Source organism: Lycium ferocissimum, chromosome 3, assembly GCF_029784015.1.
Source record: "Lycium ferocissimum isolate CSIRO_LF1 chromosome 3, AGI_CSIRO_Lferr_CH_V1, whole genome shotgun sequence".
NCBI classification, from domain to species: Eukaryota; Viridiplantae; Streptophyta; class Magnoliopsida; order Solanales; family Solanaceae; genus Lycium; species Lycium ferocissimum.
The window spans coordinates 28,115,198-28,175,456 of NC_081344.1; the positions used below are offsets into that span (position 1 = coordinate 28,115,198).

Below are 60,259 nucleotides of genomic sequence, written 5' to 3' on the forward strand. Positions count from 1 at the left end.
TGATATTGTGAAAAAGAAAGGGGGAGCTAGATCTACTTCTACTATCTCTAGTCTCATTGAGGCAAATGAGAAGAACGTGGTTGAGATGGAGAGACTGCAAGTTGAAAATGCCTTGTTGAAAGCAGAAAATGCTAAGTTGAAGATAGAGGGACCTGGTCCCAGTGGGGTGCAAACAGCAGAGGTTGCTGAGCTGAGAGAAGACAATGCCAAGCTGAAGAAGAAGGTTGAAGAACTTCAGGAGGAGCTCTTGGCCACTCATAAAGCTGCAGATGACAGGCTAGATAGGATGCTCAGTGCTTTCAACCCCACCAAACCTGCAAATCCATGATCCCTTTCCTCAACCCTGTCCCTATTTTTGTTGATCCTTCATTTTGGTCGGTAATGATGATATTGGCACTTTGGCAACTTTATTTTGAATGTTTAAGCTATAATTGACTTCTAAGTTTTTTATTCAATGGCAATCTCTCTAATTTGTGCATATGTTTCTCCTTAAATATTGCTTCGGTTACTACTGTTATTGGTCATACTGAGTTGTCCAAATGGCCTGTGCTGATATCTTTGAACTTTTTTAGGCTTAGTGCTAATCTTATGACTCTTTTCAATGATGCCAAAAGGGGAAAGATTTGATGTTAATTGATAATCAATATGATTAACTGATTGATTCTTGATCAATATGACTACCAACTGTTCTAAAAAAATCTTGTTAATTAATCATATGTTGCACAGTGGATGCAAATTAAAAGTGAAAATGTCAACACGATGCTGAGGGCCACGTCCACAAGGGGAACCTGGTCCCAAATGAGCTTGATATGGTTGGCTGAATGTTGCACAGGTATAAAAGGTGAAAATGTCAACATGTAGTTGAGGGTCTAATCCGCAGGGGGAACCTACAGGTACAAATGAAAAATTGCATAATCTCATGCTGCTAAGGTTTACTATGCATAAAAAACCTAGTTCTCAGAAGGAATATCAATTACAAGTTTTTCATCATCAAAAAGGGGGAAATTGATGAGTTATGACATTTCATAGTTTTGATGATTTGACAAACATGCCAAGGACCAGGTCCTTGATCAGGTCCCCTAGGCACTATACGTTACATGACTGCTGTAAAGCTATGACACTATTCTGACAGGCAGTACCACAGCAGCACAACTGCATGCATGCTAAAAGCAAAAGACCAGTGTAACATCTCTATCCAGGTCACATGCCTCTCACATGATCCTCACATGTGCTCTTTTGAGTTCCTATTTAAACAACATGTTGGCATTGTTTAACCCATCACTTGAAAATCTAGAAATCTAGATCTATACAAGTGCAGCCGCCATAGTTCTCTTGGTGCTTTCAAGAACAAAGCTAAGACAAGTTCAAGGACCAGATCTCAACAACGGAAGATGTTAGTCCTAGACTTGTCTAGTCTTTGTCTTTGTGATCTCTACATTGTAAACCTACACTTCGTCAAGAAGGGTTTTGTAGGTGTTTTATTTTTATCAAGATTTTATTGTAAACACTTGGCTAGAGTTAGTCATAGTGGTGTTAAGGTTCAGCCAGAGTTAGTTAAATCAGTTTGGTGCTTGACTAGAGTTAGTCAAGAGTGTGCTTGAAATAGAGTTATTGTAAGGGGAAGGATTAGTGGTCTAATTACTAGGTTGAAAAAGCTTGTAATCTGAAACATTGCTCAATTTGGTGAAGTTGGAAATCCTACTGGGGTAGGTCGTGGTTTTTAATCCCTTGAGTAAAGAGTTTTCCACGTAAACATCTTGCCTTATTTACTTTCTGTCGTTACCTGTGAAAACAATTCAGGGACCAGGTCCCTTATACTGTTTTAGTGGACTCATAGGTTCTATCAAGACACCATCTGAATTCAATAGCACCAAAACAAGTTTAAAAAATTATGACCAACTCGCTCCTTTAAAAGGTTCACGACAACAATGTCGTTACCACTATTCATGCTCCATTCGACCACTACCAAGCACGTACTAACCCGTTGTCTCATCCCCATTATCTCACCATCTGCTGGACATATACATGTCATAACTCGATACCGATCCAACTCAAAGTTTCACTAGCTCACAATATAATATTTTCAAACTGAAAAGGCAATTCAATTTTTGACTCATCTCTCTCCCACACACAATATACTTTAAAGAAGCTACTAAACATGTTGAGTGGAAGAAAGCAATGAATTTTGAATATGAAGCTTTAAAGGGGAAGAACTAAAACTTAGTGACCCAACAAAAAATGTTTTGATTGAAAATGATTTTTTCGACTTAAAAGAAAAGCTGACAACTCCATCAACAGGTGATTAGACCTTTAGTCCGGTGATCAGACCAACAAGAATAACAATCATTTTGTCCAGAACGATTAGGTAGTTCACCAATTTGATGTGAAAAATGAGTTTTACGCAAGATTATCTACATGAATTAGTATTCATGGCTCAACCAATAAATTATGTTACTCTAAATTCCATAATTATGTTTACCGCCTGACAAGGCTATCCATGTCCTGAAGCAAGCTCCTCATACTTGCTTTGAGGCCCTTACGTACATCTCACTTGAATAAGATTGATTTTGTCAAATCCGAATAAGATGCCTTGTTGTTTATTTTCAAATATCTAGATGTTACTGTTTACATCTTAGTGTAAGTTGATGACATCCTCATTACTGAGATCACCCAAATCTGAATGCTAGCAGGTTCACACCAAAAGATCTTGACAGATTCAACTGCTTCTTGAGAGTTGAAGTTAAGTATATTCTCAATGGGACAATCTAGATATATTCTTGAAATATCTTAACAACTTGATGATATGGAAGAGAACAAAGGGATTACCACACACATGTGCTCAATTTCACCACTAAAATTAATTGGATAGTTCACCCTTTGCCGATGCATTCCTATATCAAGACACATTGGGCAAGAGGCAAGTACTTATTCTTCACCCATTCTAATAGTATTTTATTTGCAGTAAGCATCCCAGTTCATACATGCTCCGAGTTTGGAGCATTAGAAAGCGCTAAAAAGGGTTCTTGAGTATCTCAAGTCATCTTCAACATCTTGCTTCCAAATTCTTCGTCATTCTAATAGAAATTTATATATTTATGCCAATGATAACTAGGTAGGTGATCCAAATGACATACTTTTCACATCCAGTTATATGTTTTTCTTTACGTATGTTGGTCCTTCAAGAAGCAATGATCTGTTGCACGTTCTTCCATTGAAGCTAAATAAGTCAGTGGCTAATGCAATTATTGACATTACATGATTCCAAGATTTGTTGGATGAACTAAGATATCAAATCTTACATACGCCAACAAGTTTTTGTGAAAATATTGGTGTCTCATATCTAAGCCAAAATCCAATTTACTACAACAAGATAAAGCACAATGAAGTGAATTTTAACTATCTCAGCAATAGTGTGCCATCAGGCAGAATGATTCCTCTGTGGACCAAGTTGCAGGCACTCTAACCAAATTGGTGCCCAAGCCTGCCAACCTAACTTTATTGAGATAAACTAATGGATATCAATTGTTATCATATTATTAGGATAAAATTTAGTTTATTTCATTATTCGAATTATTTATCTACAATTAGATTAGGTTAGTTCCTCGAGTTTAAAAGGGTTAATTAAACTCTCTTTTATTTAAGTGATAGCTAGCGTTGAATAAAATTCGTTCAAGTTTTCTCTTATTCTCAACCTCTTTACATGACCAATTGTTTTGATAATTTTGATACTAATTTGAACAAATTACTGCCACATTAATTCATCAAAATCTCTAATCGATGAAGATGGAAACAACTCATGATAACCATCAAAAAATTACAAATAGCGCAAAAAAATTACAAATAACGCAAAATGACAAGCTTTTTTTGATGTCTGACCTCGCAGGCGTGCCTCAGGTTAGCCCTTAGGCCAGGAAGTTGACTGGGACTGCTAGAAAGCTTCAATTAGAAATAAGCAGAATCGTTTTTAAAAGCCCACTTAACTAATGGTTGGGTTGTGGATCAGCTCAGTGCATTAATAATATTGTCTGTACGACTTTAATTAATTGCATCATTAGGGTCTAAGATTTGCTTTCTTATATACATAATTTTTCTCTCATATTTTGTCCGTGAGGGATTTTTCAAGGATGTAACACATACACACTCACTTAGTTACTCGGTCCTTGTTAAGATTTTCTCCACCACAATCTCTCAGAGGTCTGGTATTTGCCTAAACTGAGTTGAATTAATGCTTCCTCACAATCTACCAAGGTTACACGCGAGTGGCTTTGATATCATATGTAACAATACAACTCACTAATATTATTATACGTTTTAACGTAAAATGCAGCGATCACTAGGATCTAAGGTTTACTTAGCTTCCTTATATTTCTAATAATTCTCGTGTTTTAATGACGTGAAATTTGTCTATGATATGGAATTTTTCTAGGATATTAAAGTTTAGGCCGGTTTCACGGTATAAAAACTCATTTTAACATATTTAAGTACCTTGTAACCCTATGATCAAGAGTAGAGACTGTTGGTATCAGAGCCAAGGTTCTGTCTGAGTATGCTCTGTGGTTGCAGCACAGTCTGAACTTCCACATCAGAAAAGAATTACTTTGGTGTTCGAATAAAATAGTATTTGTATTTGTGATAAACGATGGAAGCCAACACTAGTAGAATGATTACTTTGAGTGGCGTAAATTATGCCATTTGGAAGGGCAAAATGGAAGATTTGCTCTATGTCAAGAATTTTCATGAACTTTTCTTTGCAAATAAAAAAGCGATAATAAATCGGATGAAGAGTGGAATTTGTTGCATCGGCGGTTTGCGGCTTTATTAGACGGTGGGTTGACGATAATGTGTTGAACCGTATTTGGGGAGACACGTGCTCGGACCTATGGGAGCATCTTGAAAGTTTGTATGCTCGGAAAAGCGGTAACAACAAGATGTTTTTGATAAAGCAAATGCTTTGGTTTAAAAATACCACGATGGTTCCGCAATGACGGATCATCCGAATATTTTTCGGGGGATCATGAACCGATTGTCCGCTATGGGCATTAATTTTGATGAAGAAATTCAAGGCTTGTTTCTACTTGGTTCCTACCGTATTCTTGGGAAATTATTAGAACTTCATTATCAAATTCTCTCCAAATGGTGTGATCTCTATGGATCTTTCCAAGAGCGATCTTTTAAATGAAGAGATGAGAAGAAAATCTCAAGGTTCCTCCTCATCAGATGTCTTGGTGACTGACACTAGGGGGAGAGGCAAGAATCGTGGTTCTTAAAATAGAGAACATCATAGAAGCAAATCCAGAAGCAGACTTAAAGATATTGAGTGCTATCATTGCGGGAAAAAAGGGCACACAAAGAAGTTCTGCCAGATTTTGAAAAAGGAGAATAGAGATAAGGAGGAAAAGAAAGAAGATGTCAATCGTGTTGCCGCTGTCACTACGAAAGATCTTATTCTTGTCCTTGATGCGGATCGATAAATATTGCTTGTGATGAGTCAAGGTGGGTTGTGGACGGTGGTGCCGCATCTCGTGTGACATCACGGAAGGAATCTTTCTCATCCTATACTCCGGGTGACTTTGAAACTTTGAGCATGGGTAATGAGACTGTATCTAGGGTGGCTGGTGTTGGAACGATTTGTTTGAAAACTAGTATTAGAACTAAACTAGTTTTAAACAATGTAAAGCATGCACCCGATGTTCGTCTGCACTTGATCTCTGTTGGTGTTTTGGATGATGAGGGATATGTCAGTACCAATGGTGCTGGAAAGTGGAAGCTTACTAAAGGTTCCATGATTGTGGCTCGTGGCGAAAAACGTCGTGGTCTATACTGGACTACGGCCTCTACCTGTGTTGATATGGTGAATGCAGTTGAGAGCAATAGCTCTTCAACGTTATGGCATAAGAGGCTTAGCCACATTAGTGAGAAAGGACTAAATGTTCTAGCCAAAAAGAAATTATTGTCAAATTTCGAAAGTGCTAAATTAGAAAAGTGTGAGCAACTTTAACTTGGCCGGAAAACAAAATAGAGTTTCTTTCAAGTCTCATCCTCCTTCAAGAAAGACAGAGTTGCTTGAGTTGGTGCATTCAGATTTATGTGGTCCAATGAAGACAAGGACCTTGGGTGGTGCACTTTACTTCGCTACCTTTATTGATGATTGCTCAAGAAAACTTTGGGTCCACGTCTTAAAGACTAAAGACCAAGTGTTGGGTGTCTTTAAGCGAGTTTCGGGCCTCGGTTGAAAGAGAAACTGGAAAGAAGGCAAGTGTATTCGTACCGATAACGGTGGTGAATATTGTGGACCGTTTGACGAATGCGCAAGCAACGGGGTATCGGACACCGAGAAGACTCCTCCTAAGACTCCTCGGCTTAATGGTTTAGCAGAGAGGATGAACAGGACCTTGATGGAAAGAGTTAGATGTTTGCTTTCTGAAGCAAAGTTGCCGAATTCCTTTTGGGGTAAGGCATTGTTGACCGCCGCACATGTTATTAATCTATCCCCTGCGGTTGCTTTGCAAAGTGATGTTCCAAATAGAGTTTGGTATGGCAAGGATGTTTCCTATGACCACTTGAAAGTGTTTGGTTGCAAAGCTTTTGTACATGTGCCTAAAGATGAGAGGTCAAAATTAACCAAGACAAGGCAGTGCATCTTCATTGGTTATGGCCTTGATGAGTTTGGTTACAGGCTATATGATCCAATTGATAATAAGCTCATAAGAAGTCGTGATGTTATCTTCATGGAGGATCAAACCATTGAAGATATTAACAAAGCGGAGAAGATAAAATCTTCAAGTTCTGAAGGTTTAGTTAATCTTGATCAAGTCCCTCGTACAAATGTTGATGACGTTGGTGGGCTCGATGACGATGGTGATGCCCGAATGATGTTCCGGATCAGCATGTTGATGATGATAACGATGCTTGCTATTGATGAGGTAGATGCTTCTACTCATGAAGTCGTGGATGACTCGGATATTCCACTTAGAAGGTCTACTAGACAAAGCATGTTCCTTCTTCCGTTATTCACCTAATGAGTATGTATTACTCAGCGATGGGGGAGAACACCGAATGTTATGAGGAGGCCATGGAATATGAGCACAAGGATCAATGGATTGAAGCCATGCAAGATGAGATGAAATCTCCGCATGAGAACCATACTTATGAGTTGGTGAAATTGCCTAAGGGCATGAGAGCTTTGAAGAACAAGTGGGTGTTCAAAGTTAAAGCCGAAGAACACGAACTTGAAGCCCGGATACAAAGCTAGATTGGTTGTTAAGGGATTTGGTCAAAGGAAAGGTATTGACTTTGACGAAATATTTTCTCTTTGTCGTGAAAATGTCCTCCATTCGGACAGCTTCTTGGTTTGACCGCTAGTCTTGATTTGGAGATTGAGCGATAGATGTGAAGACCGCTTTTCTTCATGGTGATTTAGAAGATGAGATTTATATGGAACAACACGAGGGCTTCAAGGAAAAAGGTAAAGAAAATTTTGTATGCAAACTTAAGAAGAGTCTATATGGATTGAAGCAAGCTCCCGAACGGTGGTACAAGAAGTTTGAGTACGGTATGGGGAGCAAGGCTACAAGAAGACTTCTTCGAGATCACGTGTGTTTGTACAAAGATTTCTAATGATGACTTTATCATCCTTACGCTATATGTGGATGATATGTTGATTGTAGGCAAGAATGCTTCCGGATTGACGAGTTGAAGAAACGATTGAGTAAGTCTTTTGCAATGAAAGACTTGGGTCATGCTAAGCGATTTTGGGCATGAGAATTACTCGTTCAAGAGATGAAAGAAAGCTTTATTTGTCACAAGAAAGGTACATAGAACGTGTCTTAGAGCGCTTGAATATGAAGAATGCTAAGTGGGTTAGCACACCTCTCCCACAGTCATACGAAACGAGCAAAGAGATGTGTCCTACAACAACGGAGGAAAAAGAGAGAATGGCCAAGATTCCTTATTCCTCTCTAGTCGGAAGTTTGATGTATGCAATGGTATGCACTCGACCGGATATTGCTCATGCGATCGGTGTTGTTAGCGAGATTTCTCAAAAATCCGGGGAAAAAGCATTGGGAAGTCGGTGAAGTGGATACTCGGGTATCTAAGAGGAAGCTCGGATGAATGCTTGTGTTTTGGAGGATCAAATCCAATTTTGAAGGGCTATACTGATTCGATATGGCGGGTGACCTTGATAACAGAAAATCCACTCTTTTGGATATTTGTTTACTTTTTCGGGGGAGCTATATCATGGCGATCAAAGTTGCGAGAAGTGTGTCGCCTTGTCTCTACAACGGAAGCGGAGTATATTGCGGCTGCGGAAAGTTAAGTAAAGAAATGATATGGCTCAAGAGATTCCTTCAAGAACTTGGATTGCAGCAAATGGAGTATATTGTCTATTGCGACAGTCAGAGTGCAATAGACTTGAACAAGAACTCGATGTACCATGCGAGAACAAAACACATTGATGTCGATATCCTTTGGATTCATGATGCTACGGAGACAAAAGATTCCGATTGAAGAAAATCCACACGGATGGAAATGCGGTGATATGATGACAAAGGCGGTCTCAAGGCAAAAGCTTGAAGTTTGTTCCAAGCTAGGCGGTATAAGCTCTCGGTGATTCACGAGAACATTCTTCCCCATGTCGTCGGGAGGAGAGAATTGTTGAGTAGGTCCCTCGGACATGTGGGGCCCACCGAGTTGAATAGTAAATACGCGTGGTACTTGTTCACGCGTATAAAACGCGGTTTCTTGTTTCTTGAATCGTTCACGCGGTTTCTTGTTCACGCGTGATGTTCACGCGGTTTATCTTGTTCACGCAGTGTTACTGTTCACGCGTTTTCTGAAGCTTATAAATAGAGTTCTAAGCTTCATTTGGAAAAGACACCAAAACAAATCTCAGACAAATACATCTGAGTACTTAGAGAGCGGAGTGAGGTATACCATAGACTGTGTAAGAAAACAGTCTGTGAAGAAAAATAGAGTGTGAGTGATATTGTAGTAAGGTGGGAAAAATCAAAAGAGTGTTTTTCTTTTGTGGGTGTAGTGGTCTTAGGAGTATTTATACTCGTTACTACACGTGATGTAAAATTCCTTGCTATAGTGATATCGAAATTACTCCTCTTGGCCGTGGTTTTCCCCTTATTCGAAGGGTTTCCACGTAAAATCTTGGTGTCATTATTGCTGCATTTTATTCTTGCTAATTTAACCATAAGTTAGTGTTCCGAGTTTATCACTAATACCGTGAATATTATTTTTGCGGGGCTATTTTATTCCCAACAGAGACAAAGTCAAGAAAAGCATAAGAGGGGAAAAGGGATGAAAAGCTAAGAACTTACGTGGATATTCACGTTATTAGATACCTAAAAGGATGAAAACAACCTTCAATATATGCTGGGAATGCAATGTGTATTGTGTGTTCATAAAGTTTATTGTTAGAAATGGAAGTGATTGCGTTCAAAAAGTTTATTATCTAGAAATGGAAGTGATCGAAAGTTACAAGTTAATTTTGATTTGTCCATTCTATTACATTCAGATACAGAAATACCATATATTCAATGCTTACATGCTTCATATTTCACATGCATATTTCTTGCACCTTAAGTAAACACAACCCAAATGCTGAAATCATAAAAATGATATTACTCCACCTATTCTTCAAATATTCGAAATGAAATGTGACATTAAAAAAAAAAAAAAAAAATCGAGATAAGGAGATCGTTATTTTTATCGAGTCTATTCTTATTATTTCAATTAGTGATTAATGAAATAATATGTTTAATGAGAAACTAGAAACGTTAGTTTAAAAAACTACTCATATTTTCAAGGCTATTAAATATTTTTATTAAAATGTTTAAAAATCTTAAAATATAATTAATAGAATCTAGAAGAAGTAATATTTTGTTCAAATAATTAAGCACTTTAATGATAGTAAAACTCCAATATGAATAAGATCGCAAATAGTTCAAGAAATCTACAATGTGCAACCATGTAAGGCTTAGCCTTAATGTGTCTGTTTAATGTTGCTGCTTCTAATGCAAACTCTCTTGCTTTCCCATCCATCCTCTTTGTTGATGATTTGCTATCATCCCACCAAAACGAGCCCTTCAAAAAGAAATAAATTAAAAAGAAAAGGAAATAACATAATTTTTTTGTCCCAATTTACCTAGCACTTATAATTTCAACAAGTTTTAAATGCGTGACAAAGCTTACAAGTTGATTAACTCGGTTTATAAGTGCTTTTTAATTTACTACGCATCTGGTAAACACAAACGAAATGGTTTAACCCAAAATCAGTCTAAAGTCATAAGATTGTCATCCTAAACTTATGATATTTTAGCTTATAGCATTTTTTGTTTGACCAAATTTTTACAACTTAATCCTTAATGTGTGCCATATCTTAGAAAAATTACTATTCAAGGATTGCAAATTATGACACGCCAAATCTTATTGACATTTTAGATTCTAATTTTTATTCCATGTGGAACCCAAACTAGTAGTCAGGCAAGCATTTTTATATAAAGTGGTGAGTTTATGAACCTTAAAATTACCGCTCCCTTAGACAATCCAGTTAACTATGGATCAATTTTACTTATACCAAATTTCTTGTGGTACAACAAATTGCATGTAACTGCTCTAAATTAACCATTTCTTTTGTCTCTAATGTGATACAATTACTATTTTAAGATAACCGAATTTTCTTCTACCACGAGTTTTTTATATGCCTTATAAATAATTTGAATTATGACTTATCTTACTTTTTACAGAAAAGGGCCAAAAATACTCTTAACATATGAAAAATGGCTCAACAACCCCCCCCCCCCACACACACACACACGCCTATCTTTTTGGCTCAAGGATACCAACACAAACACCCTAAATCTGCTTGCTTTTTCCATTTAAAAAAAAAAAAATCATGTAGCTTACTATCATTAGCCACATATATTATTTGATTTAAATTAAACCCACAAAACATTATTTCACATTTCAAAAAATTTGAATATTTAAGGGTTACTTTGAAGTATTTGTGAGTCATTTAAATTTTTTGAAGATTTTATGTTTGAATTTCACACAAAACATCAGATAAGTACGACATACGCCGCATTATTTCACCTAAAATGGTAGTTTTGTTATGAAATAATATTAAAAGTACACGACAACAAAAGATATAGCCAAAGAAGCTGGGAGAGAGAGATATATTTTATTGCTCTTTCGATTGATGTACAAATGAACTGAATTCAATTCCTATTTATAGAATTAAGGAAGATGCTGCGAGGCTTTTCAGAAGCTGTTGGCAAGCTGACTGCTTGAGCTACTTGCAAGCTACCTGCTCGAGCTACTCGCAAGTTGTCCACTGATTGAAAGTTTGAAGAAGGCTTTCGCCGCAAGGCTTTTAGGAAAATTTCGCCAACACCGCTCGCATACGAGCTACTTGCAAGCCGGCTACATGCGTTGATTGCAAGCTTATCCACGAAATCGTGTATTTGAATGGACATCCACAATACGATGTATTTATAACACTCCCCCTTGGATGTTCATTACTAGATAACGTGCCTCGTTAAAACCTTACTAGGAAAACCCCAGTGGGGAAAATCTCAGAAGGAAAAAGAGTATAAATATCTGGTAATACGCTTTACTAGCTACCTTATTAAAAACCTTAACAGGAAAACCCAAATGGGACAAAACCTTGGCTAAGGAAAAAAAAAAAAAGTCAAATAGCAACACGTATTTTACTCGAGGTTCCTTTAATTAAAGCATTTAACAAATAGCTCTTCATTCTTTAGATAGCTTTGCATCGTCACCATATAATATTGAATCATACACAACATCCAATCTTGTATACCAACTTATCATAGCTCGAGGTAATTGAGATAATAGTCAAAATCCTTTGACCAAAATGCCATACACACCGAACCTTTGCGGGGTCCTATTACCCCCCGGACAAATTTTTTCAATTAGCAAATGATCATTTAACCCCCAAATTAAACGCGCTTGTCCACACGCGCCCGGCCCACGATGCATGTTTAATTTTGCCCCATTTTTTTATTAATTTCCCCCTTCCTCCATCCATCTACTCTTCTTCAAAAAAAAAAAAAATCTATTTTCCATCTTCATTCTTTAGATAGCTTTGCATCTTCATCAACATATAATCATCATCTTCACTAGAATCATGTCAATTAAATTCTTGACTTGCTTTATAAATGGTTGTTGTCTTTCTTTGTCATGTAAAAATCAACTCAAAGAATGGCATTAACCAAGCAACATTCTTCATGGAAATAGATAACAAGATTAGATTTTTCATCCTTATTTTTTTCCGATTTTTCCTTTTTCTTTCTTGAACATTTTTTTTCTTCGCATTTTCGTTTATGGTGGAAAGTTGTTCTTTAAATGAATCATATTTAATTCGTTTATAATGGATTATGAACAAGTTATTAAATAGAACTTGTAATGGAGTGAGTTCAAATTTTTTATCTACTTGGCATCATATGTGGCCTAGTTGGCGTCCAAAAGCAGGCGTATGCAGATTTTTAAAGGCCGTCACGCGCCACCGGGCTAATAAAGTTTACACTTACCAAGATGTATCATATCACTTTGGCATTTTGGTCATCTATTTTTAATATTATCTCGATAATTCATACAAGGATTATTTCTAAGAACTTGTAATGTATGGGCTGCTTTAAGACACTTACCAAGATGTATCATATCACTTCGTAATTATTTCTACGTCAAAGATACTTTAAGAGATGTAGAATTCAGATCCTCACAATCTTATACAATTTTGCTCGCCATATTGTATCAAAGATATCGTCGACGAGATATCATTTCGTATCGGTTTGCAATTCGACATAACTTACTAAGATCTCATCACTTCATTATTTTCAGGTACTTGAACCTCCCATAAGGTTTCATGAAATGTTATGTCATAGGCTCTTCAAGAGCACATTGCCTCCTTATTATGATCATTTGTTCCTCCTTTTTTCAAGGATTATTACATTTGGAACCGATTGGTCTACCACGCTCCATGTATGTTGTAGACTCTATCCTTTAGGGACATTATGAGCATTTTACAGATGAAATATGAAATAGTTGGATCAAAGAAATGCTTCCAGCATTTGACTTGAATTATCTGGGATCATACTGATGATAATTTACAACATATTTCTTAGCTGCATATATTCTCCCCCTTATGTTAGAAAAACTAACACATATCCCCATTTTCTTTGGGAAATCCATTTGTGTGTATCATGGTATATCCATTAATCATATTCCGTACATCAAAAGCTATAAGATGAAAATCTCTAGTTTCCTGATCCTGAATCAATTATGAAGGGAGAATTTATCATAATCGATTGATCTAAAGCATACAAGTGTTGTTGTATGCAATATATCATATCTTAGACCAACATCTAAAGCTCTGTTCTCATAAGCAATGATTTAGGTATATTATGGAGGCATCCAATGCCAAACCAGCTTAGATATAAACTAGCGTTATTAAGATGAATCGTCTTGATTAGATATTCTGAAAATTATGCTCCCAACTCAATTATTTTGAGCAAGCAACTTTGTAAATGTTAAACTATCAGTTGACAATAAACTTACATGTGACCGTCTCATAGATGCATCTACTTAAGCCATCACATTGCAGATGAAGGGGTCCGCATTCACCTTTTATATTTCTAGAATTTCGGGGATTCAGTACCAACATTAGCTGGTGTAATCAACTTATCGTAAGAACAAGCAACACAAACAAATTCTTGAAGAATCTTCTAGTTCTTTAATATGTTTCGAATATTCAATTAGCACATCAGATTTAAATCAGGACGACCAAAATGGTCTTGTCACCCGTAAACTTCAAGTTTATCATGACGAGTGTTATTTATTTTAGTAAACTTCTGGTTTACTATTGCATGAAATTTTATGTCATAAACTTTTGGTTTATTGAGACATATGATTCCATCATGCTCGGCTAACGTATCACATACGTATTTCTTACCCGGTAACTTGGAGATATTCAATCTTCCAATCACTTGTAGTCTCAATATGATAACTATTTTTCTCGCTAGTAAACTTCAGGTTTACTACAATTTATTTTCCGATCGTAACAATTATGATCTAGGATAAATGGTGCTATCAAATATAACCTCTTCGAGAGACTTTAATTTCAGATATCTACTACTTCAGGAGTAGATTTCAAGAGTTCTACTACTTCGGGAGTAGAATTCAGAATCTTACTACTTCGGGGAGTAAGTTGCAAGTTTTACCACTTCAGGAGTAAACGGTAGAGTATTTACTACTTCAGGAGTAAATTTCAAAGTTTTACTACTTCAGGAATAAAGCATAAAATATTCAGAATATTTCTTCTCAAATATTTCTACCTCTTCGGGAGGTGGGTCGTGATATCTTTACAAGCAAGTGCGAGTCTGTATTGACAAACTTTACTAAATCTTATCATATTCACTTCAGGAAATGGATATATTTATTGCTTTTATCAAAAATTCTCATTCTTCAGGAGTGGAATAGAATCATTTGAACATGCCTTAAGACATCAAATCGTGATAGCTTAGAACCTCTTTTAAGTTATTGCTACTTCAGAAGCAAATCGAGGCATACATATGATGTACAGAATTTTCCTCTAACACATCATCAGTTGTAATCACAACAAGCCTATGTAAATATTACCAGTCCGGGTAATTATTGGCATATTAGCCTCAACAAGACATAGGAAATATTGTCACTTCTGGTGACCACATATTTCTTGCAAACACTCATTTAGCCATTAAGGGATATGAAATTAACATCATAATTCCTTTTAACAACATTGTCTTCAGGAGAAACTTTGAGGCATAAATGGTCCTGAACCAAATAGGTTCCCTCATATCCAATCAAAACGTGCTTGTGGAAGAATGACTATCTTCAGGTAGTCATATCTATCTTTCAAATTATTCCACAGCGTAAGAGGATCTTTAACAGTGAAATATTCCAATTTCAAGCCCTCATCAAGGGGCGGAGGAATATCATTGCTTTGGCACGGTCTTGATTTTATGCCTAATTTTTATCTTTGATGTTGTCTACCAGACCCATTATATCAAGATAAATTTCAGCATCAAGCCCTCAAGATGAGCTTTTGCCCGATATATATCAAGGGCTACAAATTCACATTTACTACTTCATGAGCAAATTGAGTCATACATATAATTTAGAGAATTTTTCTCTAACATATCTTTCAGAATATACCTGATTTCATAGCAATTAGTGCTTTAGGAGCTAATATGAAGCACCGTGAAATATCCAATTCATAAAATTACTGTAGAATAAATTCCACATATTAATAGACAGTAATCAAAATCACATCAACTATATTTTTGTTGCCTTATTACATATTGCTCTTCAAGAGCAATTAATGCTTTCTCTGTAGGTTTGTAACCTTTTAGAAAGAAGTGTTTAAGTCACCACTTACCTTAACTCCTCTGGTGTAGCATGTTAATAGGAGAATATCCATGATAAGAGAGCATTAGTGTGATATCCTAATCACCGACAAAAGAAGACAACAAAGAGAAGTTCAACGGGTGGCATATCAAATTCCCAAAGTGGAGTGATTAAATAATATTTAAAGTACATGACAACAAAAGATATAGCCAAAGAAGCTGGGGAGAGAGAGATATATTTTATTGCTCTTTAAATTGATGTACAAATGGACTAAATTCACTTCCTATTTATAGAATAAAGGAAGCTGCAGCATGGCTTTTCAAGAAGTCACAGGCCTTTCAAAAGCAACGCCAAGCCTTTTTTTACGAGCCACTCGCAAACTACTCCTGAGCTACTCGCAAGCTGTCTGCTTGATTGCAAGTCTCGGAAAGGCTCGCTACAAGGCTTCTGCGGAAGGCCGGGTTGCAACCTGCCCGTATGATGTCGCTTGATCGCACCCTCGGGGCGAGGTATGACGGCACCCGGCACTAGCTAGACCGAGCGAAAGGATCGCCATAACTAGCGTCCTCTATGTCCCGAAAGACAAACAAGGCCAACGAGGCCAACCTATGAGCATGATGTCATGCATAAGTGAATATTGGGCCATCTAGGCCTACGTGTAACTCTGGGAACAACGTCCCATAATATACATATACATATGCAAAGGCCTACGGGACCGACAAAACAACTGTCAAGGCGTGACTAAATTGTACGCAGGAACTGTCTGCAAAGCCTCTAAGAACATGAACAAAGTATATAAGTTGGGACAGGGTAGTCAGGACAGGGCCCCCGACATACCCATAATACAAAGTACATATACAACCCTGACTCGGCAATGCTCCAGGAAGAAGCTCACCAATCCAAAACTCACTGAGGTAATCTATCATGGTCCTCGCTCGCCCGTCTAACCTTGTGTGGCATGAAACACGGCGCTCCCGGCAAAGGACGTCGATTTAATAATGTACCGAGTATGTAAGGCATGGAACATAATGCAATAAACATATGTCACAAGAGGAAAGAGTAAGAATGTAACGTGGCACCTTTGACTTACCAAAGCACTCTTAATATAAAAGTATATATATGTATACCTACTCTTATACTCTTGAAATCTTAACTACGTCCATATACAATGCTATGACTTGATTAGCTTATTATTTTAACGTTATCTGACCCTGTGTTGCAGAACGTGCAACCCGATCCAAGTCTTCAATACATGTGTTACGGTGCTCAACCCGATCTATGTCCAATGCATATGTTGTGAAACGTGCAACCCGTTCTGTGTCCAATGCATGTGTTGCGGAACGTGCAACCCGTTCTGTGTCCAATGCATGTGTTGCGCAACGTGCAACCCGATTCATATATAATGCATGTGTTGCGGAACGTGCAACCTGATCCATATATAATGCACGTGTTGCGCAACGTGCAACCCGATTCTTATATAATGCATGTGATGCGGAACGTGCAACCCAATCCATATATAATGCATGTGTTGCAGAACGTGCAACCCGATCCATATGTAATGCATGTGTTGCGAAACGTGCAACCCGATCCATCATCAATCCACATAAAGTACTATTACAATTCTATTTAACTTCTCTAATGTCAAATAAATACTGAGTACATAGAGGTCCCTCGGAAAATATAACATAAACAATCAGGAGGTTATATGGCTATTTGTATATCACTAAGAAGTTCATAACCTATACTCGTTTCGCAATCAACAACCTTCCATTTAAGACTCGTATTTGGATTCACTGAAATAATGTAAAGTAGTTTTATGTCCCAACTATCGTCATATGTCTTATGTTATCCCGAAACATACTAGCAACTTATCTGAAATACAAGAGATGTAGAAATGACTCTTCAATATGCATACAAGCTCTACTATCAAGAAGTGAATAAGAATCAAGGACATTCTTGGCTATCATGGATAGAATTGAGTTTAAGACTTTCATTACGCCTAACTTACATCAAAGACATGCCAAAAGAAGGAAAAAAATAGCCTTCACATAGCTCGTGTCGTCAATACAAACCAACAATGAACCCGCCTCAATTAGCACTTCAACCTATAACAATGATAATACGCCCATCAACTTAGAGAACACTAGTATATGATGTATATCAAATGATAACTCGTTTCTATAAAGAATCGGGCAGCATCTCCCCTATTTTTATTACTTCCTCAACTCAACATCAAGAACCACAACATCAACAACAAAACATACACAAGTTATATTTCAAGAGTTCCAGCCACAACAACTCAAGGATACACTCCCAATCAATCCGCACAACAACAACTTATACGACTTCCGCCACAATTCCCGTACTTTGCTTCTAACAACCTAGCTATGACTTGGGTACATTTAATTACATGTAAAAGGAAGGAAATGTTACCTCAAATCACCTACCACAACACTAACTCCAGCCTGCTCCAATCTTGCAATAACTCTCCAAATCACTAACAAGGAGGAAGAGAAGGATTACACGATCCCTATGAACCTTCCGAGATGTAAATCACGTTGCTATCTTACAAAAAAAAAATGAATCACATAGCTTCCTAATTAGTAAGTGACGTTGCATCACGTGGCTAGCCACATATCACCTTGTTGTTACTAAGAGATAGCTGCTGCCAATAGAATAACGTTTCAGCAAATGCATAGAAAGATATGCTACTCTCTAAAATGAATTCTCAATATGTAGTACTCTTATTTAAAGACATGGGACCCACCACATAATCATATACCATAAGATGCCACCTATACAACCTAATGCATAGTCAACTTAATGTTTTCTCACATGATGACACATGGAAAAGTGATGCCATTTATCACTTTATCCATTAACTTATTTGATTATTTATCTCAACTACAATCCAATATTCAACCGATTACACACATGATTAATTTCTTTATCTCAATTCACTAAAAAAAAAAAATCAACACATCTCATATACTCAATATCATGGTCATGTGGCATAACACTACTCTGTATCCTCCTTTGGCACCTACGAAATATTATTTTCAATCACCATCGTCACACTTGTTAAGTCCTTAAATTATTTCGGGACCTCATCCTTTTATACACCAATCTCTTTATTTGCATACTTGAGTATGATCAAAATTCTCCGGTGCGATCGGTTAGAACCATAGCCCGAAGGTACGGGTATAATATTCATGAAACTTAACTATTCAATTTGTTTAACATCGAACCTTCACGACACTTACCTATCACTTGTTAAGCATAGCATAATACTTATAACCTCAAAATAATCTTGTCCTTCAAGCTTATCTCGGTTAACTTACAACAAACTCAACGTACAAAATACGGGATGTAACATCCTTCCCCCTTTAGAAACATTCGTCCTCGAATGTTAACTCTTAGAGACTTGCAAAAACTTTGCCAGAGTCTCCTTTGTCAATTGAACTAAAACCCAACCTGTACGCAGCCAGAAAATACAGTATACATGCCGCACAGGGCCAATATCTAGAAATAGCAACACTTGGTCTTACACGACCGTCCACCACAAGTATTATAAATCATGAATAAGACCTCACCTCAAGATCTACTGGTTTGTGCCGGCTGTACTGTAACTTATGGACTCGAGTATCATCTAGTCATAAGATGGGGTATATGAGTAAATTACAATCCTACGTTATCCTTAAACTTCCATAGTATTGTTACGGTAATCATATATAATTTGTTGGTCTAAGATAGCTACTGGCTTTGTCTCGTTAGACGAGTAGCTTGCAATTTACACGACGTCAGCTCGAATGCAGCCTCCGTAATTCTCTCAATGTCTACTATTATTGAAATCCTCCGGGTCCCTAATTCCTGTTTGGTTATCTTGTTTACTAGCCCATACTATTTTTTGTTACCCCAGAAATCTAACTTAGCCCTTCCGATAATCTTGTTAGAGTCTCTAATTCGTTTCTCGAGATGTGGATATAACCTTATGGCTTATACTCTCTTATGCCTCAAGATCCTTCTTCTCTTGTCTCCTCTTAGGTTAGTACTTATCCCTTCTAGGATTCAAACATCTAGCTTCTGAAATTTCCAAACATTTTGGTAATCATATCTGTCACACCCCTACTTGATGGGGCATGATGGGCACCCGACCCTTACTTAGGGCCGAGCGAACCCGCTGATCCTCGTGGTACTCATAATCTTACTGGACTCTTAAATCATGAAATGAATGCATAATGGAAGCTTTTCAAAGAACAACATGTTTTTCGTCTTTCTCAAATCAAGTAAAATACGTAATCATATGAAATCGTAACATAATGCATAATGATACATCGGCTTACGTGTACCTTACGAACGTACATCTTATGTACGTGACTCGTACGCAAAGTCTCTAACATAACCCAAGATACCATAACATAGATACTCGACTCGGCGGCAAAGACTCCGGAAGGAAATGGAGCTCGCCAATCCGGGAACATCTCCCTACTCATCCGTATACACACACGTGGCATGAAACGCAGCCCCCGAAGAAAGGGGGTCAGTACGGAATATGTACTGAGCATGTAAAGCATGAAACACGGTAAACAGGATCGTACTGAAATAAGGAGTATAGAGAATTAGTACAGTAAATAAGTACAATATCCAGAATACCAAAATATTTACTTTTGAAACACAAATCATGCATGGGGCTAAGGGAACATGGTCGCCACCCTGTCTTTGGCGCCATAACACATCATACTCCAGAAGATTGCATATCTCCGTAACCCATCATATCTCCATAACATATCATAACTCCATAACACATCATAACACCAGAATATATATACGGTACCCGGCCCTCTAGCGAGGGACTCGGTGAACCATAACACATCATACTCCGGAATATAGCATAGTGCGCACGATGACATAACCGGCCCGGGACTCGGCGAAAGATGTAACAACAGTATGCACGAGCAGAGTCGTGAGTAACCATATGCATATAAATCATCATTACAGACTCAACAGATAAGTAAGTAATCAACGCTCGGGGGTTACGACGCTAATCATGCTAAGTTCTTTCAAAAAGTCGCTAGGACTATACAAAGGAAAGTCTCGGGGACCACGGACGAGTATCAAACCAATCCGAGCCCGCCTATGAAAGTTACGGGCATTACTCGTTATGGAATCTTCTACGAACGTATCGAAGCGATCCGAACCCGTCTATGAAAGTTACGGACATTACTCAACATAGAATCCTTTAGGAACAAGAACTCTTTATGCAAACCTTTACTATTCAATCATACAAAAGACACAAGGACCATAGCTCGATTATATTAGAAAGGCTAACATCAAGAAGTGAATAAGAATCGTAGACATGCTCGGATCTTAAGAATGGAGTTACCCCAAGGCTCGTATCATATCATATCTTACTTACATCTAAGACATGCCAAAAGAAAGAAAGGGTAAGCTTTACATACCCGTTCCACCTCTTATTGGCTACGCTTATTCGTCCAAGCTCGTAAGCCTACACTTAAAAGGATTCACACTAACGTTAGACTCTTTATTCCATGACTTGTACCAAATTTCAAATCAAACTATTCTATATTAGAAAATCGGGCGATTCTCCCCGTTTATATGCCTAGCCCAAAATTACAATTCAGCACCCAATCAACAACAACAATAATACCAACATCAACAACACTATTATTCATACCAACGTATTCCATAAACGTCCCACACGACGTTTTTCAACATACAACAACAATATGCACTTTCTTCCATCCCAATCAGGGAGTATAATCTCATCAATACGTCAACCATGTTAGATACCATTTTTATATGCGTAAATCAGTCCATCCACATGGCCAAAACACGTCCAAAACAGCCCATAAACACAACAACTACAATACAACATTCTATGACCTTTTCTCCATGACTAGTTTCATTTTTAAGGCTTGCTAGACCTTCAAATAAACTCAACATAAAAGATGGGATAAATAACATACCTTATGCTTGAAAAAAACTCAGCCACATCAACCTTTTCCAATACCAAGCTTAAGTAGAAGCAAGAACAATCGCCTTTCACGGACTAGTTTGGCGCAATCTTGTCAAATTCTTGATTTATCGGACTATAATATTTGGGAGATGTTTTGAGAGGCTTCTAGGACTCTTTGGAATGTTAATATGCTGAAAAAAAGGGCTGATGGGGTATTTATAGCCCCCCGAGGTCGGTTCCACCGACTTATTTATGTGGGGCCGCGGAACCATTTGGCGACTTGGGGTCTTGCTCTTAAAATGGCCATAACTCTTGATTCCGACATCGTGTGAGGGACCAAGACCTATGGTTGGAAATATCTTTCAATTACCTACAACTTTTATTCTTGGTGTTTTTCCAAATTCCAAACTTATAATGCCGTTTTTTCCCCTCCAATTCAGATTACCCGAAAACGTTTCCTTAAATCATCCTTTTGGAGGGCTTATGTCCATATTTGGCTTATGGGTCCTTCTTAGGACTTGCTCAACTTTTCATGTACTACTTGTATCACTTTTAATATATCCTTTACAAAATCCCGACATGTGGGCCCCACCTTACTCATGATTTCGAGGGCTATCATCGAGTGATCATGTTAACCGATTTACTCCATACACTCTCCAAATGTCATATATATGTTCTTATGCTCGTATAACAGAATCTTCATCCATAATCCTTGTGTAACTCTGCTCTCCCCTGAGCTCATACTAAGCCGTCCACAGTCTTGATAACGCGAAATTTTCCAAGGTGTAACAATATCTGACTACTTTCCCTTTCTGGCTCGCTGAAGCTTTCTTGGTCATAGGCAACGCTGTACATAAAACAAATAAATGTCAAGGATCCCAATCCCTACGACTCAGCTCTATAGCACGATCTAGTTCCAAGAAAGATGAGTGACCAATTCCGAAATGCCTTGTAGTTTCCTGTTTATATAACGTGATACACAACACATTTATAAATAAGACCCTACTAGACACAGCTTGCAGACAACCCTAGGACAGACCTGCTCTTATTCAATGCATGTGTTGCGGACTTGGATCGGGTTGCACATTCCGCAACACAGGGTCAGATAACGTTAAAATAATAAGTTAATCAAGCCATAGCATTGTATATGGATGTAGCTGACATTTCAAGAGTATGAGAGTAGATATACATATATATACTTGTATATATGAGTGCTTTGGTAAGTCAAAGGTGCCAGGTTACTTTCTTACTCTTTCCCTTGATGACATATGTTTATTGCATTATGTTCCATGCTTTATATACTCGGTACATTATTCGTACTGACGTCCCTTTGCCTGGGGGCGCTGTGTTTCATGCCACGCGGGGTTAGACAGGCGAGGTGAGGACCATCCCCAGTAGATTTCCTCCAGAGCACAGTTTTGGATTGGTGAGCTCCACTTCTTCCTGGAGCATTGCCGAGTCAGGGTTGTATATGTACTTTTGTATTATGGGTATATCGGGGGCCCTGTCCCGACGTATATACTTTGGTCATGTTCTTAGAGGCTTTGCGGTGGCCGATTCTCGTGTACAATTTAGTCATGCCTTGACAGTTGTTTTGTCAGCCCCATAGGCCTTTGCAATATATATATATATATATATATATATATATATATATATATATATATATATATATATATATATATATATATATATATACAGTTGTATGTATGTATATTATGGGTCGTTGTTCCCAGAGTTGCATGTTGGCCTAGATGGCCCAGTATTCACTTATGCATGATATCATGTTCATAGGTTGGCCTCGTTGGCCCCGTTTGTCTTTCGGGACATAGGATGCTAGTTACAATTCCGTTCGCTCGGTCTAGCCCGTGTACTGTGTGCCATCATACCTCACCAAGGTTGGGGTGTGACAAAGCAAGTTTATCCAATTGCAAGCTTGTCCAGGAAATCGTGTATTTGAATGAACATTTATAATACGGTGTATTTATAACAAGTTTTTATTATTTGAAAGTGGGAGAATAGAGACAGTTAATTCTTTTTACATGTTCAATTGATACTTCGTTGAAATATCGATCCACATGTAATGCATGTGTTGCGAACTTGGATCACGTTGCACGTTCCGCAACACAGGGGTCAGATAACGTTAAAATAATAAGTTAATCAAGCCATAGCATTGTATATGGATGTAGTTGACATTTCAAGAGTATAAGAGTAGATATGCATATATATACTTGTATATATAAGTGCTTCGGTAAGTCAAAGGTGCCAGGTTACATTCTTACTCTTTCCCTTGATGACATATGTTTATTGCATTATGTTTCATGCCTTACATACTCGGTACATTATTCGTACTGACGTCCCTTTGCCTGAGAGCGCTGTGTTTCATACCGCGCGGGTTTAGACAGGCGAGGTGAGGACCATCCGCAGTAGATTACCTCCAGAGCACAGTTTTGGATTTGTGACCTCCACTTCTTCCTGGAGCATTTCCGAGTCAGGGTTGTAGATGTACTTTTGTATTATGGGTATATCGGGGGCCCTGTCCCGACTTATATACTTTGGTCATGTTCTTAGAGGCTTTGCAGACAGTTCCTGTGTACAGTTTAGTCATGCCTTGACAGTTGTTTTGTCAGCCCCATAGGCCTTTGCAATATATATATATATATATATATATATATATATATATATATATATATATATATATATATGGGTCGTTGTTCCCGAGTTACATGTTGGCCTAGATGGCCCAGTATTCACTTATGCATGATTTCATGTTCACAGGTTGGCCTCGTTGGCCCTGTTTGTCTTTCGGGACATAGAGGATGCTAGTTACAATTCCGTTCGCTCGGTCCTAGCTAGGTACTGAGTGCCATCATACCTCACCAAGGTTGGGGTGTGACAAAGCAAGTTTATCCAATTGCAAGCTTATTCAGGAAATCGTGTATTTGAATGGACATTCATAATACGGTGTATTTATAACAAGTTTTTATTATTGGAAAGTGGAAGAATAGAGACGGTTATTTCCTTTTACATGTTCAACTGATACTTCGATGAAATATCACTATCTTATACTAGTATAAGGTTGTTTATCTGTATCGTCCTCTTAGAGTGGTGCCTTTTATATCAAAATACTTTGATGAAATATCATTATCTTATACTATATTCGTTTTAATGTAAGTGTCTTACTTTTTTTTTTTAATTTATTTATTTAAAAAGGAGTACTTTTTCAATATTTAGTAAGTTGACAATTCAAATATTCTTCACGACAAATTTATAGCCACAACATCCAAAGGATATTTTAATATATTATACATATCTTTAATTTAAGACTACAAGATTCAAAAATCTCTTTTTATTTCTTAAACTCTGAGTGTGTTTGGTATGGAGGAAAACATTTTCCAAAAAATGTTTTTCAATTTTCAATATTTTCCAGAAAATGTTTTTCAATCTTCCCATGTTTGGTTGGTCAAAATTTCTTAGAAAACATTTTCTCTAGGAAAACAAGTTCATTGAAAATGAGGAAAATGACTTCCTTAATTGAAGTAGGTAAAATAAGTTCCACAAGTAACATTGCAAGTTCATTGTCTCCTCCTCACCCACCCAACACCCCCAACCCTTACCCCTCGACCTTCCCACACCCCGCCACCCCCGAACCCCTACTCCCCACCCCATAAACCACCCCCCTACACCACCTAAACTACCCCCACCACCTAACCACACCTACACCCCCACTACCCCTACCCCACCACTTAACCACCCCCTCCTATCCTTACCCCACCCCACCCCACAACCCCCCACTACCTCCCTCTCCACCCCTATAACCACCTACCCCATCCCCACCCTGGCCTCTCACCTCTACCACAACCCCCTATCTCTCAACCTTGCAAAACTAGGCACTTTGTGAAAGTAGTAACTTTCAAAAACTTTACAAAAGTTATCACTTTACAAAAGTAACCGCGTTTTAAAAATATTACTTGCGAAAAGTAGCTACTTTTCAAAAATAGTAGTTTTGCAAAAGTAGTCACTTAAGAAAATAGTCACTTTGTAAAATTAGTCACTTTTAACAAAATAGCCACTTTGTGAAAGTAGATACTTTTTAAATATAGTCACTTTTTGAAACTAACCAGTTTTCATAAATAGTCATTTTGTGAAAGTAGTTACTTTTAAAAACTAACTACTTTGAAAAAGTAGCCATTTTTTAAAATAGCAGCTTTGTGAAAGTAATAAAATAACCATTTTTACAATGTGCCCTTTCTAATATAGTGGCCACTTTTGTAAAGTAGCCATTTTTTAAAAGTGACAAAAAAGTTGCTATTTTTGCAAATTTTTATTTCCAGTCGTTTTGCAAGAAATGTATTTTTGCAAAAATAACTATTTTTATGTCACTTTTTTTAAAAATGACCAATTTACAAAAAATACCCATTTTTTGTGTCACTTTTAAAAAATGGCTAGTTTACAAACATAGTCACTCTTTTGGATTGTCACTCAAAGTGCAAAGTAGTCATTTTTTTTTTTTTGTCTTAGAAAAAGACCACTTACAAAGGTATGCACATATTTGGTTATCTTATAAAAATAGTCACTTTGTGAAAGCAGCATCTTTTTCAAAATACAAGGTGGGGTAGTAGGGAAGGTTGGAATTTGGGGGGGGGGGGTGTAGGAGGTGAGAGGTAATGAGTTGGAGGTGCGTGTGGTTAGGGGGTTGTATTGGTTTTTCCGTCAAATCAAACACTAGAAAATGTTTTTCATATCCAACCAAACACAAGAAAATAAGTAGGAAAGTCACTTGTTTTTCAAAAAATCATTTTCTAAGAAAACATTTTCCATCATACCAAACACACTCTGTGTGTCTAGTTAAGTTAAGATGGAGGGAGTGTTAATTTTATTCTCCTTAATCCTAACTCCAATGTGAGGATTAAAAAAAAAAAAATAGATAAAACATAAAAAATGAGCTCAAAAGGCGAATGTAGCGTGCTTAGCTAAACAAAAGTGTTGCATGCATTTCCGACACGTAAGGGTTTTGTTATGCCCCCATGACCTCGCCAATTCCCTGTCTTTTTCCGTCACGTTATTCCATCCTTGTCGCTATCCATTTTGTTTTTTCTATTTTCATACTGGGACCCACTTGTTTCTCAACCCTTGCACTCCTCAGAAATATTCTTTACCGTTGATTCAAAATCTAACGGTTCAGATCAAGTTACTTCCCTACGAAATGTTCTTTGCTTCCCTTTAAAACTTTCTCAAAACAAGAATCTCGTGAAAGCGATTTTTCTATCTAAAAGAAATCAACGGTTCAATTTCAATTAATTTTAGAAGATAACGGTTAAGAAAAAACAGTATCTGATCTCAAGAGAAAATGATAAAAAATGTCTCCTATGTTTGAAGGTAGGTTCAATATAGTCCCTAAAGTATTATGCATTTAACGGCTTTGGTCCTTTAGGCTTTGTCAAAAGTTAACACTTTTAGTCTTCGTCAGAGATTTGCCGAACTCTGTCCGTTAGATTAGACGGGAACTACGAAAATAAAAAGGGAAATTAGCACGAATTCATATTAAGAGGTACATTTTTTGTTGCTCATATTAAGAGGTACATTTTTTTGTTGTTTACTGCGATTTTTAATTTAATTCTAGAGTTTGGTGCAATTTTTTAAAGTTAATTTATGCCACCTTTTTTTATAGACAGTCAAAGGATATTTTCTTTGATCCTAATTTTTTTAGATATACTTTCTAAACTTTTGAATTGTTAACTATTGTAACTTATAATACTTTTTATCTAGTTTCTAAATATGTAATTTTATTTCAAAAAAATTAAAATTTTATCCGAATTCACACCGAACATTAGATAGTTTGACCCTCGTAATCCGAATCAAGATAATATTTTTTAAACGGGTGGAGTATCTTTTTTGTTGATTAGTGTAGTTTTTTGTGTTACAAAAGGATTTGATGAGCTTTCTTGGTATTTATAGCTAAATCTATTTCTTTTCACTGTTTCCGTCAAATCTAACTAAGTCCGTTAAATATTTGAAAGAGACTAAAAGTGTTAAACTTTTGCCAAACTTAAAGAACCAAAACTATTAAGTGCAAACTTAAGGGATTTTTTTGAACCTACCCTCAAACATTAAGGACCATTTTTATCATTTTATCTCAACCTTGGTGGGACCGAAATTTTTCCTTTTTTTTATTCGTGTTCCTATTTATACATGCAAGAATCGGTAGATTTTTTCTTCTCATTCACCTTTTTCCTCTCTTTGCTTCATCAAAAACTGGTTAGTAATTCTGTTACCCTTTTCAATTTTTGTGTTCCTTACATTCATATTATATGTTTTTTTTTTTCGTTTTTTTTTTTTAATTTTTTTTTGTGAAATCAGAGGTTTTGGGGTTAGTTTTATAAACATTTGTCTTTCTTTTCGGAGTTTCCTAGATTTCTTTGCTGTGTTTTTCGTCAGCAATGGAAGAGTTATTTCTGTTTCTTGATTCCCATATTGGGTTTATGCTTCAATTCGATAGTAATGAGGGACTTTAAGAATATATATTTTCCTGTTTAGTCAATTTTTCATTTAACTATGTTTATGTTTTGCATGGTGTGGGTGTATTACTTGTTAGACCCTTTACGTAGGGTAACGATTACCAGGAAATATTATTATGTTGGTAACGATTACCAGGAAATATTATTATGTGTGGAACTTTCCTCTACTCTTTTTTGTTTTTCCTTTTCTGTGTTCTTGGTTTTGTCTCCGAGTGTTTCTTAGGTGATAATATAGTACTCCTTCAATCCCAATTACATGGCACTGTTTGACTAGGCACAAAGTTAAAGAAAGGAATGAACACTCTTAACATTTCTGATCTAAGACAGACCTTAGACATTTGTATATAAATCATTTCATTAAGAATAAGAGGAGAATCTTAAAGTTAAGTTGTTTTTAGTTATAGAAATGACATTCCTTTTGGGGCATATTGAAAAGGAAAGCGTGCCACATAAATTAGGAAGGAGGGAGTAATATTAGTTAAAAGGACAGAAATTGTACAAAGTTCTCACTTTGAGATGAAGGGGAGATTTTTGTCATATTCTCGGGCAATTTTTGAACTTATGCTGAATTGGGTCCTGAATTCCGGATATAACGTAATGGATATAGAGGAATCATATAGATGAGCCCCAGCTTTTTGAATTGAGGCCTAATTGATTGATTGATGTTGTCTCTGTTAGTACTTAGCATTTTCCTCTAATTTTGTGCCTAAACCATGAGTTTACAAGTGATTAGTCTTCTAAAATGTCACGTTTTAGGAGATTTAGATGGTTTATTAAGAAGAAAAAGTATTTTTCGTCTTGGTTGAATCTTATGTTAATGTACTACTCTTAATTGCTTGGCCAAAATGAGTAATGATTTGAAATCTAACAGATCAACATGGGAGCAAAAATATTTCTAGTTGTCCTGTTTCTCTCAGCACTGTTATCTCCATTGGCTTCCTCATCATCAAATGATGGCTTTGTTAGAATTGGGTTGAAAAAAATGAAATTTGATCAAAACAACCGACTTGCTGCACGCCTCGAGTCCAAGGATGGGGACGCTTTGAGGGCGAAGTATAACTTCGGTGGTAAACTTGGGGAGTCTGAGGATACAGATATTGTAGCACTGAAGAACTATATGGATGCTCAATACTTTGGGGAGCTTGGTGTAGGCACTCCACCTCAAAAGTTTACTGTAATCTTTGACACTGGTAGCTCGAATTTGTGGGTGCCTTCGTCGAAGTGTTATTTCTCTGTAAGCTTCTATACATACAAAGCATAGTAATGAATGCTAACGTTGGCCATGCATCAATCTTGAGTCATCAAATCTGATGATTGTCTATCCTGTTGCAGGTTCCCTGTTTCTTTCATTCCAAGTACAAATCAAGCCAATCAAGTACTTATAAGAAGAATGGTATGTTTTTTTTCTCTTTATGTATGTTGATGCAAATAGTTTCTATCCGTCGTTTGCCAGTTTGCTGCTGCACAAAACATATGCTGCCTTCTAATGCCTGTTATTGTACAACTGATGATACCCTTAGAATATGTGCCTTCTTGTCACTATGGAACATGGTGAGGATGTAAAAGGTTTTCTCTTAGAGTCCTGAGGTTTCCATAAAGAACTAGTTATTGTTGCATTTGTGTTCCATCATAATCACATTAGTAGTTCATCCGTTGTTCAGATAAAATCGATTTGATACAGCCTATAGCAGTTAACTAGGTTTACCAGATTTGTGGATTTTCTCCTACCTTAATGAACAGTATAAGATCTTGTTGAATGCTTCCACAATTCCGCATTTCCCATTGTAATTTTATGTGATTTAGTCTGGGATATCTTTAATTTGGCATACAGGGAAGTCTGCTGCAATTCAGTATGGTAGTGGAGCTATTTCTGGATTCTTCAGTCAGGATAGTGTCAAAGTTGGTGATCTTGTGGTAACAGATCAGGTGACTACCAACCACCACCTCACTTGTTTTAAATTGTCTTGAAAGTAGAAATTTTATATCTGAAGGTCTTTATGTATTAGGAATTTATTGAGGCAACCAGAGAACCCAGCGTCACATTTTTGGTAGCCAAGTTTGATGGTATACTGGGTCTTGGATTCCAGGAGATCTCTGTTGGAAATGCCATCCCAGTTTGGTACGTCGGTGATGCTTTGTTTGCTCTCTTTCTGTGCCATAGAACAAATTCATCTCTAGACAGTTTACTTTCCAGATGACGCTTAACACATTAAGGACTAGATAATCATGAATGTAGGATGTCAGTTTTTGGTTAAATTCAATTTGACAATTAATCTATCTTTTCCAGGTACAACATGGTCAAACAGGGCCTTATCAAGGAGCCTGTCTTCTCATTTTGGCTCAACCGAAATACAGAGGAAGAGCAAGGGGGAGAAATCGTGTTTGGTGGTGTTGATCCTAATCACTTTAAGGGAGAAATCACTTATGTCCCAGTCACGCAGAAAGGTTATTGGCAGGTGGGTTATTCCATCAATTGGATGCTGTCTGTATGTTCATGATTTGTACAACTGATATCTTAGTCTTAGTAATATGATTGGCAGTTTGACATGGGCGATGTTTTGATCGATGGTAAAGCTACCGGTATGTTTTGCTCTGTACCTTCTAAATTTGATTGCCAAATTAGGGGATATTGGTGAAAATCAGTCTCTACCGGGATGTAGAATCTGCACTTCATTTGACTTGTCTAAGATGAACATATTATGTAGGTTACTGTGAAAGTGGCTGCTCTGCTATAGCAGATTCAGGGACTTCTCTTGTGGCTGGTCCATCGGTAATATCCATAACCTTGATCTTGGAATATTAAACATATCAAATTTTTTTGTTAAGAGTATTTTATTATTTATTTCCACCATCACTACCGGCAATTCCGTTGTCAATTTCCTTGTTCCGCTGCACCTTCAACAGCTTGCTAAGCTACAGAAGTGACGTATTACTAAGATTCATGAGTTAATAACAAGAAGTCCATATCTGTGTTGTGTTTTAATTTTTCATTCACAGAGAGGATAGTAGTGAAATTGATTTTCATTTCTGAGAATGTCTTTGGAATACCATCTTAGCTTTTTTAGCTGCGCCGAGTTCCGCAAATCTTCTATTTCTTTTGCTTGTTCTGTTTAATGTCTAAAGCTGCCTCAGTAGGTACTTTTTTTTTTTTTTTTTTTGCTTCTTGCTTATGGTCTTGCTTTTATCACGTTTCAATAAGGATGATGTTTTTTTCTTCTGCTTTCTTCCGCGGTGTTCTCTTGACTTATTTGTCTACATCTTGTATTTGAAAAAAAAAAAAAAAAAAATTATCCAACTTCAAAACTTTAGCTAGTTTTATCTTGTTGACTTTGTAATTGTTGTCAATCTAATCTAAGGAGAAAAATCTGCAACCTTTTGTCTCGGCAATTTTACATGGGAAACTCTTGCAAGGTTGAGTAGTTGTGGGATTACACTGTTGTTGCTGTTATTGTTGTTGTCTGAAAACGCCCCTTTTCTTGCAGACCATAATCACTATGATTAATCAAGCAATTGGAGCCACTGGAGTTGCAAGCCAACAATGCAAAGCTGTAATTCAGCAGTACGGGCAAACAATCATGGATTTGCTGTTAGCAGAGGTGAGTGTTCAACTGTTTAACTGCATTTTCATTTGTTTGATACGCAGTTTCCTGTGAAGTTACTGCAGAATTGCAATTGGTAAATCTATTTGTCTTTCCCGATTATCTCATTGGTCAGCTTTTAAATAGGCACATCCAAAGAAGATCTGCTCGCAGGTTGGAGTATGCACTTTTGATGGGACTCGCGGAGTTAGGTTAGTCTTGAGGCTCGCTCTGCCATCCCCTTGATCATATCATGCATTTAGTTAAGGGCTTGTTTCACTTTGTCCCTAGGCTGAAGTTAATTACGGGCGCTAGCCAATATATACAAAACCTATACACTGATTATGTATATTATATGTATATTTGTACTCTCTTTTTTTTTTTTTTTTTTTTTTTTTGGGTAAAAATGTATGTTTATAGTTAATATACAAAAACTATACATTTGCTGGCTATTACTCTTTTGAGCGGTCCAAAAATGTAATTTTCCCTTTAGTAGTTAATTCATCATGCTGATATAAATGCTGAATTTTTCTGTGGCCTTTTTCTGCAGTATGGGAATTGAGAGTGTAGTGGATGAGAAAGCTGGCAGATCAGCAGGACTGCAGGATGGCATGTGCTCTGCTTGTGAAATGGCGGTCATATGGATGGAGAATCAACTGAAACAAAACCAGACTCAAGATCGCATATTGAAATATGCAAATGAGGTAAAAAGATCTTTCGCTACAATTTTCTCCTTTTGTTCGATACAGATTGCTGACTGACTGACTGACAGCTTTGCGAGCGTCTCCCAAGCCCATTGGGAGAATCAGCTGTTGACTGTGGAAAGCTTTCTTCCATGCCTACAGTCTCCTTCACAATCGGTGGAAAAGTGTTTGACCTTTCCCCCAACGAGGTATGCTTTAAAATGGTTTTTGACAGTAATACATAGCTATGCCTCTCTAGTTCAACATTGACAAACAGAAAAAATTTAGTGGCAGATCTTAGAAACCGTTTGTCACGACACAACTAATTGTTATATTACAAAAGCCAGTTTTAGTGTTTAAGGTTTTTAGTTTGTAGGGAGTGTTGCAGTGCATCATGTTGGGGAGGAGTAGATGTGTGTTGTCATCAATTGCTTCTATATTTTGAGGTTGAGAGTAGTTGTGTTTTTCTGTCAATTTAGATATCTTATTTTCCAACTGAGAAATCTAAGAAAATCTGCATAAGATCTCTTGCCAAGGCAGTGCTTGAGTCAGCATAGAACAAATCTTACAAAGAAGAAATTGCATGAAGTTTACACCAACTCACTTGATCATATTAGTTTTTTTTTCTAAATTCTTTGTTGTATAATAAATATAGTGTTTGGCTTTGGATGATTAAGGATAGACCATATCTTACAAAGAGAAGTGTTCAAGTGCTACCCAAAATCACTTGACCATGTGCAACTTTTCGTTACCAGTCCCCCTCTCCCTAGTCTTTCCCCGTCTTTTCAACAAATATTTTCCAACATTAACTTCCTTTTCAGCTTGTCCCAGATGTCTTCTTTTTAACTTGCTGACTTAGATATGAATTTATGTACTAATTTGGATTCTTTTCGTGTGATCAGTACATACTCAAGGTGGGCGAGGGTGATAAAGCACAATGTATTAGTGGTTTCACTGGCTTGGATATTCCTCCTCCCCGTGGACCTCTCTGGTAAAATTTATCTTCATATGTTTTCTCTTTTGAAGTTCATAAATATTGAGCGATCCTTTTAATGCTATACTCTTTATGGCATTTGTTTGTTACAGGATCTTGGGTGATGTTTTCATGGGTCGATATCACACAGTGTTCGATTATGGCAAACTCAGAGTTGGATTTGCTGAAGCAGCTTAATGAAACTAATGCCCCTACATTCACCCTCTCCTATAGAGATATAGCAAGTGGGATTGAATGTATGAACACAAGGTGTTAGAAAAACTATACTTGTGAATATTTGTCTTTTCTCTTCGACTATGAGATGTAGCACTGCTACTATATCCATTGTGCTTGATTGCTGTTTGTGTGTTTTTGCATTGATATTTAAAATCAGGTGATCGAATGTCTTAAGGATGTGTCAATGATTGATGATTTCATTCTCATTGCAGCAGGATTCATAATGTTGATGTTGAGTGTTTGCCACTATACTCTTAGAATTCTTATGACATAAACGAATACCAAATAAATATATTTTGTCTCAGCAGGGAAATCAAGTTTCCTAACCTTTTTATATGGGAAGAGCTTAAAATTTTACTTCAACTTAACCAGTGGGACACCTAATTGTACGTTGTTTGCGCAACAACAATAAAGTTTGTTTTCTTTCTCTAATTTAGCTACAAGGATCACCAAAAGAGTGTATCTTCTTCAGAGGCGGATCTAGGATTTGAAGGTACCGGGTGTCACAATTTTTTTTCAATGTACATCTTAAGCGGATCTAGGATTTGAAGGTAGCGGGTGCCATAATTTTTTTCAATGTACATCTTGTTAGGAACGAGTATTTGGGTCGGGTCCATCTCTTTTTAATTTATTCGGGTCAACTTAATAGGCTTTTATTTTATTTGCAAATATAAAAATTACATCTCAAAAATCAATAACCAAACATAATTAGCATCTTAAACAAGGAATCACACCCATTAACAACAAAGGTAAAATTAACATTTTCACCAAGAGACTTGCATCTCTTATGTATATTAAAAAATGAATTTGTGCAAGTAAAATAACATCTTCAATAAGAGAATTACACCAATCAAAATAAGAAAAATAATAGAAAAGCTCTTCAACAGGTAAATACACCTCATAAGTAAATGTAGAATTAGATAAACTACAAGTTCTCAAAAATAAATCATAAATTTCATGTTTTTTCTAAGCAAACAAGCACTTAAAATTTCCATCACAATTTAAGTAGGAAAGTGATTTAAATTGAATTTAACAATTATAGAATTGCATAAATTTTTATAATACACGCCCTCCGTCCATTTTTATTTGTCCGTTATACTAAAAATATATGTCTACTTTTACTTGTAAGTTATACAATTTGAAAAACCAAGACATAATTTATCATTTTATACCTATTTTACCCTTATTATTAAGTACTCCAATTCATTTCTCATTTTATTTATTGCTTATTAAGAGTGTCTCAAGTCAAATATAGACAAGTAAACATGGACCGAGGGAGTAATAAACAAAAGAAATTATAAAAAAAAAAAATTAAATTTTGATCTCAATCCAAAATTCTCATTGAGAGCCAAGTTTTTTGATTTAAATACTCACATATTTGAGATTAAGAGAAATGCTTAATTTAAGGAATTTTGAAATTTCTATTTGTGTGTTCTCGCTAGAGATCACAGATAAAATAATAGAAAAGAGGAAAGGCAATATAAATAATAAAAAGATAAATAGAAAATTGAGAGGGCCGAAAAGGGAATTACTGGTACAAAGGAGGTAAAAAGCAAAAAGAAAAACGGGAGTCGAAAAATGGTCAAAATAAATTCAAACTATCTCTTAGATAAACATAGTGGAAGTTTCCTGTTAGGTAGGGATCTAGTAGTTCAGTTGCTTGGCTACCTGAACTTTCACCTTATTTGTGAGGGTTCGAATCCCCACGTTGTAATCCCCTCCCCATTTCCCCTTCCCCTACCCCTATGTAATAAAAACAATTTTTTTTTTTTTTTTAAAAAAAGGAAGTTTCCTGTTAGCCGATTATAGCACTCACCCACATTTTTATATTTATCATAACGGAAGTATCAGTAATAACTTTTTTAATCAGAATTTTTTAAAATTTTTAAGTTCTTTTTCTGGTTTTTATTTATTTCTCTACTTATTTTATAGGCATGTTTAATTAAGATGTTAAAACTAAGAGTTAAATTAGAAACTACACATCATAATGCACATTCTCATTTATCTATTTAAATAATAATAATCTTTTAAATGATGATCATATCTTATTAATTAAAACAATAGTTTATCAGCAGAAATAAATGTTTAAATAATTTTGATATCTTCTTTCATTGAAAAAAAAATATCTTTTTTTCATATCTTATCTTAGGTAAGTCACCATCAATTGATAAATAGGTGATATCTTTTTTCATAATTTTGATATTTAAAAACACTTTTTGGAAAATATTGGACAAACACAATTTACTAACAAAAATATTTCTCATACTTATTAAGCCAAACACAAATTGCTACTCTTCCTAAACACTTTTGATATGAAGCACTTCTGAAAATAAACTGATTTTGGCAGCTTGTCCAAGAGGATCTTAATCATTTGTCCTACATCTGCACAAAATGCACCTACTCATTAAGTTGCTATGTAACCTGTACAATAACTGTTCAAGCTCAAACAAGTTAGAATCAAGTAAATGCATTTAAGTTGCTGTATAAGCTGTAGAATAATTGCTCAAGCTCAAACAAGTTTAGAATCAAGTAAATGAATTTAAGTTGCTATATAAGGTGTACAATAATTGCTCTAGCTCAAGCAAGGTAGAATCAAGTAAATGAATTCTTACAGTTCATGTCATTACATTAAGTTTTATCTCAGTCTAACACTATTCAAAACAAAGAAAACAAAAATAAAAAAGCATTAGAAATTCTATTTATTTAATACTAACCTATATACGTTTTGCAAGACTGAAAAACTCCTAAACCATTGGATCTAAAGTAAACACCCTAAAATGACTCAAAGCTTGTTTGGCCGAGCTTGAAAGTTTGTTTATTTTAAAAAAAAGTGGTTTTAGTAAAAAATGTTTAACGAAAAAAAATACTTTGAAGCTATAACTGCTTTTGTTTGGAAGCGCTTTTGTTAGAAAATATTAAGTGAATGCCTAGAGCTATTACTGCTGCAGTTCCTAATTACATTTATTTCTTCTTTCACTTTGCCGCATTACATAGATATGTTTCTCTTTTTCTTGCGATCATCAAGAACATAGTGCTTCCATCTCGTTTTTGAAGTCGTCGGGTGAATTTGGGACATATATTTGTAAAGGAAAAAATGTACATCTGCTACAGTGGACATTTGACAAGAAACTATTTGAATGTGCATGTAAAATATTCAACAAGAATCCGTAAAAGTGCCATTTAAAGGGTTTACCTATGCTACAGAAATGTCATCACCAAACTTACGAATACTTTCTGGAAAGCCGGCTAACTGGAAGAAGTTGGCAATGGCAGCAGAGACAGATCACATTTCCTGATGATAAAGTAGACTAAATATTGAAAGTAGACAAAAATTCTAGTATTCATATATGTTAACCCCTATTGCACAACAGAATTCTTTAGGACATAAGACTATGATAAGAGTAAAATGACAAACACTCTCGGAGCTCTGCATTGTTACACTTTGCCATCCAGCTTTTGAGCAGGGACGATACCAAGGTATTAACAAAATCATAACAGAAATTGCAGGTGCAGGTGTTCACAGGGCTAGGGCATGGTTCATTATGAAACCTTCTTGCTATCAGAATGTGACAATGTACGATCCAGTGATTGCAATTGAGAACGAAGATTTTGGTTTTCCTCGAGTAAGCGGTCATATTCAAGAAGAAATCCTTCTGACTGCTTTTTTAGAGCACCTGCGTTGGCTTCAGCACTGCTTGCTTCTTTGGCCTTTTCCTCCAGTTCAGACTCCAGCTGCTTAATTTTTCCACGCAATGCACTTGCCTCTCCCTCCAAAGTTTTGATCTCCTCTGAAGCTCCACTTTTTCCATCCTCAAAGGCTCTATTTTGCTTTTTCACAGCTTCCATGGCCTTCCTCCTCATACTAAGTTCTCTTATATAATGGTGTAGTCTATCAATCATAAAGGCAAGAAAGAGGGAGAACCCTGCACAAAAGTAATTGTGAAATCCAAAAGTGGAAGAACACCAAATAGAACTAAGAACAGAAGACAGATAAAGTGCAATAAGAGATATCCCTCAAGTCAGATGTCTTTCTATGTTATAATTTTAAACATGCCATACAATTGTCGCAGTAGTCCATAAATACTAAGCTCTAGTAAATAACTTCCAAGTGTATTATAAGATCAGCCTGCACAGAAACCTCAAAAGGAAAAGATATCAAGTTGATTGCAAGTGAGAAAGAACTTATGAACCGCATTTTACAAGAGCTTAGTAATACACATCAAAATATACTTGGCTATGTGAGAAAAAGAGAATCAGTATCACCTGATAGCCCCTTTCACATATCATAACAATAAAAGTGAAAACATAGCCTTCACTGATAATTTTATTTATCATGTGATAAGATGACTTGAAAAGAATCAATAACTCGGACAAAACTATGTCCATGCAGGAATGTTATTCCAACTTTTTCCATCTTTGATCCATGAGCATTTCCTTTATGATTTTTTTATCAACATTTTTACTCTATTTAGACCGCGTAAGTAGCAACACGCATACGTTCAAAATAGCATGCACCAGGAACCTCCAAATCCTAGATCCACCTCTGGCTAGCAGTAACGAGGGAGAACAAGGCTAGGATGAAAAAGTAGTTCATCTAGACAGTAAAAGCACAAATGTGACTTCATAGTTGCAAGTCACAGAACTCTCTCAGTTAGAAATAAGCAGCCAAGAAAACCAACACCAGGCCATGACACCTCTGAATGTGTACCTTTCCCTTTCTTTTCATCAGAGTTGAATAACCCATTAATTAAAACAGCAGAAAACACAGTAATGATGAGAACATAAAAGTAGGTTGAATTTGTGGTTGGACCCAAATCGTCCATTCTCATATCGAGTAGTTGCTAAATGCCGACTTAAGAAGGCATTAAAGATATTATCTTGTCTGAGAACTGAATTGCCTTTCAGAAACATCCTCGGCATGTCTTTGTAAAGAATTAATAAAATAAATTATTGTTTACAAAGGTATAACATATAATTAAATACAAAAAGCAACCAACAACTACAGTACTCACATGGCACTCTCTCTGCAAAGGTGTTTATCTGGGCTCGGAGTTCAAGAATTTAAATAAGACTTTTATCGTATAAGCCAAATGTATGAAAAGTACCAAAATTATCCTTTCAAATGAGTGGTGGTAAGAGTTTTACATGTCTTTTTATTTTTATCTCCCCTTATAAAAGAACAAAATTTTATATCAAGTGCGTCCAAACAAATCGTGTCATCAATGGTAAAATGGAAATGATAAGCTTAAATAGTTTTTAAAAATAGAAACGTGTCATTCTTTTTTGGGACAACCTAAAAATGAAAGTGTTTCACATAAACTGGGATAAAGGAAGTATATTTTTTATCTAGTATTCACAATGGGCACTGACTGACCTATAGCCAGATGCCACAAGTTTGCAAAGTTGACAATATACGGCAAGATCTCCACCACCCCATTCAAACGCGCACTACAGTTTACTAAAGTAAATGAGGTATTGAGGTGTCAGCCCTTTCTAAGAGCACTAAAGCTATGCATTCTTAATAGTTTTTTCTAATACCGCTATGCTCAAAGAAGTGAAGATCGAATGCATAACCTGATGTTATCTAGCAGAGGATAAGAAGGGCAACAACAGTTCTTGAGTGCATTTAAAGTTTTTAGCATGCCCCATTCAATGATTGATACAGACATAGTCAAGAACTACTCCTAAGTACGTCATTAATCAAAAATTAATAAAATATTGTTTAGAGAGGACGGATTGAACCACTATCATATATAATAAGGTTCTCAAAAAGAACTAGAGAATCGAACTTTAATTCGACACTTTAAGCTAACAAACTGAAGAAGTCAACATTATTCAGATCGATTAGACGTTAATTTAGTATAGACTATACAAAATGAAATAAAAGGTATAAGCTTTGCCGTGAATAAATAAACTATAGAAGCTGTTATTCCGTGTAAACCACTGATGTTTACTCAAATTTCAAAAGCTATATACATATCAACAATAATTCAAATCATTCAATTAAAAACTTTCAGGGATAAGAAAGAGAATAGTTTTGCAGTTTATAATTGCAGCAATTCAGACAACAATGCAGCAAAATTGATATACCAGAAAAGATAAAGAAAAAGAAAAGAATCTTACAAGAGGCAATTGAATTTTAAAAAGCAGAAGAGGAAGGTTTATTGTAAAGGTAAATGCACTTCTCTACATACATCTGTCTATGTATATGCAATATATATGTATGTATGTAGATAGTTTGAGTCTGAGATGGTTGTGCACGTGCTGCACCGACTGTTTGTATGCTGGAGAGCTGATCCAGCATAGCAGGCGTGAGTGCACGTGCACTGCATGTGTTATAAAAGTCATTGTTTCATTGCATAAAATGATGAAGCGATGTGAAGCGAGGAGTTATAGCTTCATGCCTGAAGCCATAACATGCAAAAAAGGTCGGTTCTGGGAGGCACTAGGTACCCAGTGGAACTAAATGAGGTCCACACGAGCTGGACCGGACACCATGGTTAAAAAAAAAAAAAAAAAGAACAGGTCGGTTCTTCTGAATCTCAACTTAGAGGAGCTTGATTAATACGAGCATTATTGCATATTAGATGCCGAAATTGGTTAGTTTAATTTCAATTTAACTATTATAGTACTAAATTTTACTTATATGTAAATTATGTGTTTCACATCAAAGAATCATGCACTTTGCTTCACCCTATTCGCTTCAAGCCACATGGATCTTGTGGACTTTTTGAACCTAACACTTTTAATAACATTGTACACTACTACTCCTACCGTCTCAATTTATGTGACTCTTTTCTTTTCTTTTTTTTTCCCATTCAATCCCAAAAAGAATGACATTTTTCTATATCTAGTAACAAATTAAGTTCAAATTTTACCACATCATCCTTAATGAAATGAATTATAGCCACACAAATATCTTTAACTCATTTTGGACCACAAATTTCAAAAGTCTTCATTTTCTTCTTAAACTCCGCGCCAAATGAGAAGAGGAAGTATTATTTTCTTTTGATAACCGTGGTGTCCAAACCAGCTTGCGCGCACCTCGACTAATTCCACGGGATACCTGCCGCCTTCTATTAGCAACAGGTACTAGCTAACTCCATCCGCCAAGGCTACGACAAATGGGAAGAAATCAACTAGTGTTTTTTGTCCCTGTTGGGATACGAGCCTGAGACAACACTGCACACTACTATCTCAGACCTGAAACTATATATGTATAGAACAAAATTAGGGAAAATATAAGAATCGGTATGTACATTGAGTGTTGTAACTACTGCCTCTGAATCCGGAATCTAACTCTACTACTGATATTTGGCACAAATATCTATATTTCGCATCACTTTCCCTCTAATTCTTAGTACATTAATCGCGTTCACAAAATGAACGAAAACCGAGCAATTTTGGGTGGAATTGGAGGCGTATCCAACTTGAAAGAGATGACGAGAGGATCGCACAACACTTAGAAGAAAATCTGGTCAATGAAGGCTTAAGTTTTTTGATATTAAAATTTATATATTTCGAAACTAGAAAGTACCAGCAATCACAATAATTAACAATCTAAAATATTTAAAACGCATATAAAGAAATTCCTGTAAAAAAAAAAAAAAAAAAAAACAACTTGGTTGAATCTCGAATTCCAACTGTGCCACATAAATTGAGATGCAGGGAGTAGTATAATTGTATCAAGTCCAAATACGAAAACTACTAAACAAAATTAGAGAGGCAGACAAGTTAAAAGTTGAATTTACCCATAAGAGAAGCTTCTAGAAGATGTTGAGCCAATAGAATGTGATCAGTTGGAGTAATATCACCACCTTCATCAACCCACGACACAACACTGTATATAGTGGACAGCATAACAACGAAAACAGTAGCAGCAACTGTTTTCACTATTATCGGGCCGCGACCTCTCTTGATCCGGTCCAGGCCCATTATCACTAGCTTCCTTAATGGTGTCTTGAACACGAACATCACGATTACTGACATCTCCGCAAATATCAATGTGAATAGTAACTGAATCATTCTTTCTAGGAGGTTTCTTTACTTCTTAATTAACGGCTGAGATTCAAGATTTGAGAATGTTGATTGAGTTTTAACAGCTAGATTGAATAGCAGGACGGAGGGCGACGTTGACGAAAGAGGAAGCAGAACATGATTTGGAGAGGTTTTGGTAGACCGTTTTGTATCTTTAATGGCATTTTCCCAACAGGACTCTTAATTACACTGAGGTCCCTCAACGTTTCAGAATTCTAGATTTGGTCTGAACAATTTTTTTTCCCCACCCGGTTTGGTGTGAACATATTAGTTGTCATATTCCTCTTTTGCATGCCCCTTAAAAAACTATAACTACAAATATTTTCTTACTAATTTTTCTTTTTATATCTATTCAATGAATATGCACTCTGTTTAAGAACAATATTAAACTAATCTTATTAAAATTAGAATGATCATGATTCATGATATCAGCCAATAATCATTTGTTTGAAATTTTAAAATTCGTACTCCCTTTGTCTCAATTTATGGATACCTTTCAGATTTCAGAAGTCAAACGAGTATTTTCTTTTCACCGTAATTCTTTCATATGCCTTTTAAATATTTTGAATTGTTGATTATTGTGACTTATACTACTAATTAGTAGTTTTTAAATATTTAAATTTTATTTACAAAACTTAAAGATTTTATGTTCGACTTCACAGTCAAAATTAACAAATTTGACTCTCAAAATCTAAACTGTGTCACAAAAATCGGGACATTGGGAGTAATTTCAGTGCTATGTATTTAATATTAAAAAATTTAAGAGCACTTAATATTAATGCTAAAATGACATAAAATTAGTTAATTTTGTTTTAATTTTATAAATAATAATTATTTTAAAATAAATATTCTTAGTAGCCTTGGCAATTGATATGGAATAGGGGGTTTACGATATAAGCTTAACTGACTTGTATGTGAGGCTCATAAATCCTTTGTAATGTTGTATGTGTGACTGCTTTACTTTCTTATGACTAAAAAGAATTGTATTTATAAAATAATAATTATTTTAAAATAAATATTCTTAGTAACCTTGTGGCCAAAATCAATGTGCAGGGTACATTTGATTTTTCCAAAAGGATTTAAGTAGTAATTTGTGTGTTTGATTTGAAATAAAATTGCATTAAATGGTAGGAACTTTCATTAGATTAAAGTAAAGAGAGAGGAAAGGAAAATGTTGAATATTTTATCCAAAAAAAATGTTGAATAGAATTTTGTTTTCACATTGTTCAACCGAGAAGTGGAAAAGGTTCAATTGAACAACAACAGTCAAATTGTGAACGGATTCAAATTTATGGTACTGAAAGAATGTTGTTTCCTTTTGACCCTTGTGTTATTCTTCTAGATAAACTCTTGACGAGATTGAAAAGAAAAAAGAAGAACGAATCCCTTTTTATTAGGCGTCTATAATGTTGGGAGCTAGGAAATATCCCGTAAAATTAGATTCACAATTTTGCCCAAACACTATGATAATTAAAAACATTTTTTTTTCATTGACAGTTAAGATTTGACAACAAATAGGAGCAAAACTACTTGTAATACTCACTTCGTTCCCTTTTATTAATCTCTTATATTAAATATAAATTTTCTTTTTTACTTGTTCATTTTGACAAATCAAGAGATATTTCTTATTTTCGTTCAATGTTATCTTAATTATTAAGTAACTCTATAAAGTACTATTAATTAAATTTAAATTATAAGGCACGGTTAATATGGATAATTCAATAAAATAAACCATTAGCAAATACGTAGTAGTAAATTTTTTAGAAGATTCCCAAATTAATAAAAGACTAGTGCTCTCTCCGTCTCAAATTATTTATCGTGGTTATTAAAAATAGTTATCTCGAATTATTTGTCGTTTTAAAAGTTTTAGACACAATTAATTATTTTTCCCATTTTACCCTTAGTAGAATTTTGTAATTAATGGAGATTACACATAAATAGAGTAAACGTTTAATGGAGAGAGATTATAACTTAGAAATAGATAAGGATAGAGTTATTCAAATATCCATCCTAATTAATATTTTTTAAGGGGCGTTTAAAATAAAAAACGATAAATAATTTAAGACAGAGGGAGTATTTATTTTATTACCTTAATTTTGTGACGGACATTCATGCCTTGGGAGTGGCAATGATAAAGTTTCACACAGTTTAATGCTACGTATATGATACAACGGTTATCGTTTTAAAAGAAAAAGAAAAAGATTCATTTTTCTTTTGGAAATCGTGGAAGGCTTGAAATTTGTTGAACTTACAACAAAAATTAGATCACCAGCCATCCTATGTAGATGGGCACTTTTTTTCATATGCGATAGTAATGTAAGATAGGCATATGGTGAAGAGGAACCAACTGGCATAGCTAACTTCTACCTAAACAACTTAATTGTTGTAAGTAATGTCTACATACTCCCAAATACAATTTATTTTGGGTGATCGAATTGAAAATAGTATGGCTACTTTAATATAGTGTGGGGAGATTCACATACCCTAGGTAGGCAGTTTAAAGCTCATTTTGACTTGTTGCTTCTGTATTGAATTGTAGTTACTGGTCTCTTTCTCATACATCAATTTTACGAACCTTTATAAATGATTTATTAGTAATACAATTCTTTCACATGAGATATCTCAAAAAAAAAAAAAGGAAAATCGATAAATAAAATGTTGAAAATTTGTAGAATTATTTTTTCTATTCTAATTGTACACCTAATTCTTAACCAATCACCACTAAATGAAAACTGCAACCTTTACTGCAAAGGAAATGAATCTATGATGCTCATTTCAGTATCCCAAAATTCAAAATCCGTTCAGTGTGTTTTCGACTTATATTTTATCGCTATCAATTATTCAAAAAAGAAATTTTTTTATGTGTTTGATTTATTAAAATTAAACTTGGGTCTGCATATGAGAAGGTGTGTTAAATACATTATTAAATGTATAAAAGTACAATCTCTCTAGCCTCTTAGGGGACGAGTAAAAAGGAACGGAGGGAGTTCCATTTTTCTTATAAAAGATTTGGCAAAATAAAAGTTTCCGCAAATAATTAAAGACATAAGGGTTATAAAAACGATGGAAAATGGGTTTTAATTGTTCATGCAACTTTTTAGTCAAATACAAAATCGTAAACATTTTGTCCAGTACTTGATTAATGGAATAAATTAGTACAGTAAAAGAAATCACTCTAAAGAATATTATTTCTTTAAGAGGAATTTTTTTTTGGTCAAACTTACTACAAATACTATTTGTCGTTTAAAAGCAGCCTTAAAAGTTCAAGTATTTTTGGTTTCAAACATGGTGATCGTTGTTCATTTTTGCTTTTTCACATTTTGTTGGCGAATAGATGTCATTTTTTTAGCGGAATAACTAAGGCCTCATTTGCTTTTATTAAAATTAAAACGTCTGAATTTAAATGCACATTTGAATAGTAAGATGTGTATTAAGATTTAGATGTTTGAATCTGAATATTAATATGTTGTAATTAGATATGAATATTAAAATATTAAGAATGTTTATTTTGTTAACATTTGAATATGTAAAAATTATCTTTATTTAAAAACTAATAAATATAAAATTTAAATAAAATACTAATTAATCTAATATATAGATAAAATATTTTTAAAAATTTATGTGACAATTGGTGTTGGTGATATGCAATCCCCAATAGGCATTGACAACCACCATTAGTAGTTGGCTATGTGTACATAATGTAATGACTAATAATGTAATGACTGTTGGGTGACTAGTAGCTAATGGTGGTTGTGGGTTGTTAATCGCAGAATTGAAAATTGTGTTGGGTGATGTTGGTGGTGTGGCTATCATTAACACAAGTTTGAGCTAATGAGTTTTGACGAATCCATTAATAGAATGGGCTCCGCCCAGTAATAATATATGATTAATGGTGGTTGTTAATCGTGGTAATTGGCTACCCACGAGCACCTCTCATTCTATTCTTCATCATTCCTCTATTAAAGCTCTCTCGCTCACTAATGCATAAATTTATAGAAAATCATGATTTATATAAGAACATAATCGCTTTATATACAAATGCCTTTCGGCCAAAATAACCGACATATATAATGCAATGTTATCTCAAAAGACCATCTAACCCACACCGCGTATCTACGAGCCTCTGCGACGTACTCTACATATATATACGGAACAAGGCTCCGTTATACCCAAAATGAATATACATATATATACAACAAAAGAATAGCCATAAGCACCTCCGAACAATGGAGTGCTCTCAGTCGACTGTCAGAACTATAGATCCGGGTCAAGCTCGCCCTCCCGCCTACCTCGTGGGCATGAACACGAGTCCAAGAAACGGACGTCGAATACGAATAATGTACTGAGTATGAGAGACATAAACAATGAGGAGAACAGGGATAACATAATGCTGACATCAATATGATATATCTGAATCTGACTGACAATTATAAAATAAATAATGCATGCTGTCATACTCATCATGATCTCATGTGTGCACAATATGCTAACTGCCCGTCCTTATCGGTACGGTGTAATGCTCAATAGTATTAGCCCGCGTCCAGGCATCCCGCGTCCGGGTATCATCTCATGCCGCCCACTAGTGGTGTCTGCCCATGCCAATCGGCCATGGTATATCGTATAGCTGCCCGCCCTTGGCGGTGACTGCCCGGCCAACTAGGCGCGGTATGCAATGCTCATGACATGCTTCTAATATGCTCATATCATACTCTTATACTTATCATGTTATGCTTCTGTCATATACTGCTCATAATAATGTACTTATCATATATATATATGCAAAGGACTGTAGCTGACTGTGTTCTATCGGGGCGACGGAAGGTCGTGAATCCCCTACCTTACTATGAACAATTATAAGCAAATCTGCCTCACCTCGAAGGAATCAACATATGAGGTGAGTAGAAAAGATGAATAGCATCATTATCAATATGGCATCATCATATCATATCTCTTATCTTATATAGACATTTATGGATCTAGGCTTTTAGCTTCTTGGAATACATCAACTCATGAAGAGCGAAAGAACTTCCACTATAGGATTCATGCCATTGAAAGAAAGGACTAGCCTCACATACCTGGTCGTTTAGCTAAGCTATCGTCCTCCTATTCTCTTTCGATGCCACGTCGTCACCTTCATGAGAGGATTTGAACTAGCATTAGTTAATCGACTATAAGATTGTTCTACACATTCTAGGGAGAATTGGACAAAGACTTCCTTTGTTTATACTACTCTTCCCATGTTCTATATCAACTTCCATCATTCACAACAACGTTCACAACATTACAATTAATAATCGACATTCGGATACATTGAGCATAACCAACCAATTTCTCTAGTTTCCCTTCATTCATGAATATAGCTCATCGTCGCATTTTCGCATATACAATACTCATTTCATAGCTAAAACATCATTTACAACATATTTACAATCATAGCATATCATCATTTATGATTCTATCCAACTACCATCATTTAGGGCACTATTCACCCATTCAAGACCCATTCCTTATGCTTTTCTACAATCCATGTTTCTTAGCCTTACAACACCTTAAATCACGTAGGATAGTCATGAATCTTACCTTGGATGATGCTTGGACAAGCCTTGGACGAGAATACTTCCTTAGCTCCAAAACCCTACTTCTTCTTTCTTGGGATTCCTTGGAGAAGATGACTTCTACTTAGGTCTCACACTCTTGGTTCATGGTTTTGATGTTATTGATCATGGATTTCCTTTGGGTTTTCTTGTAGATGAATATTAGAGAGAGTTCTAGAGGTTTTCTAGGTCACAAAATGGAGAAAAATGAAATATTGGACGAATTGGATCTATTTAAAGGTGTTCAGAAAAATCTGAATCGGCATGACATGCGACACTACATGCGAGTCGCATGTCACGCCTGCGAGTCGCACCTCGCGTCGCATCCGCGTGTTGACAGAAGGGGTCTGGCTGGGCACAACATGCGACACTACATGCGAGTCGCATGTCACACATGCGAGTCGCACTTAGTGTCGCAGGTGGTGCCAGAGAACCACTTCTCACTGGCACGACCTGCGATGGCTGCCTGCTTCACCTGCGATTCGCATGTTCAACATGCGAGTCGCATATGGCGTCGCATCTCGTGACAGAGCGATCCTTTGCTTCAGGCTACCTGTTGACGAAGGGTCTAAGTCCATATATGGCGGACGGGTCCTTCTCGAAACTAATTCGACACTTCATCGATTCGATACCCGTAATCCTTTCCCTTCATTTATTCAATTCCACGCATGAACGAAAATTTATCCGGGTGTAACATTCTTCCCCCTTGGGAACATTCGTCCTCGAATGTTAAAATACTCGGGGATCCTAGAAAAATTTCGCCAGAGTTTCCCCTGTAACTGGGCACTACCAACCTGTCACAGCGACCCAAAATATCATTGCCTCACAGGGCTACAACGCAATATCATCACAACTATGGCCACACTCGACCAACAACGAAAAATTTAAATGAACATACCTTATATTGTCGGCGTTTCGTCTTGCACTTCTTCCGGGGCGGAACAAATAGGGGTATTTGAATCTCATCTCGCTCCTCTCGCTTCCCAAGTCATTTCTTCCCGGTTGTTGGTCCGCCACAAGACTTTAACTGAAACGACCTTCTTATTTCGAAGCCTCTTTACTTGTCTATCTAAAATGGCGACAGCACTTCTTCATAAGTCGCTTCTGTCACTTGCACATCCTTTTCCGGGATAATTCTTGTTGGGTCTCCAACGCATTTGCGGAGCATCGAAACATGAAATACTGGGTGGACTGATTCAAGCTCCGAAGGTAAATTCAACTTGTAAGCAACCTGACCCACTTTGCTAATAATTTCATAGGGTCCGATGTACCTAGGGCTTAGCTTTCCTTTCTTGCCAAATCTCATCACCCCTTTCATTGGTGACACCTTCAAAAATACCCAGTCACCGACTTGAAATTCCAAGCCTCGTCGGCGATTATCCGCATAGGACTTCGACGGCTTTGAGCTGTCAACAATCGATCTCGGATCATTGTAACCTTCTCCACCGCTTCTTGAATCAATTCGGGACCTATTAACCGTGCTTCCCCTGTCTCGAACCATCCAATTGGAGATCTGCATTTTCTCCCATATAAAGCCTCGTATGGAGCCATCTGAATGCTGGAGTGATAGCTATTGTTATATGCAAACTCGATTAGCGGTAAGTGGTCATCCCAACTTCCACCAAAATCCAATACGCATGCTCGCAGCATATCTTCTAAGGTCTGAATGGTGCGCTCGGCTTGTCCATCGGTCTGCGGATGGAAAGCTGTGCTAAGCTTCACTTGAGTGCCTAACCCTTCTTGAAAGGACTCCGTAATTTGGCTGTAAATTGGGCTCCTCTATCCGTGATAATAGATAATGGAATTCCATGGAGTCGCACAACCTCCTTGATATATAATCCGGCATAATCTTCTCGCCGCGTAGTAGTCCCGACCGGAAGAAAGTGGGCTCGCTTTTGTCAGTCTGTCCACGATCACCCATATAGAATCATACTTACTACGAGAACGGGGTAGTCCCACAACGAAATCCATGTTGATCACTTCCCATTTCCAAGTTGGTATCTCTATAGCCTGTAGTAACCCTCCTGGTTTCTGATGTTCTGCTTTTACCTGCTGGCAATTCGGACACTGTGCTACAAACTCGGCTATATCTCGCTTCATGCCATCCCACCAATACATCAACTTAAGATCGTGGTACATCTTGGTTGTACCTGGATGAATGGAATACCGAGAATAATGGGCTTCCTCTAAAATTCGTTGGCGCAAGCTTGCCACATTCGGTACACATAACCTGTCCCGATATCTAAGAACCCCTTCTAAAGAAACTTCGAATGGAGACTTTTCCTTTCCATGAGCTTGTTCTCGGTAATGACTTAACTGAGGGTCCTCATACTGTCGCTCCTTTACTTCCATATCTAAAGAGGAAACTGTGGGGTCATTGATGCGGACACTTGCATCACCCGAATCAATTGCACGCACGCCAAGACTTGCTAGTTGGTGGAGTTCACGAACCATTTCTCGCTTCTCCGGAGTAACTCCATACAATTCACCCATTGACCGGCGGCTGAGAGCATCCGCCACCACATTTGCCTTACCGGGATGATATAAAATGTTTACATCATAATCTTTCAATAGCTCTAACCATCGCCGCTGTCGCAGCAAATTCAACTCCTTCTGCTTGAAAATATATTGAAGGCTTTTGTGATCCGTATAAATGTCAACCCGAACACCATACAAGTAGTGTCTCCATATCTTCAAGGCGTGAATAACCGCGGCCAATTCAAGATCATGAGTCGGATAGTTTCTTTCATGATTCCGCAACTGTCTCGATGCATATGCAATAACCTTCCCATGCCGCATTAACACACATCCTAGTCCGACGCCGAGGCATCACAATATACCACGTAGCCGTCTAATCCTTCCGGGAGTGTAAGCACCGGGGCCGAAGTCCGCCCATCCTTAAGCTCTTGAAAACTACGCTCGCAAGCTTCACTCCACCGGAATTTAGCTGACTTCTGAGTTAGCTTTGTTAATGGCGCTGAAATAGACGAAAAGCCCTCTACAAATCTTCTATAATATCCTGCCAACCCAAGAAAACTACGAACTTCCGTGGGCGTTGTAGGCCTTGGCCAAGTCTTTACAGCTTCTATCTTCTGAGTGTCTACTCGGACACCATCGCTCGAAATAACATGACCCAGAAAGGCTACCGAATTCAACCAGAACTCACACTTCGAAAATTTAGCATACAGTTTCCGGGCTCGGAGGACACCAAGAACAATCCTTAGATGATCGACATGTTCAGATTCTGTACGGAATATACCAGAATATCGTCAATAAAGACTATCACAAACAGATCTAGGAAAGGCCCGAACACATTATTCATCGTGTTCATAAACACAAATTTCGGAGCATTCGTCAATCCGAACGACATCACTCGGAATTCGTAGTGGCCATATCTCGTTCTGAAGGCTGTTTTGGGAATATCTTCTTCTCGATCCTCACTTGATGATATCCCGATCTCGTGTCTATCTTGGAAAACCACTTAGAACCTTGCAGCTGATCGAATAAGTCATCGATCCTTGGAAGCGGATACTGTTCTTTTACCGTTACTTTGTTCAACTGTCTATAATCAATGCACATTCGTAGGGAACCGTCCTTCTTTCTCACAAACAAGACTGGGGCTCCCCACGGTGATGAGCTGGGCCTAATGAATCCCTTTTCAAGCAAGTCCTTCAACTGAACCTTTAGTTCTTTCAATTCTGCTGGAGCCATTCGATAAGGAGGAATAGAAATAGGCTCGGTATCTGGTAATACATCAATAGAGAAATCAACCTCTCTTTCTGGAGGAAGGCCTGGAAGTTCATCTGGAAATACATCCGGAAACTCATTTACTACCGGAACTGACTGAAAAGTTGGTTCTTCTGCCTCCATGTCGTGCACCCGAACTAGGTGATAGATATAGCCTTTAGCGATCATCTTTCTCGCCTTAAGGTAGGAAATAAACCTACCCTTTGGAGAAGCTGTATTACCCTTCCATTCAAGTGCAGCTCTCCCGGGAATTGGAATCGGACCACTTTCGTTCGGCAATCAACATTAGCATAGCATGATGCCAACCAATCCATACCCATGATTACGTCAAAATCAATCATCTCTAGTTCAATCAAATCAGCCCTTGTCTGACGATCACATATAATCACCTCGCAATCTCTATATACTTGTCTTGCTATTACGGGATCACCAACCGGAGTGAGCACCTCAAAAGGTTTAATCGACTCGGGTCTCACCCCAACACAATCGGCAATATACGGAGTAATGTATGAAAAGGTAGAACCCGGATCAATCAGAGCATATACATCGCGAGAGAATAAAATCAAGGTACCTGTAACAACATCTGGGGAGGACTCAAGATCCTGTCGACCCGCTAATGCATAAACACGGGTCGGGCACCTCCCGGAGTAGATACTCCCCTCTACCTCTACCTCTCGCCCGCCGCAATCTGCGTGAAGTCCGTGCCGGCGGGCGTGCCGAAGACGAACCCGCCATCGACCCCCGTAGACCGAGTCCCACCCCCGCTCTCGCCGCCGGGCAATCTCTCATCATATGACCAACTCCGCCCACAAGTATAACAAGCATCCGAACCCGTGCGGCACCGTCCGAATGCAATCTACCACACGCCCGCACCGTGGCATCGAAGGTCTCTCGCCGACTATAGTCCCCTCTAGACCGAGAATCGGGGCCTCGAACTCGGCCCTGTCCTGCCTGGAAAGGGCGATCAACCCTCTTATCTGGGAACCTAGGAGGCGCACTAGCGGCAGACTGACCTGAGTGCCTAGAATACGTCTGTCTCGGTCCTCCTCTGTACTCACTACTCGCCCCCATAGATCTGGCCCTCTTGCCCTGTCTGCGGTCATTGTCACGATCACTTCTTTGGGGCGGTTGCCGTTCTTCAAGATTCTGAGCATGGGCCTGTATTCGAGAAATGTCCATCCCGTCTTGCAAAGAGGCCGTCAAACAGTCTTTATATATATGTGGCCCTAGTCCACTCACAAAGCGATAAACCCGATCACCCATGTCGGCCACCAAAGCCGAAGCATACCTGGCCAAAGAATTGAACCTCATACTATACTCTCGGGCGCTCATGCCCCCTTGCTTTAGGTTCAGAAATCTGTCCGCTCTAGCTCGGCGAACTTCGGGTGGTAAGTAGTGACGAATAAAGGCATCCTCAAACTCTTGCCACACGGGAGGAGATGCATTTTCACCTCTTGTTGCTACCCAACTCTTGTACCACAACACCGCCACATCGCGGAGTCTATAAGAAGCCAACTCCACGGACTCGGTCTCAGAAGCATGAATAATCTGCAAGGTCCTGGACATTTCATCAATGAAAGTTTGCGGGTCTTCCTCCGGTTTGACCCAAAGAATTCGGGGGATTTAGGACCATGAAATCACGAGCTCTCGTACTAGATGATCGGTCACTCGGCCCCGCATTTTGCCTTTGTGCCGAGCGGCAACCAACCGTGTCAATAAATTAATAGCCTCGGCTACTTGTTGACCCGAAGTCGTTGGTGGAGGAACCGGAATAGAAGCCCCTTCTGTAACGGGAGGAGTAGTAGAGGCACTAGGTGAAGCCTCATGATGGGACTCTCCTTCCTCAACATTAACATGCGGCTCTCTTTCTGCCCGCCTCTTTGTCGTAGCTTTGCCCTTCTGGGCGGTCTTAGCTTTTCCTTTTGGCGGCATCTCTGAAATCACAATGCACTATTAGGGGGAATACAATCTTATACATAGCTCTATCGCACGATTTCGTAAGAAGAAAGACGGTCATTTTCCTAAATGCCCTGTAGCCCCTTGTTTATTAGCGTGGCGCGCAACACACCATAAACAAAGCTCTACTAGACACGGCTCATAGACACTTCCTAGGACGAACTGCTCTGATACCACTTTTGTCACGACCCAGCTAGGGGCCGCGACGGGTACCCGAGGCTACCCACGAGCACCTCTCATTCTATTCTTCATCATTCCTCTATTAAAGCTCTCTGCTCACTAATGCATAAATTTATAGAAAATCATGATTTATATAAGAACATAACCGCTTTATATACAAATGCCTTTCGGCCAAAATAACCGACATATATAATGCAATGTTATCTCAAAAGACCATCTAACCCACATCGCGTATCTACGAGCCTCTACTGACGGACCCTACATATAAACGGAACAAGGCTCCGTTATACCCAAAATGAATATACATATATATACAACAAAAGAATAGCCATAAGCACCTCCGAACGATGGAGTGCTCTCGCCACCGTCGAACTATAGATCCGGGTCAAGCTCGCCCTCCCCGCCTACCGCGTGGGCATGAACACAAATCCAAGAAACGGACGTCAGTACGAATAATGTACTGAGTATGAGAGACATAAACAATGAGGAGAACAGGGATAACAAAATGCTGACATCAATATGATATATCTGAATCTGACTGACAATTATAAAATAAATAATGCATGCTGTCTTACTCATACTCATCATGATCTCATGTGTGCACAATATGCTAACTGCCCGTCCTTATCGGTACGGTGTAATGCTCAATAGTATTAGCCCGCGTCCGGCATCCCGCGTCCAGGCATCATCTCATGCCGCCCACTAGTGGTGTCTGCCCATGCCAATCGGCCATGGTATATCGTATAGCTGCCCGCCCTTGGCGGTGACTGCCCGGCCAACTAGGCGCGGTATGCAATGCTCATGACATGCTTCTAATATGCTCATATCATACTCTTATACTTATCATGTTATGCTTCGTCATATACTCGCTCATAATAATGTACTTATCATATATATATATGCAAAGGACCGTAGCCGATCGTGTTCTATCGGGGCGACGGAAGGTCGTGAATCCCCTACCTTACTATGAACAATTATAAGCAAATCTGCCTCACCTCGAAGGAATCAACATATGAGGTGAGTAGGAAAGATGAATAGCATCATTATCAATATGGCATCATCATATCATATCTCTTATCTTATATAGACATTTATGGATCTAGGCTTTTAGCTTCTTGGAATACATCAACTCATGAAGAGCGAAAGAACTTCCACTATAGGATTCATGCCATTGGAAAGAAAGGACTAGCCTCACATACCTGGTCGTTTAGCTAAGCTATCGTCCTCCTATTCTCTTTCGATGCCACGTCGTCACCTTCATGAGAGGATTTGAACTAGCATTAGTTAATCGACTATAAGATTGTTCTACACATTCTAGGGAGAATTGGACAAAGACTTCCTTTGTTTATACTACTCTTCCCATGTTCTATATCAACTTCCATCATTCACAACAACGTTCACAACATTACAATTAATAATCGACATTCGGATACATTGAGCATAACCAACCAATTTCTCTAGTTTCCCTTCATTCATGAATATAGCTCATCGTCGCATTTTCGCATATACAATACTCATTTCATAGCTAAAACATCATTTACAACATATTTACAATCATAGCATATCATCATTTATGATTCTATCCAACTACCATCATTTAGGGCACTATTCACCCATTCAAGACCCATTCCTTATGCTTTTCTACAATCCATGTTTCTTAGCCTTACAACACCTTAAATCACGTAGGATAGTCATGAATCTTACCTTGATGATGCTTGGACAAGCCTTGGACGAGAATACTTCCTTAGCTCCAAAACCCTACTTCTTCTTTCTTGGGATTCCTTGGAGAAGATGACTTCTACTTAGGTCTCACACTCTTGGTTCATGGTTTTGATGTTATTGATCATGGATTTCCTTTGGGTTTTCTTGTAGATGAATATTAGAGAGAGTTCTAGAGGTTTTCTAGGTCACAAAATGGAGAAAAATGAAATATTGGACGAATTGGATCTATTTAAAGGTGTTCAAATTGAAAATCGAGGCAAGATGACACGCGACACTACACGCGAGTCGCATGTCACGCCCGCGAGTCGCACCTCGCGTCGCATCTTAACTTTAAGAGAAGGGCTCGGTCCAATGGGCACAACATGCGACACTACATGCGAGTCGCATGTCACACACGCGAGTCGCACTTAGTGTCGCAGTGGTGCCGAGAACCACTTCTCACCGGCACGACCGCGATGGCTTTTCGCTCTTTTAATTCGCATGTTCAACATGCGAGTCGCATATGGCGTCGCATCTCGTGACAAGAGCGATCCTTTGCTTCACCACCCGTTGACGAAGGGTCTAAGTCCATATATGGCCACGGGTCCTTCTCGAAACTATTCGACACTTCATCGATTCGATACCCGTAATCCTTTCCCTTCATTTATTCAATTCCCCTAGTTAAGATTTCCAATTTTTATATACTCCTCGAATAATAACAACTTGAAAAAAAATTATGTAAGAACCAAAAATCTTGAAAACCCGATTAAAAAGTTCCTATTTTTATTTAATTTATCGCCAGTTAAAAGCACCAAATTGAACGTTAATTTTTTACTTCAAGTTCCTCAAGGTAGTAGATTAGTTCACGCTTAGCCATTGCGGTTTCGACAATGCTTGGGCGGGCCATACAAGCGAACTTACTTCCTATTCTTGATTTCGGCAAGGTAATGCGTGACGTCAGCCAAATTTGAAAGGGCTAAAAAAAAGCTTTGTTGAGCGAAGGGATTTTTTTTTTTTTTTTTTTTTAAAGTTAGAAAATAACAGATTTAGTCCTAACTACACTGGGAGTAGGGTTCATTAATTGGGCTTGTTCATTGCCCATTTGAAGGGCAATTCGTGCAATTTCTTCATTGTTTAACAACAATGAAGAAAATTTCTCATTTGATGCAAATTTCTTCAATATTTCCCATTTTATTTTATAGGTAGATTAGATGCAAATTTGGTGACCGAAAAATGAAGAAGATCGGAAAAAATGGAAGCTCACCGGAAAATATTGAAGCTCATTATTATTTTATAGGTAGATTAGATGCAAATTTTGTGACAGGAAAATGAAGAAGATCGGAAAAAAATGAAGCTCATAGGAAAATATTGGGCTTCATTGTTATTTTATAGGTAGATTAGATGCAAAAATTTGATGACTTAGAAAATGAAGAAGATCGGAAAAAATGGAAGCTCACCGGAAAATATTGAAGCTCATTATTATTTTATAGGTAGATTAGATGCAAAATTTGGTGGGAAAATGAAGAAGATCGAGAAAAAATGAGTTCAACTGAAAATATTGAAGCTCATTGGAAACAATGGTGGTTATGCAATAAGAAAGGGAGTAGGGATGAAGAAGAAAGGGAGGGTGGGGGAGGAGGGGGGTGGGGGGGTTACAAAAATATTTATTTTAATAAAAAATGGAATAAAAAAATAAATTTTTATAAAAAACGCGCCACTTATTAATTATTTTTATTTTGTGCCACGTCGACTTGTAGGGGGGAAGTAAATTCACTTTTAAGATGTTGAGGTGTGTAATAGGTCGCTCGTATGGTTTAGGTGTGATATCGACATTGTTATACCCCGTTTAAGCAGATTTAAACTAGGTACAACATATTGGAGATTCCTATTTTTGCTTTATTTGGAAGTCGCCACCTAATTAATTTTAAGGTGAATTAGGGCACCTAATTATTAACGGGTAAAGCCTAAACTAAACCTCCGCTAATGGTCTCGGGCGACCAGTGATTCTAGGTAAGGGTTCTATTTATCCTAAAGGGAAGGGGTTAGGCATCCTCTAGGATCCGCTAACTACGGTTTACCGGCCAAACTTAGGTTAATTAATTAATGCTAAATATAGTGCTTAAATTTAAAGGGAAGTGCTTTTAAAATGAGATTCATAAATGTTGTTAAAACTTCGAATAAAAATAGTAATGTTATCTTAAGATAAGAATAATTTGCATAAAAGAACACTTTAGATGATATTTAAGACTTACAAATATTGTTAAGGTTTTTAATATAATAACGCTATATAAAGTGAAGACTTATAAGAATATGATAGTTTGCATAGAAGAAGATTTTAAAATACTATTTAAAGCAAAACTCATGAATGTTGCTAAGGTTTTGAAGAAAGAATATAATAACGCTGTTTAAAATAAAAATATGTTAAGACTTTAAATAAGAATACTATTTAAAACAAGACTTGTAGAATAATTTGCGCAAAAGAGACTTCAAATGCTATTTAAAATAAACTATAAATATTACTATACTTTAATAAGAAAATGAAGCCTGCAAAATATAATGGTTTGCATGTAAACAAAAGCTTTTAAGAGAGGACCTAGCCCATTTAAACTTGAAGTAAAAATTACATTATATGAAGAAAATCTAAACTTGTTAGAATGCAAAAAGATTTAAAAATAATGTAAAATGAAGCTTTAAAAATCTATTGATTAAATATGCTTGTTTAATCTAAACTTATTCTTTGTAAATAGAATGCAAAGGATGATGAATTTTCTTTCTATTTATTTAACTAGGCTTGGCTAAATAATGCATGGTTGAATTGAGCCTTGGAAACAATGTTATAAAATATACCTAAATTATTGTTTGCACATTAGTGGCCTCTTGAAATTTTTAAAATAGTAAGTATAAATCATGATTCTCTTTAGCTTGGACATTATAATTATACTATTTCATAAGTTAATTATTCTAAGGGAAGATAATATTATAGGTATTATAAATAATTTTAACGTAAAAAGAATAAAATATATGGGATTAATTATTAGTTTTTTTTTTCTTACATTAACTACCCATTACTAAAACTAAACCCCTTAATTTGCTAAGGTTCATCTAGATTGTCAAAACAAAAATAACACAAAGGGTTAGTTGTATAGTACAAATTAATATGCACAAAATAAATAGAGGAATAGATATAATTAAGTAACGGCCGAGCCCATTTTCGGAGGCATCGTATGCCATTTCACTCTCGGGCTTTGGGCTCCAACGTATTTCGTAATAGTGGTCGCCTGTCGTTTCGCTTTTGTTATTTGGGCTTTGGCCCAGGATTTGAATTTTTTTTTTTTTTATCCCTTGGACGTGAACTGTGGACGGACAAGAGTGACGAAGCCCACGAAGTGACGGAATACGAGTCTTTCAGACTCGTAAGCGAAGGTCATGCATAAAAAATGAAAGGAAACGGATTAGTATCTAATCAACGAAAAGTTAAGCATGTGAAATATAAATTTAAAACAAATCAACAGATTATCTATAAATTGCGTATATTCAAATATATTCCATGTATACACCTTCATGCACAACATACTTGCAATGCCCAGACACATAAAATGCTAAAAAAAGGGACACAGCATCATCAAACATTCGTGCAATTTCTTGCTTTTAGCTGGAGAAAATGTACTTCGACTCATGCTTTGAAAGAATGTATTCCGATTTATTACGGCACCAACAAAATGATCAAGAAGGATACAAAATATAAGAGCATTCACACATCAGATGCTGGAAATAACAGTTGGTCATTGGAAACATTTCGACAGAAATAGGAGAGGAACATGCGGGACAAAACTTAGTTACGGGTTTGAAGCCTAACACGAAACATTTAGATCCTATTTATCTAAAACTAAACAAAGCAGGATAGGAGATTATCATAGAAAGGGAGGGGAACAAAGACTAGCAAAGACTTGGTCTCCTCAATCAAACAAATCAAATACTCAGTTTTAGGACCTCTTACTTAGATGAAACAAATATGTCACAGGATGGCAGAAAGCATACAAATTCAATTATTCTGACGTGATAACAGAACGAACATCACGTCTTAGCTGGGTTCAAAATAATATCGGGAATGCATAGATGAATTCGAGACTTGTACATGCTATAAATCAAAGAAAGGGCAAAGGATAGGAAATCAGTTATGCTTTTGAAAGGCAAAGGTTTTAAATGATCCTGATGACCAGATGATTCCTTTTCAAATGAGTTTAATATTCAGATCCCATCTCTGTTAAATTTGCTCGTCCTTTTAAAGTTCAGCAAACAAAACAGCCAAACCATAACAATGGGTTTATCATAGCAGCAAAAATCCAGACCGAAATTTAACGAGATTTAGCATTTAGTGTTATTTATTATTGTTTTAAAATCTACGAGCAGCGGCTGGCTGGGCAAGAAAGGGGTCTCAACATGTCATTTCCAGCTTGGACTATGGTTACAGTTTCAACACTCAAATCAAATGATGTATATCTGTTTTATTAAAACTGATCAGGCTGAATATAGTACAACTTTTCGACAGAATAAAACTGAACCAACTGGAAACAGCCAACATATACGAACACGCATACACTACCAGACTGAAATTAAACTAACAAAAGAAGGATTGTTCACATGTTTAAACGAACTGAACCACATTATCTTATTTAAACGCGCTTAACCACACAAACACAGTGAACAGAGAACAGGCTTATCTGTCAAACTAAGATAAACTAACTAAATCGACATGCTTGAATCACAGGATAATAAACTGAAACAAACACAAGCAACCAAAAATGTGAACGAAATTTAAATAAAGGGAATGGAGGATTACCTGCTTCGGGTGCAGCGAAGTGGGGCGAAAGTCTCGATATCCGCTCGAACACTATCAAATTCGAACTTGCGGTGCTCGGATTCGAAGCAACACAGAGACAAAGGAAAGACAGAAAAATTGATTTAATGTTTGACTCGAAGTTTTAATTTATGACTACTGAAACTAAGCTTTTTCTTAAGGAATTTTTCAGTGGCTGAAAGAGGGGATTTCTACCACCAAAAAGCATTGCCTTTCAATGACTCCCTAACGATTATTTATAGGGATGAATTAGGGTTTCTCTCGGGTTTGAAACGAAAAATTTGGGCGGGGTTTTTCTAAGTCAACACCTGCCCCTTTTTTCAAATCAACATTAGGCTTTTTCTCGCCTTCAACCAAACCACGGATGAAGAGGCAGAACCCATTAAACATTGGTCGCCAAGACGAAAAGCAACTCGATAAGAGAAAAAATGCCTCTAATTACAAATCGACGAAACCATTAAAAAGTTTTCGGATCGAGAGAGAAGAGAAAGGAAACCAACAAAGCCTCGACTCGTCAACGATTGAAAACAACGACGAGGAGTACGAGCATTAATATCTTTTCTCAAATGGCCACGTACGCCCGGTAATCGAAAGACGCTGCGTTGCGCATATATTTGTCGAGCAAAAATGACGGGTCTCATATTCGTGACAAAACGAATCTTACACGAAAAAGGAACGGTCAAAAGCTGCCTTCGTTAAAGGGATGGTGGACAGCGGAAATGGAAGGAAGGAGAGAGAGGGGGAGAGACGGGGGGGGGGAGAGAGAGGCAAGGAAGGAGAGAAACGGGGGGGGCGTGCGGCGCAGG

The 60,259-nt window shown here is 37.1% G+C and overlaps 2 protein-coding genes across 2 annotated transcripts; one reads left to right on the forward strand and one right to left on the reverse strand.

Annotated features, from left to right (window-relative positions):
• Positions 1 to 27,496: 27,496 nt before the first annotated feature.
• On the forward strand, positions 27,497 to 33,629 carry LOC132050144 (aspartic proteinase-like). The gene is made up of 14 exons (XM_059441222.1): positions 27,497 to 27,649; positions 28,781 to 29,143; positions 29,242 to 29,302; positions 29,741 to 29,835; positions 29,916 to 30,028; positions 30,197 to 30,365; positions 30,450 to 30,489; positions 30,615 to 30,679; positions 31,392 to 31,505; positions 31,635 to 31,699; positions 32,038 to 32,191; positions 32,260 to 32,379; positions 33,073 to 33,161; positions 33,257 to 33,629. Exons 1-14 carry the CDS (start codon positions 27,584 to 27,586, stop codon positions 33,339 to 33,341), a joined length of 1,599 nt encoding a protein of 532 aa, XP_059297205.1. The 5' UTR covers positions 27,497 to 27,583; the 3' UTR covers positions 33,342 to 33,629.
• Positions 33,630 to 36,668: 3,039 nt separating this feature from the next.
• Positions 36,669 to 41,616, reverse strand: LOC132050145 (uncharacterized). The gene is made up of 2 exons (XM_059441223.1): positions 41,132 to 41,616; positions 36,669 to 37,303 (listed from the first exon to the last, which is right to left on the reverse strand). The coding sequence occupies exons 1-2, from the start codon at positions 41,403 to 41,405 to the stop codon at positions 36,921 to 36,923; spliced, it is 657 nt and encodes a 218-aa protein (XP_059297206.1). The 5' UTR covers positions 41,406 to 41,616; the 3' UTR covers positions 36,669 to 36,920.
• Positions 41,617 to 60,259: the final 18,643 nt, after the last annotated feature.

Coding starts and splice junctions, on each gene's coding strand:
- LOC132050144 (XM_059441222.1), top strand. CDS start 27,584: ATGCAAGAATCGGTAGATTTTTTCTTCTCATTCACCTTTTTCCTCTCT. Junction 29,144..29,241: donor CGTCGAAGTGTTATTTCTCT/GTAAGCTTCTAT, acceptor ATCCTGTTGCAG/GTTCCCTGTTTCTTTCATTC. Junction 31,700..32,037: donor GATGGGACTCGCGGAGTTAG/GTTAGTCTTGAG, acceptor CTTTTTCTGCAG/TATGGGAATTGAGAGTGTAG.
- LOC132050145 (XM_059441223.1), bottom strand. CDS start 41,405: ATGATTCAGTTACTATTCACATTGATATTTGCGGAGATGTCAGTAATC. Junction 37,304..41,131: donor TCTAGAAGCTTCTCTTATGG/GTAAATTCAACT, acceptor ACTTTTGTGCAG/GGTTCTCCCTCTTTCTTGCC.